The sequence below is a fragment of the Mycena indigotica genome, assembly GCF_014461135.1.
Source record: "Mycena indigotica strain 171206Taipei chromosome Unknown Mind.scaff0008, whole genome shotgun sequence".
Classification (NCBI taxonomy): Eukaryota; Fungi; Basidiomycota; class Agaricomycetes; order Agaricales; family Mycenaceae; genus Mycena; species Mycena indigotica.
Genome location: NW_023503007.1, coordinates 1455369 through 1523233, shown reverse-complemented (window position 1 = coordinate 1523233; position 67865 = coordinate 1455369). Strand labels below are relative to the sequence as shown.

The 67865-nt window shown below is 50.5% G+C and overlaps 13 protein-coding genes across 13 annotated transcripts; 7 read left to right on the top strand and 6 right to left on the bottom strand.

Annotated features, from left to right (window-relative positions):
- Positions 1–27304: 27304 nt before the first annotated feature.
- On the top strand, positions 27305–29392 carry MIND_00924100 (F-box domain-containing protein; the record flags this gene model as incomplete). The annotated part of the gene is made up of 10 exons (XM_037365870.1): positions 27305–27408; positions 27451–27566; positions 27612–27748; positions 27795–27890; positions 27939–28552; positions 28603–28670; positions 28726–28757; positions 28803–29010; positions 29059–29139; positions 29187–29392. The coding sequence occupies 10 exons, from the start codon at positions 27305–27307 to the stop codon at positions 29390–29392; spliced, it is 1662 nt and encodes a 553-aa protein (XP_037217282.1).
- Positions 29393–30210: 818 nt separating this feature from the next.
- Positions 30211–31444, top strand: MIND_00924000 (TauD-domain-containing protein; the record flags this gene model as incomplete). The annotated part of the gene is made up of 4 exons (XM_037365869.1): positions 30211–30652; positions 30714–30915; positions 30961–31295; positions 31350–31444. The coding sequence occupies 4 exons, from the start codon at positions 30211–30213 to the stop codon at positions 31442–31444; spliced, it is 1074 nt and encodes a 357-aa protein (XP_037217281.1).
- Positions 31445–31572: 128 nt separating this feature from the next.
- MIND_00923900 (uncharacterized protein) lies at positions 31573–32889 on the bottom strand (the record flags this gene model as incomplete). Its single annotated transcript, XM_037365868.1, has 8 exons — positions 32783–32889; positions 32673–32729; positions 32475–32616; positions 32358–32421; positions 32079–32308; positions 31987–32025; positions 31678–31935; positions 31573–31626 (listed from the first exon to the last, which is right to left on the bottom strand). Exons 1-8 carry the CDS (start codon positions 32845–32847, stop codon positions 31573–31575), a joined length of 909 nt encoding a protein of 302 aa, XP_037217280.1. The 5' UTR covers positions 32848–32889.
- A 428-nt stretch (positions 32890–33317) lies between these two features.
- On the top strand, positions 33318–34780 carry MIND_00923800 (uncharacterized protein; the record flags this gene model as incomplete). The annotated part of the gene is made up of 3 exons (XM_037365867.1): positions 33318–33507; positions 33561–34001; positions 34053–34780. Exons 1-3 carry the CDS (start codon positions 33363–33365, stop codon positions 34778–34780), a joined length of 1314 nt encoding a protein of 437 aa, XP_037217279.1. The 5' UTR covers positions 33318–33362.
- Positions 34781–34975: 195 nt separating this feature from the next.
- On the bottom strand, positions 34976–35511 carry MIND_00923700 (uncharacterized protein; the record flags this gene model as incomplete). The annotated part of the gene is made up of 2 exons (XM_037365866.1): positions 34976–35245; positions 35296–35511. 2 exons carry the CDS (start codon positions 35509–35511, stop codon positions 34976–34978), a joined length of 486 nt encoding a protein of 161 aa, XP_037217278.1.
- A 254-nt stretch (positions 35512–35765) lies between these two features.
- On the bottom strand, positions 35766–36306 carry MIND_00923600 (uncharacterized protein; the record flags this gene model as incomplete). Its single annotated transcript, XM_037365865.1, has 2 exons — positions 35766–35835; positions 35891–36306. 2 exons carry the CDS (start codon positions 36304–36306, stop codon positions 35766–35768), a joined length of 486 nt encoding a protein of 161 aa, XP_037217277.1.
- A 741-nt stretch (positions 36307–37047) lies between these two features.
- MIND_00923500 (uncharacterized protein) lies at positions 37048–38019 on the top strand (the record flags this gene model as incomplete). The annotated part of the gene is made up of 4 exons (XM_037365864.1): positions 37048–37096; positions 37144–37220; positions 37276–37399; positions 37454–38019. The coding sequence occupies 4 exons, from the start codon at positions 37048–37050 to the stop codon at positions 38017–38019; spliced, it is 816 nt and encodes a 271-aa protein (XP_037217276.1).
- A 163-nt stretch (positions 38020–38182) lies between these two features.
- Positions 38183–40113, top strand: MIND_00923400 (F-box domain-containing protein; the record flags this gene model as incomplete). The annotated part of the gene is made up of 3 exons (XM_037365863.1): positions 38183–38480; positions 38539–39401; positions 39451–40113. The coding sequence occupies exons 1-3, from the start codon at positions 38198–38200 to the stop codon at positions 40111–40113; spliced, it is 1809 nt and encodes a 602-aa protein (XP_037217275.1). The 5' UTR covers positions 38183–38197.
- A 587-nt stretch (positions 40114–40700) lies between these two features.
- On the top strand, positions 40701–41958 carry MIND_00923300 (uncharacterized protein; the record flags this gene model as incomplete). Its single annotated transcript, XM_037365862.1, has 4 exons — positions 40701–40748; positions 40801–40965; positions 41009–41812; positions 41866–41958. The coding sequence occupies 4 exons, from the start codon at positions 40701–40703 to the stop codon at positions 41956–41958; spliced, it is 1110 nt and encodes a 369-aa protein (XP_037217274.1).
- A 2503-nt stretch (positions 41959–44461) lies between these two features.
- MIND_00923200 (Heterotrimeric G-protein alpha subunit) lies at positions 44462–46068 on the bottom strand (the record flags this gene model as incomplete). The annotated part of the gene is made up of 7 exons (XM_037365861.1): positions 44462–44561; positions 44615–44733; positions 44788–44907; positions 44957–45092; positions 45140–45262; positions 45317–45864; positions 45913–46068. 7 exons carry the CDS (start codon positions 46066–46068, stop codon positions 44462–44464), a joined length of 1302 nt encoding a protein of 433 aa, XP_037217273.1.
- Positions 46069–46825: 757 nt separating this feature from the next.
- MIND_00923100 (uncharacterized protein) lies at positions 46826–47915 on the bottom strand (the record flags this gene model as incomplete). Its single annotated transcript, XM_037365860.1, has 4 exons — positions 46826–47032; positions 47090–47521; positions 47571–47657; positions 47712–47915. The coding sequence occupies 4 exons, from the start codon at positions 47913–47915 to the stop codon at positions 46826–46828; spliced, it is 930 nt and encodes a 309-aa protein (XP_037217272.1).
- Positions 47916–49639: 1724 nt separating this feature from the next.
- On the top strand, positions 49640–51555 carry MIND_00923000 (CAP10 domain-containing protein; the record flags this gene model as incomplete). The annotated part of the gene is made up of 6 exons (XM_037365859.1): positions 49640–50203; positions 50250–50363; positions 50414–50654; positions 50702–50805; positions 50853–51242; positions 51292–51555. The coding sequence occupies 6 exons, from the start codon at positions 49640–49642 to the stop codon at positions 51553–51555; spliced, it is 1677 nt and encodes a 558-aa protein (XP_037217271.1).
- Positions 51556–53994: 2439 nt separating this feature from the next.
- MIND_00922900 (uncharacterized protein) lies at positions 53995–54372 on the bottom strand (the record flags this gene model as incomplete). Its single annotated transcript, XM_037365858.1, has 2 exons — positions 54233–54372; positions 53995–54175 (listed from the first exon to the last, which is right to left on the bottom strand). The coding sequence occupies exons 1-2, from the start codon at positions 54352–54354 to the stop codon at positions 53995–53997; spliced, it is 303 nt and encodes a 100-aa protein (XP_037217270.1). The 5' UTR covers positions 54355–54372.
- Between the last annotated feature and the right edge of the window lie 13493 nt (positions 54373–67865).

The following is a 67865-nucleotide window of genomic DNA, read 5'->3' as shown; positions in this document are numbered from 1 at the left end:
GCCGCATCGGCCCGTGCTTCCTTCATTCGTTCGGCAAACACCGTAGCGGCCTCGGTCGGGACCTCTTGCGGGGCCTCGGACCCCTTTCTCGGGTGGAATCCCAGCGTGAGGAAGAAGGGCGAGAATCCCGTTGAAGAGTTAACCTTGTCATTAAACGCGAATTCTGCTAGGGAAAGCCAGTCGGACCAGTCGCTCTGCTGGAAGTTGCAGAATGTTCGAAGGTATTGCTCGACCTCCATATTCGCACGCTCTGTTTGCCCGTCCGTCTGTGGGTGATACGCCGATGAAGATCGAATCTTGATTCCCAGCAATTTGCTCAAGTCGCTCATGAAATGCCCGATGAACTGCTGACCCCGGTCGCTAGTTACTTCCTCTGGGAATCCGTAATCTTTCCAGACGTGATCGCGGTATAGTCGAGCGACTCCTTCCCCGGAGATGTTTCCCGTGCATGGGAGTACGCGTATCCCTTTACCCAGTCGATCGACGACATACGAGAATGGCGTTGTACCCGGAGGATTCGGGTAGTTGAACGATCAGATCGATTGATATGCGCTGCCAGACTCGAGTCGGCACGCTATTCGGGACCAAGGTTCCTACGGGGCGTCTCGGGAATATCTTCGTTCGTTGGCACAACGGGCAGGCCCGTACGTATGCCTGGCAATCGGCTTGAATAGACGGCCACCAGTAGTTGCGGGTTGTCAGCTCGAGGGTTCGATGCCACCCCGGGTGTCCCACGATAGGGATGTCATGGTGTTGCCGTAGCACCTGATGCCTCAGTCCCATAGCCGGGGGTACGTATACCAGTCCGTTCCGAGTCTTGAAGCCGTCATGCTGTTCCCAGCCTTCCGGCTCTCCGTCTTCCCAGAGTTTGAGGACCTTTTCCTCGGTGGCCGATTCGGCCCGCCGGATCGAGTCCATCAGCCCGTCGCCCTCCGTATGCTCTAGTGTCAGCATAGCGCGGATCGCGTGTTCCTTGAATAGCCCCGCCGGGAGTAGGACGATGTCCTGGTTATCTTCCTTTCCGTTGTCCTACCCGTTTCGTTGGGATAACGCTGAAGAAGTGCCAATGGGTCCAAGCGGGGACCCCGAGTTCGTCAGAGTATCGGTCGTAGGTCGTCCAGCTGTGGGGAATATGTGAGATGGAGAGGAAGTGGAGAAGAGGGTAGGCGTGGAGTAGAAAGTAGTCGAAATGTCGAGTAGGAATGGAATGTGAACACTGGCACTTGTCCTCGGTGGGACACTCGAAAGCACTGGCGCGGACACTGAGAGGGCTCGGGGTAAGAAAGTGTGTCTGTCATCATGATCTACAGCTAAGCTAAATACTAGGGTGAATAGGAGTAGTACATGAGTAATAAGAGATATGTAAAATACTACCTGTGGGATATTCCACCCTTCCACAGTGGGGAGAACTTTGAATCTCGCCCTCGAGATCACATGCATTTGGGTGGAAAAACCACAACTTGAAAGGTAAACACAAAGAATCAATCAAAGGGACAACTTGACGACGGTATCGGAGCGTAGAGAAAGCACGGCGGAGGATTTGGACGTGAGAGTAAAAGAGGAAGCCGTGAACGTAGCGCCAACTCATCACTGGAATCCAATTCATCCAATTTTTGTGCAATCTCAATGAATAACGCGCGGAAATGCCGTGAAATGAGTGCGTCGATGAGTGTTTGGAAGAATTTAGTGAAAAGACAGGGTGAACATGGGGAATGTACGCGTTCATGAGTTCGATGGCGCGAGTGCAACGGTGGAGCAGCATGGGGAGAACTTTGGATGTGCTGTGGTGGTGACTCGGGAACTGGAAAGAAATCGATGGAGACGCGTGATGGCAGAGGAGCAACAGGAAGCGATGGCTCGGATGGACGTGATGCGCGATTGTATTGCGAAATTAGATGGCCGGCAACACCTCCAGCATGACGCGTCATCGGAATTGGAGAGCCATCTGGAAGAACAAGGCGTCCGCGGGAGTTAAAACAGACAAGGCCTCGACGTAGAAGTGTGTGTGTGCGTGGACAGTGTTGAAATCCAAGTGCGTGGGCATTGCTACGGGCACAAACGAAGCAGCGGCGTGAACGCGGTTTGCTCGAAGGAAGATCGGCACGAGTGGCGGTTGACATGGGAAAAGCTTGGCGCGAGAAGCTCGGCTTTATCGGGCGATCAGAGCGATTGACGTGACAAAACGGAAAGAAAGGAGTGATACTCGGCTGTGCGGTAGTCGCTATGGAGCTAATAGGAGCTGGAGAGTGTGCTTGGGGGCTCGAGAGCGTCGTGCAGGGCAATAGTGGAGGGAATTCGATGGTGGGAAGGATGTTGGAGTGCTCAGGAATGCTGTGGGAGCCGCGAAGACGATGATCCAAGCTCGTCTGATGAAGTCTCGACACGAGCGGCACAGGAGAAGGCTGAGACGGCACTGAGACCTAGAGAGGATTTGGTAGAAGAACCCTCCCTCGCGGTGGGCTCCACTGAAGAAGTGCCAATGGGTCCAAGCGGGGACCCCGAGTTCGTCAGAGTATTGGTCGTAGGTCGTCCAGCTGTGGGGAATATGTGAGATGGAGAGGAAGTGGAGAAGAGGGTAGGCGTGGAGTAGAAAGTAGTCGAAATGTCGAGTAGGAATGGAATGTGAACACTGGCACTTGTCCTCGGTGGGACACTCGAAAGCACTGGCGCGGACACTGAGAGGGCTCGGGGTAAGAAAGTGTGTCTGTCATCATGATCTACAGCTAAGCTAAATACTAGGGTGAATAGGAGTAGTACATGAGTAATAAGAGATATGTAAAATACTACCTGTGGGATATTCCACCCTTCCACAACGCGGTCGGCCCGCCCGTTCGTTTTCCCCGGTTTATGTAACAAGGAGAAGTGATACTCACTCAGTTCGAGAGACCATCGTGCCTGCCGCCGGTTCAGTTTCTTTGCCGTCATGAAGTACTCCAGATTCTTGTGGTCAGTCCAGATTTCGAACGGCTTATCTCCCCCGTTCTGAAGATAATGTCGCCACTCGGTAAGGGCCCGCATGATAGCGAGCATCTCTTTGTCGTGGATGTCGTAGTTGCGCTCGGTGTCGTTCATGGCCCGGGAGAGAAATGCGATCGGGACCCACTTCCCCTCCTGCTCTTGCGAAAGGACAGCCCCGGTGGCGAAATCGGAAGAGTCCGCTTCGACCCGCCACGCCCCGTGATCCGTAGGGAAGTGTAGTACTGGTTCATCAGTGACCCGGTCTATCAAGGTCTGAAAGGCCTCCTCTTCTTCCGGTCCCCATTTCCATGGGCTGTCTTTTCGGGTCAGCCGGGTCAGTGGCTTGGCGTATGCGCCGAAGTCTTTGATGAATCGTCGGTAGAAGTTGAGGAACCCCAGGAAGCTTTGAACCTCTCACAGGTTACGAGGTCGGGGCCATTCGCGCACGCCAGCGACCTTGATCGGGTCCATGCGAAGTTGCCCATTCCCGACGATCACACCGAGGTATTCAACTTCGTTCCGCTCGAAGTCGCACTTGTCCGGTTTCATGATCAGGTACAATTGGTTGTCCTTCAGGATCTGTAGGACCTCTTTCACCGTTGCGCGATGTTCGGAGAGGTCGCTAGAGTATATGAGGATGTCGTCCAGGTACACGATCACGCGACCCTGGGAAATCAGGTTGGAAAACAATTCGTTCATCATGGATTGGAACGTGGCCGGGGAGTTGGTGAGGCCGAAAAACATCACGAGTGGTTCGAATAGGCCCCGATTGGTAATGAACGCGGCTTTCTCCTCGTCGCCTTCTTTTATGCGGATGTTGTTGTATCCCCAACGTACGTCGAGCTTGGTGAACCACCGGGCGTTACGTAATTTATGGATGATGTCCGATATAAGTGGTATCGGGTATCGGTTTTTGATGGTGATCTCGTTTAACTTCCGGTAGTCCTGTACGGGCCGTAATTTCCCGTCCTTCTTCTTGACGAAGAAGAACGGGGATGCGTACGGGGATTTCGAGGGCCGAATCCGCCCGGTTGCCAAATGTTCCTTGATGAATGCGTCAAGCTCCTTCTGTTCCTCTCCTGATAGGGGAATGCAGCGCCCTTTGACGGGTTCGGCGTCTGGGTGTAGTTCAATGGCATGGTCCCACTTCCTCCGTTCCGGGAGTTTGTCGAAGTTCTGTTTTTCGAAAACCTCTTTGAATTCCTCAAGGTAGTGCGCGGGTACACTCTCCTCGGTGGTTCGGGGCTTCGGGCAGCGAGGCGGCGGCGGCGGCCAGTTTGGTGGCCACGCTCTGCATGGCCCGGATGTGGGCGGGCGCGTTCGAACCTTCGTCGTAGATCCGCGTGACGAAGAGGCGATCCCCTTTGCCCAGGGGTTCGTTGTCCTCTTCGTCCCCATTGTTCCAGCAATCGGGCCCGCTTGCACTCGGGCGGGCATCGGGTGAAGGCGATCGCCCCTTCACGCCAGTCGATCACGGGGTTGTGCTTCTTGAGCCAGTGATGCCCGATGATCACGTCACTGTTCCCGGTGTCCGTGATGGCGAATGTCAGAAGTTCGGAGTGATCCTGAATGGTGACTCGTAAGCGGGTAACATGGGTGATTGCCCCGTCGGCATTGATCGTCCCGTCAGCGTTGTACACTGGGACTGGATGCGGCAGGGCTTCGAGTTCCAGTTGCGAGTCCTCCGCGAACCGTTTGTGCATGAACTCGGAGATGGCACCACTGTCGAGGAGGGCGTCAACCGAGTATCCGCGGAGGTCGTTGACCCCTTGAAGGGTGACGGCTACCCGCGTAGCCGTGGTGCCCTCACTTTTCCGAAAGGGGGGGAGCATCTTGCAGTTGTCGCAAGGCTTCGGCTACGTCGGGGGCGTACCCCGTTCGTATGAACTCTTCTAGTTCGGGCCCGTTCTCGGCTCGGCGGGCCGGATGTATCCACTGTTGTAGTTTCGCACGAGCCTTCTCGGGCTGGTCTCGAATTTGTGCGACAAGCCTCTCGTCGCTGGCCGCGGGCCAACTTTTCCAAGCGGGCCTTGGAGTGTCTCGTATGGTTCTATGCGGGTTCTTCCTGCGGGCGGAAACGGGGGTTTGCGGGGTTTGTTGTTCGGGGTTGGTTTCTACGTCTGGTCCCACGTATCTCTGGATTGGCAACACGGAATATCGATTATGCGGGTTGTAACTAGAGACACTTGTGGTATACGTCGGCGAGGGCGTAGGCTTCACTCGCGACGATCGCCAAAATCCGCTTTATCCGCGTTATCCTTGACAAACTCGGAGAAGATGGCCCGGATCTGGTTTGCCGATGCGGCCCGGTTCGGGCACATCCGACTGATGTGTCCTTCCTGGCCACAGTTGTAGCAGCGAGTGCTGCGGGCCGTAGCGGGGGCCTGGGCCCGGTCGATCTCCATAGGCGCGGGCCCCATCGAGGGTCCGGCGACCGTGGTTGCCCCGTTTCCTCGGGGTGCGGCCACGGTCGCCCCGGCAGCGCTGATTGCTGCGTTTCGGGCCCACCCGTTGAACGGGTTGCGGTTGCTGAGCCCGCTCTTGGCGGGGGCGGGTGCCGTCGGGGGCGTTTTGGCCCGAGGGTGGTTAACCTTGTGGCTTTCGTCGAAAATGCGGTAGCGGCGGAGTGTGCCGTCTTGCTTGATGGCCTCTGCCTTCCAGGCCTCGTAGGTGTCGGGGAGCGTGTCCTTTCGGTAGACCGCGTTCGTAACGCCCCGGAGCATACAGTTCTTGGCGACGCGAATAAGGTTGACGTCGTCGTAGTGCGCGACTTTGTTGAGAGAGTCGAGGACCGTGAAATAACTAGTCGCGTCCATGTCTTTGGTCTGGACGAAGGTTTCCATCTTCTGCTGCGCGATTTCGGCGTGAGCTTCCCCGCAGAAGGCCGCGATGAAGGCTTTCTCGAAGCCTTCGTACGTGGTATAAGCTGCGGCGGTACGGAGCTTCATGGCTTGGGAGACGTTTTCCTTCCACGTGACCGCGTTCCCTCCTTTGATATAGGAGAGTGCGTACGAAATCTTTCGCACCTCGTCGTTATAAACATTCGGGTTGGCTTCGAAGGCCAACCAACAATCGGCCAGGAAGGCGTCTACTTCGCTGGCGTCGCCCGTGAACTCCTTAGGGGGAGAGACGGTTACTCGTGTGTTTCCCCCGTGGGGCCGATGAGCCAAGTCCTCTCTGGCTTGGCGGAGCAGATCGTAGCTCTGCATGACTCCCTGCTGTACAGCTGCGTATTCCCCGTTTACTCGGGACAGCTCGGCCTCGAGGACCACTTGTCGATTCGTCAGGGCGGTGTTTTCCGCCTTGAGTTGCTCCATCTCCTGACTCGTTCGGAACAGATGGGCGAACAGGAACTCCTGTTGTTCGTTATGGCCCAGGGCCATGAATCGGGCATGTTCGTCCCCCTGGCTTGCGGGGGTGCCCATCGTACTGTCGTGCTCGGTAGACATTTGTCGCGCTTCTTGCGTTCGTGGGGGAGGCTAATATTCTGTCAGCGTCGGGCTCGGGCCGTATCGGGGCGTCGGGGGGTCCGACGTCGAAAGGGTCTGAGGAGCACGAGAGATGGGTATTCGCCCGGAGAATAGACGATATTAGCCTAGCGACTACATCTTGTAAGTACGACTTTTATACGCTACGGTATTAGGGATGGATCGGATGGGCGCCAGGTCCCAGGGCGGATCGGATGGGCGCTGCGTAGGGTCGTAGGGGTGAACGGAAGGGGTTGGAAGAATGAGGGGGCGTCCAGGAGGACGACGGTATACGGGCCCGTGCGGCCTTACGGCCCGGACGGCCCGACCCGAACCGTGACATCCAGTGCCTCTAAGACCTCCAATAGCAAATATACAAGGGACTGCTTTGGGTCAGGCCACTGGGGCTAGAACTTGCTTATCTAAGTTATCTTGACTACAGAGAAGCAGGCTGGCCTGGATCTGAGCTCATAAGGTTTCTATCAAATTTGACCTAAAAAAACTTATTATCCTCTGGTTTAAAAATAAATTCAACTACCTAAAGTTTTCTGGTTTAGAAAACTTATTTAAACATTCTCTGGGTCACAAAACACATTCAAATTATCTGAGATAAATCAATTTGCACTCTCAGATGGCTTTTGACAGGTGCAGGATTCACCTTAGAAAACTCATAGTGCAATAGTCTGATAAAAGTCGACACTTAGTGCCAGACCCTCATGACAGTTGTCCCTTTCAGGGTGTTGTGAGAAGCTGTGTACCAAGACTACCTTACTTCCAATCAAGCCGCTGACTCCCAGCATGGGGTATTTAGTCACTTGTCGCCATAGACTCTCTACTGCTCGTGCTGTTGAGTGGAAAATATTTTTCCTACATAAAGCTCTGAGAGCAACTTTGTCGGAGAACTCTATGTATAAGTTCATGGGATGTGATAGGTGTGTTTGCTTAGATTTATTACTAAGCAGGTTAAGGGGAACTTAGTTTATCAGATATAGCAGGCCAGGTGATGAGTCAACTTAATGAGTGATCAGATGGTCTAAACTAGGCACCCAACATAACACAATCTTCCTAAGAGTTATTGACTTATGCACAATAGCAATTTAATATCTCAGACAGTGCAACTTAGCATCAATATCAGGCAGCAATCAGGTATATCAACAGCAGCAATCAACAAGTTGCTCTCCCCAGTCTCTTCATCATTGCAGATGTTCTTCTCACTCCGCACACCAACATTGTGCTCCCCCGGGCTGCTCTCTGTGACCTTCCCGCCCAACACATATTCACCTGCAACGCCAATTACACCAACGACAATTGACCCCAAGGCCTTGAAGGAGCATAATTGTCACAAACAACACCAAATCAGAGGATGCCAGTTGGCCAGTGAAGGCAAGCAAGAAGCACCATGAAAAGATATCATATCATAGAGATGATGCAACTCGAAGAGTGGGGTACAAGACAAAGTCTACTCCACTTATATACACTACTACCATGTGTTTACCCATGCCTAATATGAGAGGCAATGACATTATACTTTAGTCATGCCTTTACATGCCATCTGCCTTATGTCCGACTCCACGCTATCAATCAACATCAGCATCAATATCTGATGATCCAGTCACCATCTTATTGTCCATCTTATCTCCTCCTTGTCTTATCTTATCAACCAGGGCCAGAATAAAAGGTTTAAAAGGCGAAGAAAAAGTTTCTTCAACCCAGGGTTTGATAATAATCTTGTCAAGGTATCTTGCACAAAGGGAGCAAAGGGAAGGAGAGCAAATGGTCTAGTACCGTTAGTATCCCAGAGTTCTCTACTGGCCCCATGCTCAGTCAAACCCAAACTCTCTCACTGTCAGGGGATGAGGGTCCAGGTGCCTAGTTGATACCAAAGCCGGGAGAACAGCCCCACAGCCAACTACTTAAGTACAGGGCTATCTGCGTACGGACCAGTCACGTGATCAGTCACAGCTGTCACATCACATGCTCCCCTTACACTCACGCAAACTGCACCATAGCTCCCATTGTGGTAGTGTCTTGTGGTCACCACGTCACCATCACAGTCACATGTATCTCACATGTTGTGCCAATTGGGTGTTAACAGCCACCTTTTTATCTCCTCTACCACTCTGCCCTCATTTTTCCCATTTTCCTCTTTTCTTACTCCTCTCCACTATCTCATCTTCTCCGAACTCGACTTTATGTGAAAGCGGCAGGACAGACCAGACCAAGAACGCAGCAAACTTGGCCTAGTCAGCCATAGTTCATGCTAACAGGGGCAGCAGTGCCTTGTTAAGTCAAGTCTGGAGCATTTGATTGGCTCAGCGGGAAGTTGGACAAGAATTGCTTACCCACATGGCTATTTTAAATAAATTTCATATCTGTCTGTACCCCTTCTGATCTCAGAGTGACTATCTCAGACTCGGATCAGAGAATCTTATCATCCTTGCTTCCTACTCTTATCTCAAAAACCTGAGCCTGCATGAGTGAAAGCACAAGAATGAGCACGAGTTGGGTTTAATTTACCCCAGAGCTAAGTACATTCCTGCTACACAACCTCCACTGAGCCGTCACCCTATACTCCATAATACAATGCATGGGCGTAGCCAACGAGAGTTAACATGCTGGCTATGGTCGTAGCCATTGAACAGACAGCTGTCCATCAAACTTCCATCAACTGATATGCCTTGTGATCGCCCACTTGGTGATGATTTTCACGTGAGGTCATGCTGTATTTGGCAACGAGGGGGGCTCCTTGTACACGATCAGTTCACCTCACCCGAACAAATCGTCATGCTGTGAATTGGCCTAATTTGGCCAGTGCCTTTTTGGGACACATCGGCACCCGACGTGGCATTCCCACGTCGGCTGACACTGGCAGCCGCCTTCATTCTGATGCTCTGCACACCGGTCGCTAGATGGGGGGGATTTCAATGAAGAATTAGAACTTGCTAGGCTTAAATGTCGCCACATTCATGGGCCACTGCTCCAACATCAGGCGGGCGGCAATTCAAGGCATCTAGCGGCATTCCAGGCCTGGATCCCATCATTCCTTGATGCCATGCGGACAGATGCTGCTGGACCTGGTGTCGTGCGTCCATTTCGGCATCCTGGATTTCTGATGCGCGGTGCCGCTACTTTCATGCTCTGGGTGGCTACTGGGGCATATGGAACTCCAGCTGTATCAGTAATTGCTTGCTCCCACCTGTGTGTCCCAGTCCCCACCATGAGTTGTCAGGTCCATTGCGCCGCATGGGACCCAATAAGTTCATGGTGTTTTTATTATTTCCCATAATAATGAATAATTTCTGGATATAAGGATGAATAATGTTGAGTTCTAATACTTGTTTTTCGTCTAAGTCCATTCTAGTATGAATAATGATGAATAATTTGAGGGGTATAAGACTTGGACTTGACAACTAACACTGGTATGTGACATCACAAACGGTTTTCTTAGAAATTGTAATGTGGGTATGAATAATGATGAATAATTGAACCACTAGTAACCTGTATTCAGTTCAGCACCTGAGTCACGCAGTTACACAGGGTCACATAGCGCGAGAAATTTCCAAAAAAGGAAATTTCGCCATTTGACAAGAGAATCATCAGAAAATGTCACAGTGGAAACCGGCCCACAATCGTGGCCGGAAACACTGGGCAGTGTCGATAAGGGATACCGAGAGACGATAGAACCCGTCTATGGGGTGATTCGAGGTATGTATCGATACAAGCAGTGGAAGTGGGAACAAAGAAAAAAGACCGATGCCATCAACTGTGAGCCCAGGCTTACACCCTCCCCCTCTTAGAAAAAGCCCCAACTCTACTCCTGGACCAACTGCGGGCACTTCACATACAACCAAAGTTGGTTATGCGGCAGACGTGGTCACCCTTCCTTCCATCGTCCGCTTTCGTAGTGGCAAATCCCTCGGAGGCATTACCAGCTTCTTGCGTACCCGTTTGGTGAGTGGTGAAAATTTCGGCGGGGTATCTTGAATCGGAGCCGGCCCAATGTCGAGGAGCGCGGACGGAGAGTTAGCCTGTTGTTGAAGAAAATCTGAGGTAATGTCATCTTGAGGGAGCCCAGCCTCAAAGGCAGCTACATGGTCAGAATCATCCAGTTCCGTTGCATCAACCCAGGAGTCATGCTCCCGCCCATACCCATGCCATCTTACCTTATATTGTAATTTTCTGTAACGTGTTCGTTTTTCCAAGATGCGGCCCACATAGTACTCCTCCACACCATCGGAGTAAGTTATTGGAGCTGGTTCCAGAGGCTCTCTACCCGGGAATAGGCACCTGTTTAGCCCACAACACACTGTACATTATCAGTGGCAACCACGCAGGTTGCCACTGATAAGCCCCAGTGTTATCAGCAATTCCCTAAGTGGCGAATAATTGTTGGTGAAGGGGGTGAATAATTGTGAAGTCCAAGGCAAATTTTCGCTAAGTCCAGCATGTAGGGGTGAATAAAGGTGAATAATACAATCCAGGCCATTTTCACCAAGTCTCCCGGAGTCACACTATGTGACATGTGACAAAAAAGGAACTTTTGTCATCAGATAGTAGAGCTGGTAGTTCTAGCGACTATGTGATATGGTTGTATACTGCAACATAGAGTGATACATGACACATTTCCAAAAAAGGAATTTTTTGCTATTGGACAGTGCAGTCATCAGAGAATGTCACAGATCGTCACAAAACCAAAGTTGTATATTTTGTCTATATGGACAACTTTCATTAAGTAACTTATAGTGACAGCTTAATAGTGGTGTCTGGACTAGTCAATCACCAGCTAAGATATAACTGATAACCCTCTATCTCAGGCCACAGAGCTGATTGAAGTACTACTAGGGATATCTGAATGGTAGGGTCAATGTTCCCATCAATAAAATATTATCAGGATATCCATAGTCGCTAATGATTATCTATCAGACATTTTGATCTAGCCATATCTCCACCAGTTCTCCATGGATTCTGATGATTTTTTCATTGGTAGGCAGGTGGTCATATTGCCTTTATATAGTCTGATATGACCCTAGTGTCATACCTTTGAAATAGACTGTTATACCACTTTTTGGTAGTTTTTCTATCTCAAATTTGATCAAGCACAATGATAGCTTGATATCTGAATAAGGAATGCATGGATAATCATAATCTAAGTTGTTTTATAGTTTGATGGATCCCTATAATAGCTTAGAAAGGTATATATATTTTTAGACATTCTGTATGCCTATGTATATAGCATATTGTGTGTTATGCCAATCTCCCAATATCTCACTTGAAGGTAAGGAGTCTCCCATGAGATAAAGGTAGGAAGCATACAGAGGCTTGCCCCCAAGAGATATTATGCCTCTCATAATGTTTTATCTATGTAATCTCATGTAATTCTCATTTATACACATGACTGCTATTACACATCATATTGACAATACAGCCATGATCTGTTTGTTGATTATGGATCAAAATATGTCAAGTGTAGTCAATGAGGTATATCCAGGTACCCACATACTCTGATTGATGACTGTATGTTCTTGAATGATGAATTGGGGCAGACATTCGACTACAGGTTTGGTGCAAAACTGGTTTACATGAATAGTGAGGTCTATAGACTGAGTATTGGACATTGAGGTGTGCATATGAGTATATTTGGATATCTACTAGGACTATGTACTGTAATTAGTTGTGGTTCTGGCATGTGTTACAGAAAGTAGCTGAAGAGAGAGTAGGTACCCATAGAGTAAAAGAGAGTGCCTTCGCTCTTACAACTGGTCAGAAACTAATTTCAAGTATGATCTAAGACTTGAATGTAGGGTTGTATAAACTGTCAAATGAACCTGTCCAGCACTTGAATCAACCTCATACCTAATCTGGATCTCTCACAGTACCATTATCAGTGTTATCTATGCCAAACATGATGGGTTTACCATGGCATAGCCTTTGTGAATCTGGATAACCTGAGTATATGGACTAATAGGGATATAATCCACCTTCTAGAAAGTGGTGCCCCCTTATCACCAGCATATCACCATCCTAGGTTATATAGCACTAAAGGTCTTCAGTAATTGACCAACTCTAATACTTGCTGTATGGTTGGGAATGGGTAGGTGTGTGGTGGACCATCTTATGGTACTATATAAACTTGGATCATGAAGTCCCATGCATGGGGTCCTAAGATATCAGTAAAATACTCTGTAACTCAGTATTCAATCATGCTTGGTAGTCAATAGGTTGATGTGATGGTACCAGATGAGATGGCCGACTGGGCATACTAATAGTAGGATGATATACCTTTCAAATAAGCTCCCTTCCACCTTTATCCACCCAGGCTAGCTAGAGATCTATGGTTATCTTTCAGGGTTGATTGAAATCAGATACCACTGATGAGTAAATACACTGCATAATTAGTATTATATTGACTTGGGATTAGGGATGGACACACTAGAGCCTCAACTTGAAGTCTCTGGCTATATAAGTCATCTTCCTTATAATGTTAGAGTACCAGATATTCTCTTTTATATGATGGAATAGCAACTACAGTGATTATATCATATGATGGTGACGAGATACCATGTCTTATTGATAATACTCTTTGAAACCTTCCTGACAGTACTTAAATCATGTATTTCCATCAAGTACTTACGGAGATAGAGGCTCATCAGTTTTAAATCAGCGAATGATTGGCCGGTACTGCCACAATGATTCAGCTGCCACTATAGGTTACTGAATGAAAGTTGTTCATATAATCAAAATATACAACTTTGGTTTTGTGACAATCTGTGACATCGTCTGATGTTGTACCATCAAATGGTGAAATTTTCCTTTTTTGGAAAGCTGTCATGCTTATCACTCCATATTACGGTATATAACAGCATAGCACATGTACCGAATAGTGATTATTGACCAAAAGTTCCTTTTTAGGACACTCTGTCACATGTCACATAGCGGACTTGGTTCCGATAGCCTATGTCGTATTATTAACCTTTATTCACCCCTACATATTGGACTTAGCGAAAATTTGCCTTGGACTTCACAATTATTCACCCCCTTCACCAACAATTATTCGCCACTTGGGGAATTGCTGATAACACTGGGGCTTATCAGTGGCAACCTGCATCGTTGCCACTGATAATGTACAGTGTGTTGTGGGCTAAACAGGTGGGAATAGGGAAGCATCATTCTCCACAAATAACTTCACTTGTGACGAGTGAAGCACCGGGTGAAGCTTTGAGTCTGCCGGAAGTTCTACAGTTACTGTGGAAGCCTCCTTGTGTACATCCTGCACCTTGAAAGGACCGTCTGACCTAACCATAAATTTTGCAACTCGCCCTGAACCTGTTCCTAAGAAATGTTTTCTTCTCTTTGCTGTGTCAATCAAAACCATATCTCCAATTTTGTAATCTGGATCGTCTGTGCGATACTTGTTTGCTTGTTGCACCTGTTGGGCCTTTGCAAGGATAAGGTTGTCCTTGGCCTGAGCCTCGTCATTTGCCAAACGTTCCATAAAAGCCTGAGCATCAAAAGCCTCCTTCGAGTTGTCTCCTCTTTCGTGTGTCAACATTGGAGGGATGATCCGTGCAGGCCGTCCAAAGCGTAATTCAAAAGGAGTGAAACCCGTGGAAGCATTCAATGAGCTCATAATGTGGAATCGAACTTTCGGCAAGGCTCTGACCCATCCAAGCTGGTTAGCATCCACATGGAAGCGTAGACATTGTATAACTGTCTTATTTGTGCGCTCACTGGAACCATCCGTTTCCGGATGGTAAGCCGTCGACATCTTCAGCTGTATGCCCGTAAGTTTGCACAGCGTTTTCCAGAACTTTGAAACAAAGAGCCTGTCACGGTCACACACAATGTTCAAAGGCAAGCCATTCTCGCAGTACCAGTTGTTGAAAAACAGTTCTGCAAAATCGTCTGCATCTATGTCTGTCCTTGTGGGACAAACACGGATATCTGACCCCAACCGGTCCGTCATTGTGACAATTGCGTTGAAGCCACTGTCCTCTGGTAATGGACCTATGAAATCGATTGCCACTGAATCCCCACGTGTATCCGGGACAGGCAGTGGGTGTAGTGGACCCGCTTTCTGTTTCGTAGAAGACTTGTTCCTCTGGCAATCCACGCAGCCTGGAATATATTTTGACTCCAAGTCTTCTCGCATCTTAGGCCAATAGAAAGAATCCCTTAGCGAGGCATACGATTTGTCAAAACCAAAATGACCCATTGAGTCATGCGTAACCCTGTACAAGGTTTCCTGCAAATTGTTTGCCCGTGGTATAATCAGCCTGTTGTCCAAGTACAGCAGTCCATTCTCTAATCTAAGTCCTGGCAAGGAACCGATTTGAGACTGTAATTTCGTTGTCCATTCGTCCATAGCATAGCCCGCTCTTATGGACTGTAACAGCTCATCGTCCGTAGTGATATTGAGAATGGCATTCACTCTTGGGGTGTGTTCCAGCCCTCTGAGGCATGTGCCCGAGATCGATTGGCAAGCTTGAAACATAGGAAAAGCAGCAGCCACTACGTGATCACGTTCCTTACGACCTAGATTCTCAAAGTCTTCCGGCAATCTATCCCCAAATTCAGTCCGTGACAGTGCATCAGCTCCGGTATTCATCTCTCCTGGGACATATATAATCTTTAAGTCAAACTGGGAAAGGAATTCCATCCATCTAGCCTGTCTGCGGCTAAGATCGCACTGTGTGCCAAAATTCTCCAGTGTCCGGTGATCTGTGTAAACCTGCACTGGAACCCCTACAAGATCTGTTTTCCAGCGCCTGAAGGCTCTTATGATTGCCAAGAGCTCCTTCTCATGCACTGGGTAATTAAGCTCCGCACCCTTTAGGGTCATTGATTCAAATGCCACTGGGCGGGCTGTTTCCCAAGAAGGTCCGTAAGATAGGATACCACCGGTCCGCGTATCACTAGCATCTGTTGTGACAAAAATCTTGTTGTCCCCCATGTTCTGGTGGTCAATTGTGGTCAGACAGTCCACACTAACCACCAGCTGCTTTATAGCGTCAAATGCTGATTGGTGGTGAGGCTCCCATCCAGGCCAGCTCAAATCAGCCTCTTTATGGGTCAATTTAGTGAGTATTTCTGTGTGTTTCGCCAAATCAGGCAGGAATTGTGCCACAAAGCGGACAACACCCAGGAAAGCACGGACATGTGTTGAACATTTGGGAGTAGGCCAATTCATGATTCGAGCAACCTTTGATTTATCGGGCTCAAGACCCCGTTGTGAAATGTGATGACCTAAGAAATCAATCTCAAAGCAGAATAACTGTGTCTTCTTCTCATTGCAGTATAACGAAGCTTTCTGCAAGGCAGCAAAAATCAAGCGGATGTGTTCCGCATGCTCTTCCTCAGTCTGTGACCAAATGATCACATCATCAATGTAAACGTGGCAGAATTTTCCAATATAATCTCTCAAAGCAGCTGTGACTCTCCTCTGCTGGATTAAGGGAGCGTTGCGAAGTCCCTGAGGCATGACGAGCCATTCATATAGACCCAAAGGGGTCGCTACAGCCGTATATTTTATCGAATCTGGATGCATACGAGTTTGAAAAAACAAGTCCGTGAAATCTATTTTTGACCAAATCTTCCCCTTGGCACAATCATTCAGGATGTCATCCACCCTAGGGAGTGGGAAGGAGTCTGTTGTTGTGTTGGCATTAACCGCTCTGAAATCATTCACCCAACGGGGAAGCACCGATATATCTGCCTTTGGGATTAACATGGCCGGTGAAACGAAAGGTGAATTCGATGGGCGAATGCGGCCTGACTCTAAATGGTTTTTAATCAATGTACTCCATGCTTCCTTATATTTTCGAGGGCTTTGGTAGCTGCGCTTCGACAATGTCTGCGTAGCATCCTTGATACTTATCTCACACAGAACATCCGTTGGCAAATTATTCACGTGCGGGAATTGGCTCGAAGATGGAGCGAAAGTCATTTTTAATTGATTCACCCTTAAGTTTCAAACGTTCCCATTCAGCCAGAACTTGGATGCGCTGCTGAACTGCTGCAACAATGTTGACTGGTTTCACATATTCAAACAAGCCATCCCTCTCAAGACATTGTTTCCGTTCTTCGCAGACTCCTCGCAGTTCGGCAGCCACACTTTTCCTATTTGCCTGGACTTCGTTGAAGAGTTCTCTTAACTTCTTCTTCGACTTAGGCTTGAAGGGTTCAACAACAGGGTTAAGGAGATCGTAGCCACAAGATTTATCAATGGCAGTATGTAATTCGTGGTCTACAACAATTTTGTTACGGCGTAAAAAAGGGAGGCCCAGTATAAAATCTTTACACAAGTTCGGTACCACAAGGAAACGAGAAGAGCGTGAGGAGTACGAGTTATCGCGGGAGTGTAACTGGAGTTTAACATAATGTGTCGCGGTGTATTCGTCATCTTTATCGAGTGCGAGGCCAAAGGGAACTGGCTTTGGGAGTATGTGTGTAGGTAGCGAGAGTCGGGAAACGACAGAAGCGTCAATCATATCGAGTCCTGAGCCGTTATCAATGAGCGCGTCTATGATAACAGGAAAGTCATACATCGGCACATCGATCACGCATGGCCAGACGAGGGAATTCCCGCCCAAGTCGGGGGGGTTCCGATCTGGGACAGGCGGCGCGGGGGTGCGCGCGGGACTGGACGCTGATAAGGCAGCATCAGTCTCGCTGATCATGGCCGCTACGAGAAGCGTGGGGCATGAAGGGAGACTCACAGAGCGTCTGTCCGCATCCTCATCCTCCGAATCCTCTGAGTCGAAAAGATTCTCGACCGCGCGGGTGGGGATGTGAGCAGCGCGAGCCTTCCCTTTTTCCGAGGCATGGGTAGTACCGTTGTAGCGGTTCGCGTTGTTTGCAGTGGCCAGCGGCTTTGGCTCGTGAATGCGCATGAAGGACTCGACTCGCGCGAGGTCGGCAGCCGAAAGCTTCTTGCGTTCTTGGTCCACGAGACCCTTCGTGATGATACGGTAGGTGTTGGCGTCAGGGAAACCGTTCGTGCACTCCCCCGCGGTATGGCAGACGAAAACGCGGCGGCATTTCATGCAGCCGGCGTTGGCATGAAGAAGGTCGCCTTGGGTCTGATCAAGGGGACCCACACGCCGGCGACCGTAGTAGGGGAATTCATTCGTGTTGGCTCGCTTTCGGGGGCTGTCGCGAGGGTCGTCATAGCGGGGGCGTTTGCCGTTCGCGTTAGGCGGGCCGTTGGGGACTGTGTTCCCCACCATGTTCGAGGCGTTCGCGGAGAGGTTGATACGTGGGGGAATCGTGAGCTGAGCGCGTAGGATGGCCGCGAAACGTTCGTTTTCGTGGATGCGCTCGTGGTCATACTTCTAGACCAGCTTGAGCCAGTCAACCAGCTCTACGGCGTTGGACAGTTCGTCGCTGTGTTTGTCGAGAAGCGTCTGCAGTTCATGGACGGTGTTGGCGAATATGTGAGCGCGTAAGCCTTCGTCATCCATGTGAAGCGTGTGTCCGCGCAGAAGGTCGTTTTCGTCGCAGAGGCGAACGACGAAGCGTTCACACGTTTCGTGGTCGCTCATCTTGGTGTTGCGGACGTGTCGCATCTGCTCCGAAGCCCAATTGTTGCCCATAGCGCGTTGCTTGACCAACTCAACGAACTCGTCGAATTCGAGTTGTCGAAGCGTGTCGCCTTGTGTGCGGACCCAAGCCGAGAGAAAAGTGTCCTTGAGGCCGTTCATGACCTTGCCAACTAAGTCCTTGTCTTTGATCTTGTTGTGGTCGCCATATTCGCGACATTCGGCCGCCCAGTCGCGAAGAACGGGCAGCGTGTGACGACCACCTGTCAGATGAGGCACGAGCTTGGGAGCGCGATTGTCTTCAAGGCAGGCAAAGTGGACTTGGTCGTATGATGTGAGTGGGAGGGTGGTGGTGTTCATTTGTGGGCGTGTATGAAGGGGGAAGGGGGCACGTTCGCGTATCGCAAGGTGGTGGGAGTCGTGGGCAAGAAGTGGAGTGAGGCCGGCTGTAACGGCCAATTTTGTGAAGGTGTGTGATTTTGTTTCGGTGACGGCACTATGACCGACAATATGACGTATGTGTGGAGCGTGTGGAGCAGCCAGAGTGAAGGTATTCTGTGCTGCAGCGGCGAGCTTTGGGCGTGCTTTGGGCGTGCTTTGGGCGTGCTTTGGTGTGTGTGTATCGCGCGTGGCTCTCTCGACCAGTGCCGGCGAGACTATGCGAGCGGCACACGGACTTTGATAAGAAGCGTGGCGAGAGCGTGAGAGGCCGGCGAGGTCACCGGTCCGAGATTCTGGCGTGTGAGGCCGAGTGGGTGTTTTGTATTGTCAAAAAAGTGGAAACCGGCCCACAATCGTGGCCGGAAACACTGGGCAGTGTCAATAAGGGATACCGAGAGACGATAGAACCCGTCTATGGGGTGATTCGAGATATGTATCGATACAAGCAGTGGAAGTGGGAACAAAGAAAAAAGACCGATGCCATCAACTGTGAGCCCCAGGCTTACACACAGATCGACACAAACCAAATATGTATGTTTTGTCTATGCAAACAACTTTCATTAAGTAACCTCAGTGACATTGTCTGGTCTGACACAGCTGGGATGGCGCAGTGGCGGGACCGGGGAGTGTGACCCTCCTTTTTTTTTTTTTTTTGCTTTTTCTTCTTCTTCTTCTGCGAACCAAAAGAAAAAAACAAGGCATTTTCTTTGTCAAATATTACCAAAGCAAAGACAGTATGATAAGTTACAGCTTCTATAAATACAATCGGATCCAAGCCCAACTAGGGAGACGTCGCCAGCTCTGCATTGACTTATTTGGCTAGCTCCCGCTGTTTGCGTCGTTCTAGATAGCACTGATGGGCTGACAACCCATAGCACTCAATGTAGATAGCCGCTCACCACTTGCTCTCACGAGCTGCCGACTTGATCCAATTCCTAACACCATCTGTGAGGTCCAGAATGCATCTAGACTGTTGCTAGACTGTCATGTACTTCTCTCGATACCGTGTTTGGGCTTCTCGGCATCTCTTGGCGACGGCTGCCTGCTCCGTCAGAGAGCGACTCTTGAGCTCCTCGCGCCGTCTGCACACTCATAGTCAGGAAATTCAAGAAATGTCGAGGCAGATCTCATACTTGGCCATCCGGAGGCGCAACTTCTCATTCTGAGCCAAATGGCACTCGAGTCTATTGATGGAAAAACACTGAGCCCCAAAACGGGTGGCGATCAAGCGACAAACAACAGGTTGAGATCAATTTCCTTTGGACGCCCGGGGCGTCGAGCAGGGGGAACACAAGGTGAAGACCGCGTGTCATTGTGGGCTATTGGAATAGGAAGGGGAGAGGACAAGAGGAAGGGGATGTGGCAAGGACGTGGTGGTGGTGGTGCTTGGTAGAACGGTCGGCGACAAAAACGCTGGGCACAATTGGAAACGTAAGATGTGAATGATATATGATTGATTGATTGATGTACATCAAGCAATCCAGTTAAACGCTACACTTGTCAAAGCATCCTACCCGACAGGCACATTTCACTCCATGGCAACGTTGCTAGAGGCCCACGAATAATTGAGCTGCTCCCCGTCGAAGTCCCAGACAGAGGCACAGGACAGGTGTCCTACATCTTCGCAACTCCAGAGATCGTGCCCATTGACGCAAGGCCCTGTGGTGTATAGATGTGTGGCGCACAGCTTGTGTGGAAAAGAAGCAGCATCACACGCATGGTGAGTAACCTGCCGACAGCAAAGATGCTCTTGAAGACAGCAATGCCCATGCTCTTCGTGGATGCGCAGGGGGGCCTCGGGGTGTGTGACGAACCACAAAGACCATACGGTTGTTTATAGAGTGCTTGAGCGGGTCCCAGACAGTGAGAGAGCCAGGAATACGAAGGGTACAGAGCCAGGGGAGTTTGATAGCGTCTATGAGCAGCTGTAGGTAGAGGCGAACTTGCGGTAGGGGAGATATCCCGACGCGGGGAGCCTGCTGTAGCGGAGACAGGTCCAGTTCCTCCAGGTTTTCGGCAGCATGAAGCCAGTGGTGACAAAACTCGCAGATGTCCCATGAGCCCAACATCAGCGACAAGATCTGCGCAAGGATCTGTGGATTGGCATCGAAAAAGCGGAGAGCACCCATGTGGCCAATAAAGAGAGCGAGCTTCTTCAACTTGGGCATCTCCAGAAGGGCGACGAAGCTACCACAGTGATGACTAGTAGAACTGATGTTCGCTGCTGCACAGGTGACGGTAAGTGTTTCGAGGTACGGAAGATTCAGCATCACCTCTAGAGTGTCGCCAAATGCTTCAGCATTCTTGATTGACAGCTGGCGCAGTTGCTGCGTGTGAGCCAGCAGTGTCATCACAGACGTTCCCACTCAGGTGCCAGCTATGATATTTGCCATGCCATTGATCGTGAGCGAATCCAAATTTGCGTAGGCACTAGGTGCCAAGGAAGACGTGGCGGCTTTGGCGAGGATCAGATGCTGAGGAAAGGCAGCAAGAGGGAGGATGTCTGGGGCTGCGAATGCGGTGTAGAGAAGATGGAAGGAAGAAATTTCGACTTCAAGGGTGTTGAGGGAGGGAAATGTAAGATTGCCTAATAGAATGACAAGGTCATTCCAATCTTGGTAAATAGTGGCGCGCACGATGAGATGACCAAGGCCAGACGCAGCCAAAGCAAGTGCTGTTAGCGAAACGCATAGTCAGAGATAATTGATAATTGATAGACGTAGCGTAGAGTACGATTTGGCGTTATCAATTGATAATGTGTTTAGGGTTCAGTTCAGTTCGTGCGACGACACCCAAATATCAAACAATACTCCAAGTCAGTTGATTGAGTCTTCTCTTAGAATAAGAGAAGATGAGATAACAAAAACAGTAAAGCTACTGTGAAAAGAAAATAGAAATGGTAATCTTGGTATAACCTCAGATTCAAGGCTTTCTCTGTATAACCTCAGAGTAAGGCCTCTGTTTAACCCTAGAGCCCAGGCTTCTCTGGATAACCTCAGAGCAAGGCTTCTGTTAACCTACAGAGTAAAGGATTCTCTGTATAACCTCGGATAAAGGCTTCTGTATACCCACAGAGTAAGGGGATCTCCATATAACCTCGGATTAAGGCTTCTGTAATAACCACAGAGTAAGGTGTAGTGAATGACAGTGTCAATTCAGGTAGTATCTGATACAAAAAGAGGATGTGTAACTACTAGGGAAGTGAGCTGTATTTATACCTTTGGGCAGAGTCATGCTGAGTCATCATGAGTCAGTATGACTCTCCAAAGTTTAAATTGTTTGTTCAATTGTTCTGAATTGCACAGTCAATCCACAGTCAAGAACAATTGAAATGAGTCATTCCAAGTCAAGAGTTTATTACTAAACTCTATTGTTCCTGCATGCACAGTCAAATGCACAGTTTGCCCAGTCAATGCACAGTCAATGCACAGTTTGCACAGTAAAGCACAGTTGATGCACAGTATGCACAGTTGATGCACAGTATGCACAGTCATGCACAGTCAATGCTGTCAGGAACGGGGCCGGCCCGGGCCCACGTGACGGTCTCCTGCCAGTCTGACAAGTGTGGGAAAGATGGTTCAACCCCCATAGCTGGGTGGTCGGCAACCAGGCAGCGTAGATGGTGCCACTGCTGCAATAGAGAGCAGGGTAGGGACAACTCGGGGCGACTCGAGACGCCCCGCTGTCACGTTGTGTGACAGCGGTGTCACAGGATACGAGTAGTCGTCTAGAGTTTCCTACCCCTGCTGAAGGGAACGAGTCCATAGCCAAAGAGTGCTGCCTAGTAGAGTTGGTGCCCAAGACATAGGGCAAGGCATAGGCTGGGCCAGTTGAACAAGCCGTTCGGGCGGGGCGTGACGTAACGCGGTCACGCCCGACGGTTCGGGGGGTCGAGGGGAGTCGCCCCGCAACAGGGGCTGCGGGCCCGAGACCCCTGGAGCGCTTGAGAAGGGTTGCCAGTCCAAGGGGCGACATATCTCCTTTCCTGGAGCAACGAGTCGCTGTGGCTCCTAGACACCGCGTGACGGCGCGGTGTGACGCGTGACATGCGGGCCCGATCGGGCCCGCACCCTCCCATCGCCCCGTACCAGGGGAACCCAGAGCTTGAGGCCAGAGAGCAGGAAGAAGTGGCTAGGACAAGGGTGAACATAAGAGACAAGAGCCTGAGCTGTCCAGCCCAACCAAGGGCTCAGGTCAATGAGGCAAGCTAGCCTGGAGTGTTGGAAGTCGTCTAGACGCCCCTTTCCTGGGGTATGGTCGCAGCAACCCCGCTCTAGGGACCCAGGCCGGAGTAGGGTTCAAAGGAAGAGACTTCAATGCTAAACCTAAGGTACAGGAGTAATACTCTAGTCTTTATATACTGTGGGCGCTAGGGGCCGATCGGGCCCGCTGAGGGTCGATCAGAAGGGAGCAGGGGATGTCTCTGGTCGTCCCTGGTCGCTCCGCTAGGAGCCCAGGGACCATTCCTCTGGAAAGGAGCCATGCCAAAGTCGACACTAAGGAGTGTTTGGCAATGCAACAGTAAGGAGCTCCCTCCTGGACCCTGTGGTTGTCTAGGGCCGATTGGGCCCGCTGTCAAGGGCGTCCGGCGGCGCATCATGATCCCTGATGGCGGGTCATGATGGCTTGATGGCTGACTAAAGCGCGATCCGTGATTATGTCCCTTCTCTGGGATATTAGTGTTGTTGCTCATTGCTTTGAGCTTGTGAATTATGAGGGCTTGTCAAGCCCTAGGGCTCTAAGGGTGGTGAGGGCCCGATGGGCCGTATAGGGCCCGTTGGCCCGACCCGAACCCCTGACAAATGCATAGTCAATGCACAGTCATGCACAGTTAATGCACAGTATGCACAGTCATGCACAGTTGATGCACAGTCAGAAACAATTATGGTGAATTATTCTAAGTCAGATGTTAGAATGAATCACAAAAAGACTTATTGTTCTGGATTGCAGAGTCAATAACACTTTGATCACAGCATGTTCAATGCATTTCGGAAAATTGATATGATCAATGATGTGATCAAAGTGATATAAACAATAAATAAGCACTTTTTCCCAAAAAGGAAATATTTAAGTACATTGAGGCTCCAATATAAATAGATTCCATCACAAGCGCCTGGACAACATCTTTTGTGAAGGACAGGTTTCCAGATGGGTGTAGAAGTTGGGGGTTGGGGCAAGTATGTATGGGAGGCTGGCTGCCAAAATCGAGGGTGAGGGTGACGGTAGAGCCTTTGGTATTGCAAAACGCGCGGTGGATATAGTGGCGACGCATGGAGCTCGAGAGCCGTACTTATGTTCGACCAGAGAAAGGGCATTGGACAAAAGGTATGAGTCCACTGGCAACAGACGTGAGAGATGGCCGCTCTGTGAATCGTGTCGATGGCCCAGTCCTCCACAGTGGCGAGGTAAAGGAAAAAAAATCTGCCCAAGTATCTCAGGGAGCAGAAGACAAGGGTGGATAGCTTGTACTGGAGCAAAACGTGAGCACGTTTGCATACACGTATGATGAAGGGACACACCGACGGACATGGTTGTATGACGAGGCAGTGGGAAGAGGCGAAGCAGCGGGAAGAGGCGAAGAAGGCGCCACGAAAATGTCGGTGAGGTTTATAAATTAGCCATATGGTTACACAGCGGATCAGTAAAAAACAGAAATCCTAAAAAGGCATATGCTGGCCCCCCTTGACGGAAGCATTAATAGGTTCCAGAGGTAAATGACGGGAAAATTGATGTGAGGAGACAACGTAGGAAATCCATTGATGGATGAGGCCTAAAGGGGAATAAATTGAGTAGATCAGCGATGGAGGTAGCCAACCGATGGCTAAAGCCAACGGTGTAGCATGCACCTTCGTTGGCTAGCTCCAACACTGGAGGATAGGGCCTGTCGCCATGGGTGCTCCACTAGACCACCTCTCTACTGTAACCACAGCGCCGCCCTCAACACAACCTCGGCATTTCTAGTCCTCGCTTGGATGAAGTAGTCCTTCTTCACTGTCCCTCAAACACACTGTCTCCTTGTCCTCCCCCACACCCTCTGCTTCCTCTGACAAGCCATTTTTCTACGATACTAGTATGCTCATTGCCGCTGCCACCGACCTCGACATCCCACCTGTCCCAGTCCTCTTTGAGCCAAGTCCAACCCAGTCTTCGGGGTCCATGACTACAGGGAAGCATTGAGGATGGCAGGGGCGGTCTAGGCGGGAAACGCAGTTGATATGGAAGTAGCGAGTATACAGATGATGTGCTGACTAAGCTACGCGGTCATGCTATGGACGCTGCCCCAGCAGCTTCAGGTTCCCCCCTCTGAGTAAACGGACGTCCTCGTCCGGAAAAAGCCTATCTAGAAAAAGAAAGAACTAAAAGACTGTAATGTATGAGAGCAAATGAAGATGAGCAGGAGAAAAAAAAATAGTCATTTCTTGCCAGCGATCCGCTAGCGCGCTCATCTTGTCAATATGAGCTGCGGGAGTTGCGCAGGATCGAGCTTCTCTTGCTGAAGAAGTACTTGGCAGTTTGTCTGGTGGGCCACGGGTCCGTCTCAGTCCGATATCACGCTGGGGGACCTTGCCAGTATTGCTGCGGTCGTTGTCGCTGCCCATCTGGGCACTCGGCGCTTGCACTGATAAAGTGGTGATAGCTGCTCCGAGCTTAGGGGTGGTTGTGTTGGTGGAGGGGAGAGAGGGTGTGGCCAAGCTGCAGTTGCTATTGTCCGCAACGATAGCAACTGTGGCTTTGGGTGCAGCATCTCTCATCCCACCAACACCTTTGGGAGTGACCAACAGGTGCGGGGGATGCTCTCTGGGCCGTGCCACATTTTTCTGGCCCTTCAGCACTGGTTGAGGCAATGGGTTCCAACGGTGTTGTGGCGCTGGTGGAGGTCTATGTGGTTGGTTGGGCCGCTGAACTGAAGGTGCATACATATCCCGACCCGGAGTATAACTGCTCGAGAGGATACTAGGGGCTGGTTTCCTTGGTGTATCCACGAGGCGAAGTTGCGCAATCTGGTCATCAATGGCGGGACCCTCCGAGTCTGTTGCCTGGGCTGTTGCAGGGTGAATGTATTCGCCAGTATTGTTGTCCCACACATAGCCATCTTGAATGAACTGGTATTCTTCGATCTCACACATGTAAAGCAGGCCTCCCAGTCCTCCTCCGCAACTTCATGGCGGTCGTAAATGCCTTGGAGCTTCTCAAGCGACAGTTCTTCGTACTGGGTGTCGTCAGACCCGGTGAAGTCGAAGGCAGGATGTGTGTCGTTGGAATACAGCTCCTCAAAAGAGCGCCCCACTGCAAAGCTCCCCTGGTCATACTCGCACCCGTCTTCTCGGCCACCGTAGTCCGCCTCTGAGATATCTTGGGCCTCGTCGTACTCCTCCCAATGTCCTCTCTGACTGAGTTCTTCGTCATCACTGCCCCACGCCTCTGAAACTTCTACCTTGTCTGTCTCCTCCACATACTGCTCCCAGATGTCCACTTCGCCCGGAAATAAACCCTCCTGGGCCGCCTCAGTGTCATAGTAGTCCTCAAAGTTGTCATCTAGCCCCCGAGTTCGCTGAAGAACTGTAGTCAATGTCCTCCTGGTAGTCGTCATAGTTGTAGGTGTGGTTGTATCCATCGTCATAAGGGGTAGCATAGCCGTAGTAGATTGCCATAGTATGGTCTCGCAGGTTGAGTTGTGGTGAAAATTTGTCTCGTGCTGCTAGCACGGTGTCCCGTCGAGCACTCGACAGTCGATCCTTCAGGTTGGATGCGGGGTTATGCAAAACGCACTCTCGTCACCACATGGGGATGGCAGGGCGGTCAAGGCGGGAAACGCAGTCGATATGGAAGTAGCGAGTATACAGATGATGTGCTGACTAAGCTACGTGGTTATGCTATGGACGCTGCCCCAGCAGCTCCAGCATGATTGAAGCATGTACTGCAACAAGGCATGCTGGAGCGGGGAGTGGTCTGGCTCTGTCAATGGGTAAGTACATTCACACGATGGAGGATTATTTGATGCCAGATCATGTAATGTATTCCTTTAAGAGGAAGCCTATGAATGCAACAATTATCCAATATTCATGTGGAATGTATGTCCTATACTAGTATGCATTTGGTAGCCAGACATATTCCTAGCAGTGACATAGCTATGAGCTTGTCTGCTATTGTTATTAGGGAATGATTGAAGGTAAGCCGACAAGTGGCATAGCACAAACTGATTGTAGACTGAAGTCAAACTGACTCCTGAGAGGTTTTGGAGAAGAAGCTTAAGGCTGCAAGCCCACTTGTTTACTAATATTCCAAAAAAATCAGGCTTGGAGACTCTGGATCAGATGTAGATAGTACAGACTATAACCCTGACTTCAAGACAGACTGTGTATCTTTTATCTACCTAGCATACTCTCTGTTTATTGCCAGAAAAGAGGCCGGCCCGACACATCCGGTTGGACATGAGAGCCATCAGTGTTACATAGGTCGTGACAATAGGTCGTGACACTCATTCTCGAACTTAAATCAGTTTGTGAACAAACCTAAATCAGTTTGTGAATAACTATTTAAACCATTTGTTTTCATTTATTTGCCATTTACATACCATAGCAAACTAAATAAAAAAAGAATAACTGTGTACAAACATTTGTACACAGAAGAAATGTATCATCCATGGCCTGCGTGAGGCTGTGTACCTGAAAAATATTGCTGGACTTTTCCTATTGTCAGTATAGTTATAGCACACCTTGTAATACCTAATCGCCCCCGAGTTGGGGTGGATTCAAAATTGTAGCCTTCGTTAACATCTTGCATTTCAATCTCGTGACAGTGTGACACCTTCATCTTGCGATAATTTGCCACGACAATGAATCAGCCTATTCAGTTGAATGAAGGCTCCCAGACTCCCGCCTTCTTTAGCTTCCCACCGCAATGAGCGCTCTGCATAGTCTGCTCCTTGCGACTATCATTGCGTGGTCCACGAAAGTGGTGATCTCCAGAATACTGGCTGTCCGAGCTGCGATTCGGAGTCTGAAGTTCGTCTCCACACATCTGTGATCACCCACTTATCTCGCCAGTGCTCCGTATGGCGGACTCCTCGTCTTCAATCCATTTTACAGCCTAGCAATGCTCGCTGGACGCATGCGTTACCCAAGGGAACAAAATATTGGGTCGTGGCAGTCCAAGTTTACGCGTGAGTGCACAAAGATTTTGAATCTCCTTTGCTCACGCAAGTCAGCATATGCCCGCCAGCGCTCGACGTGTGTTGGTGCAGTTATCCTTAACGATGCCATTCCCATCGTCTGGTTTTCGGATGCTGAGGCGATCAAGTACATTACTTCTGAGTCGGTTATGTTCCAAAAGGACTCTGCAGCGGTATGCCATTGATTCTGGTCTATTCGTCTTCCTCAGAGTCATATAGTACGAACCCCTCAATTTCTATGGAATGAATCTCGTTGGAACAGAAGGCGCTGACTGGCGACGCCATCGCCGTATTTCCAACCCAGCATTCAACGAGGTGCGCGTTTGTCCACATCATTTTTTTTTTGCGCCGACAATGTCCTAGACTGGTAATGCCTTCGTTTGGAAAGAGGCTATTCGCGTTGCAAATGAGTGGTTTGCGCAGATCGATAACCGCATGCAAGGAAACCAGCCACTTGTGATCAATGCAAGGGAAGAACTTCTCCAGGCCGCTCTCCTTGTCATCTCATCTGCCGGGTTCGGTCGCCGAGCCTCTTGGGCAGAAGATGGTCCCGTTCCCCCTGGCCATACCCTCGCATTCCGTCAAGCAGTATCCTCTGCTGTCGACCATCTTCACGCCAAGGTGCTGACTCCCGATTGGTTCTACGCACTCTCCGGCCGCGTATACGTTCCTCTCGTTGGGAACGTCGCGCGGGATACCCGAATTGCTTTTGAAGCCGTGCGAGTACATATGCAGGAACTTGTTGGACTGGCGCGCGCATGGGTCATCGAAGGAAAGGTTGGAAACAACAACGAGGCGGCCTTGTTGCGCAATCTAGTCGAAGCTAATATGAATGCGCCGGAAACGGACGACGGGGAAATGGGAACGAAGACGTTGGCTGAGGATGAGCTGCTCTCGAATACCTGGGCGAGTAACAATCAGTTTGATCTGAGAGCTAATGCTCATTTCTACGCAGACGTTTTTACTAGCTGGCCACGGTGTGTTTCGGCGGCATATGAACTATCCTTTTACTCACACATTTATCTAGAGACAACAGGTCACACTATGACATTCGCGGTCGGGTTGCTCGCGTTGTACCCCGATGTCCAACAAAAAGTATACGAAGAAGCGGTCAAACTATGGCCAAACGGTGCGCCGACCAACGTTACAGAATCGCCATACAAAGAAACCGTCCCTAAACTAGTAAGTTGATAATTGTTGCCAAATGGCTAGTGTTTAATTGTCTAGTCGTACACAATCGCGGTCATCCATGAGACCTTGCGACTCTTTCCCGCTGTAATCCGCCTCCTCAAGCTCGTTCGTGAAGATGCAATCATCCCGTCCTATCGTTTCCATTTGTCAGCGTCGGGCACACCCGAAAATTTGCAACATATAACTGTTCCCGTGCAAGCCGGGAGTCAAGTCATGGTTGATATTCGCGGACTACACCACAACCGTAAGTTTTGATGATATAATCTGACCAATCTCATTCCCTCCGCCATAGCGATGTATTGGCCCGAACCCGAAGAATTCAGACCTGAGCGCTTTATTGACACAGAGTCGTATCGCTGGCCTCGAGATGCTTGTATGTCTTTCTGCTTCGCTACCCCCTCGTTGGTTGAATTCCGACAGTCTTGGCGTTCTCTGCCGGCCCGAGAAACTGCATTGGCCAAAGGTTTGCGCTCACGGAAGGCGCATGCATACTTGCGTCGCTTTGTTCGGAACTTCCAGCTTGCCGTTCCAGAACGTTTGCGGGGGTTATCGGTGGCGGAACAGAGGGAGTCATTGATGGCATGGGGACCTGGAATTACGATGCAGCCTTTGAACTGCTCTGTTGAACTGAGTCGACGGAAGATTTAGAGACCAAGATGGTCGTAGTTTCATTATTGAGTATGTAGGAAATCGGTCTGTGTATTGACACATGATCCACTACCATCACGTGCAATTTTATCCTTGTCAACAAACATGCGCGACGCGTCTGCTGGTTCCTCAACTCGCGTAAAGTCCCGCGCTGGGCGTGCTGCTCCTTTCCCCCCAACCACTTTAACAAGCCCATAACGACCAGAGCGGACATCCTCATCGCCATAAAGCCAGTCTACATGGAACGCATCGCCAAACAGGCGAAGAACCACGAGTTCAGAAAATACATCATCCCAACAGTTGTCCAGAGGCTCTGGTGCGTGCAGTCGCTTCAAGTTTTGCCGTTTTATACCTGCGGCAGATTAAACCGTATCTGGGCAAAATCAGCTATGACTCATGGCTATAGGCGACAAAAATCGATATCAGTATTCCTTGCACTCAACTTGCACTAGAACCTCCACGATCCGATCACAGTCTCCTTGCAAATGGCAGTCAAGCGCCATCGTGATCGCCGGGCGCGGGCGTTGCTCTATTGAACGGCGGTGCTCCCCTCCCGAGCCGCTTCTGCAATCAATGCGCTGAGGTGACGAACAGGTCCAAATTGTCCAAAAGTGAGTGTTGCAGAGATGTAGTCATCATCTAAGCGACCCGTAGAACCCACGAGCCGCCCAAATCTTGGAATCTAGGTCAATGTCCAAGATATTTAAGCTCTTGGAGCAAAGGCGGAACTCATCTCAGTCGCCCTCTTCCCGATTTCGCTACTGCCACTGCTAGCAACACGAGGATGACTAGTACCATGACCCCAGACTCGGAGCCCATCGTGACATACGATATTAACATACCCTATCAGGACAACAATGTGGACGCCACCAGCAAGATGAAGTATCCACAGTACAAGCCTACATGGGACCCAGTTTGGTTCGAGCCACTTCCCGAGTTTGTCTTCGTAGACCCCGCAACCCGTGCAGCCTCACACAAGCCCCACTTGTTGTCATCTCTCGGCGTAGTGTCCGAGAACTTGACGCCAAAGATGGGGACTGTATTGCGAGGAGTAGATCTGACGGAATTGACGACGAACGCCATGGCCAAGGACGAGTTGGCTCTGCTCATCGCAGAGCGTAAGATCGTCGTGTTCCCAGACCAGGAAGCGTTCATCAATGCGGGTCCTGATGTACAGCAGGGTTTCATGGACTACTTTGGGAAGAGAAACTACCAGCCGGTTTCGGGGAGTATTCCCGGTGCGTATATCTGTCTCATCTTAGTCTCTTGTGCGCCTCTCTGACATCAAATGAATTGCAGGTCACCCAGGATTTCACATCATCCACCGAGACGGTAACAGACCTGAGCTTGAAGCTTTCTTCGCGAGGAAAACTACATCATGTCTCTGGCACCAGGACGTAAGCTATGAGCGACAACCTCCAGGCTATGTGATGCTTGCTCTCCTCGACGGACCAAAATGCGGAGGGGATACCGTTTTCGCTGCTACAGATGATGCATTCAGGTGGGTATCCGTGCTCTCTGTTCTGACATTGAATGCCTCTTTCAGCCGTCTTTCCCCGACTTTGCAGAATTTCTTGTCGACTCTTCGCGTAACACACTCCTCTGCAAATATGCTCAACCACACCAAACTCGCGGGAGGCATCGTGAGGAAAGATCCAGTTACGTCCATCCACCCACTGGTTCGCGTCCACCCAATCACCGGCGCGAGGTGTTTGTTCATCAATGGTGAATTCATCACGGGCGCTGTCGGTTTGAAGGATGTCGAATGGGCCGCCCTTTCGGATTTTCTCTTAAAACACATAATCGAGTCGCATGACGTTCAAGTGCGTGTTCATTGGCAACCCAAAACAGTTGTTATGTTCGACAATCGCTCTACTTTGCGTGAGTGTAATTCAATACAAGTCTCCGCTCAGCCCTGATTCCGCTCTCGGTTAGATACGGCTGTGGTGGATTATGTTGACGATGACGGTGCTCAACCTAGACACATATTCAGACTAGCTGCGATGGCAGAGATACCGATGGCGGTGTAGGATTGCGCGAATTCTTGAAATCTGGGCCAGAGGTTCAACAGGATTCATTGACAATGACCGACGTCAACTATTAGGAATGCGACTCACTACAAGAAGATTTTGATACCTTCATCACAAACTTTAATGGATTAAACATTTTGAATCAAGCCAGCCATGCATTGAGGAAGTTGCTCTGCTCCATGCTAACACTTTCCGTCAGTAGGAGAGTCAAAAATAATACTCTGAATACTCACAGCCAATGCCCTTAGACCACAATTAAGACAGTATATCGTGGTCTTATAGTAGACCCAGTCAGGTGTCGTGTCGGCGTTACAGAATGAACATTTTCTTGGTACTCCGTCGGGAACTTCGGGAGGATTTGCTGGAATTAGAGGCGTAATTTGTATTTTAGAGGCTGTAGGTGGTGGTGGGGCGGGGTGCTGATTAATTGGCGTTTCTTCTTTGGATTGCTGCGCTACCATTGACCGACGTGTGCGTTTGCTGGTGGAGGGCTGAACATCCTGACTTGTCAGTATACGATTGATCATGGGCCAGTGGCGGACCTGATTAGAAAACGAACTAAGGACTACCGGAACATAGTCCTAGATAATTGTGAGCAATGTATTAGTCCCCGGAAAAATAATTTTCGTGGCACCTCGTCTAATCCGGAGCCGGAATCATCTTCCGACTCTTCACGGTTGAGCTCAGCTTCGTCCCATTCAGTCAGGGGTGCCACAGATCTTCGTTTGGGCCGGTGTTGTTTGCGTTCTGGGGCGGGGATATCACTGGCACGTGGGATGACAAGATTCGGAGAAGTGTCTGCCTGAGGATGTTTATTCGGATATGTCCCGCTTTTGGAAGGCTGCGCCATGAATAGAGTATGTGCTGAGTCAAACTGGTGAGTGTGTACGTGCTACAAGAATTTGAGACCAACTCCAAGTTACGAGGAGTCTACGGATGCCTTTGTACTCGCGGGATTTCTTTTTAGCACCGAGCGCCTAAACAAACGCTTAAGATGGAAGCCACTGCATAAAGAAAGTATTGAATAGACCTGTAATTCATCTTCGACGCGTTCTAAAGAGGTTGCATGCTCTGATTTGAAAAGCTCGTCCAACCCATCCTGGTCGAGAACGACTATGCGGCCAGTGGTGTCCCGTCGGATAATAGCTTTGTTGGCACGGTCTTCGGCGAGACTAATGAATGCAATAAGCTTCGTAAATTCAGCTCTTATATGAAATGAGGGACACACGCAATAATTTGCGCGAGCCAGTCTTTCTTCTTAACTGACGATGAAACCCGTGGATGACTGCGATGTGGCGCGTCAGCGATTCGTTCGCAAGTGGCCAACGACGAACACACCTAGGCCTATTATCTAACGGCTTATCGGGGGTCCCCATAACGATGTCACGTTCTTGGTCGGGCATCTTCCACACGGTTGTGCACGTCGACGAGAAAGCAAAAGGTGGTGGGAAGAACGAAACGGCAAATGGGCATTGATGGGCTGTGACAAATGCTTGATGGGGTCTGGAACGTTCTAATTATTGACCTGTGCTAAACTGAGGCTTTGTGAAAGTGAGCAAGTAGCTTGAAGTGAAAGTAGACTGAGATTAATCAATGGCAGTGTTCTTCACTTGAACCTAGAAACCAGCGTTGTGAACTCTGAAGGAACTCGCAATCATATAAGCATTCTGTGAGCCATCGCGATCACATGATCTACTCCAAATCTTCAACCGCGCGTACGAGGGGAGGAAACTAGAAAATTATATATTAGAGTTGTCTCTCTCTCGCTTCTCATATCAAATCACGCTCCACCCCTCATCCTTTCTACTCATTGTAACTCAAACCCGCTGTGAATTTTGTGTCACGGTGTGCGTCACGCGATCACGTTACCTCATATCAACCTCCTCCTCCAACCTCCTTCCAGTTCTTCCACATTACGATGCTTGCGTCTCGGCCCGTGCAGCACCTTCAACATCACGACTATCTCAACGCGAAGACGCCTGGACGCGAAAATTCTGGCGTCCATCGAGGAGTTGGTGGCGCTAAGACTGTGCAAGGCAAAGGGAGGTTAGGTGTTGCTGGGGGTGTGTCGCTTATCATTGTTTCCTTGCCCCAGTTTTCGCTGATGCTCTAGGAGCTGTCTCACAAAAGGACCTTGCCAAGACTGCTCCCCGACTCGTAACTCAAACTCAAAGCCGACCGCTTCCCTTGGGCGACAAGACACCGTTCCCCAACCAAGCTAGTCGATTCGTAACGCCTCTGCCTGGCGAGGAGAAAATAGCCAAGCTTAATCTCGGACTTGCTCTCAACACCATCGACTCCAAGCCATCAGCGCCAACGTTTGCTGGGACCACCCCAGACAGTGTATTGCGGCCAAGTTCTTCTCGCCGTCATGGTCGTACCCCCCGTATCAGCGGGGGTGCGTTGGTGGGCAAGACGAGTTTTGTTACGCCGATGAATAGCGGGAGGCACTGGGATGTTGACGAGGGAGATATTCCAGTAGAACTTGCAGCACCTGCTCCCGAGCCAGCAGAGGAGGACGATTACGACGACATTGAGTACATGCCCCCTAAACTTGGTGCATCACTTTACTTTCTAGTTTGCCCACCTTGCTCACTGCCATATTTAGACCTTCAGTATACTCCTCCGCTCGACTTCGAAATTCCCGATTATAGCCAAGCCGGCAAGGCCCTCCTCGAACGAATGCATTCCTTCCCACTGGCGTCCGAAGACTACCTGTCTTTACCAGAGCCGACCTTCACTTCTGAAAACCTTCATTGTGTCATCGACTTGCCACTGTCTGATACAAATCTGAGTGATGATTTGGACCTCAGCTTGGAGGACCCGTTCGCCCCGAAGTTATCGAATGCTAGGGCAACAGTTGCATCCAGAGCACCCTCCCGTCCCGCTTCGACCTTACGACAAGCCTCAACTCTATCCAGCGCTCGCAGCCATGCTCCGGTACCTGTGACCCGGGCACGGAATGCGCGGCCCATCCCAACCAGTCGACCTATCGTAAACTCGACCACAACAACAACAATGGCAACGAAGAGTATTCGCTCTACAGCTACATTGACCACGAGGACAACGACTAGTACAAAATCAGGACCAACGCAACGAGCCGTTAGTGTGGCTGCGAATATTCGACCAAAGCCAGTCGCTCGTCCGACCCATTCACGAACCCTTTCGGCATCAGCTTTGCCACCAACAGCAATGCGTTCGACAGCTGGACAGTCTGGTCCTCGAGCTGGTCAAAACATCGGCGCGAAAAGTCTCCAGGTGGCCGACAATTTCACCAGCATTTTGGGAAGCAGTGGAGAAGATACGACGGCAGAAGATTTCTTGTTTTCCTGTTGACCAAAGCCATCTTTTCGATTTGTATTCACTTCTTTATCAACTTGGATTGAACGATGTTGACTCAAACCTGTTACTGAGGACGGAACCCAAATTCCTTTGCTTTCCGGACTTTTACCAGCTGCTTGAAAACTTCATGACATCGTCGGAGACAGCACATTTACAAACAAAGAAGCGATATATATTCCAAAGCGCCGCTCATTCGTCCTTGTTATCCTTCTTATGCATATCCTTCAAGTATAACACCACCATCTCGTTCGTCAGCTGCTTCCCATCCAAAATCTTCTCAACCTTGGGGATCTTTGTGATTTGCTCCAGCATCTCCTGCTCCAGATCAACTGTCTTGGGGTCGATGTCGTACAGGAAGTCCCGGCGTTCATCCTTTGACCATGACTCGTAGTTGTCGAGGAAGTTCCGGAATTTGTCGCGAGTATCGTCGGTGTCATCGCGTCCAACAAGTTGAAGCCGCTAGAATGGGGTATGAGACCTGGGAGAATGAGGGACTTCGAGGGACATACGACTTCGGAGTTTGTGCAGTCTGAATAGCCGCCTCCTGGGACGACGACGGCAGCAGCCGCGCGGAGAGTCATGACGACAGCGACGACGGTGAAGAATCGCATGATGATAGGCGTTAATAGGTAATCGAGTTTGACTGGAGAGAGAGTTGAGCTGAAGAGGCGTGCGGCGACAGATAGGTTCGTCGCTTTTGATGAGAATATCAGTGCATCCGCCATGGACTTTTATACTGCACAACTGACTGAGACACGCGGATGTGTCGCCGCTACCCGCATGAGTCTTCCGCGCGGGTCTGAGGTCATCGCTTTTGCTCGATTGATCGTGGGGCTTAAGGTCAGGCCATGTTTTCTCGAGGATAAAATATACTGATTATTATTACACCTTCTACGGCAGTCGCCGTCAAGGAAACGACCGTGGTTACAAAAGCGAGTCGGGCAATGGAAAGAGCGGATATATAAACAGGCGCAAAACCTTATAGCGCGGCGAGGAGCTGCTCCGGGGACACAGGGACGATTGGTTTCTCCGAGACATGTTCGGGCCACCTGCGATGTCAAAGTAAGTTCCACGAAACAGCTAAAACTTGAGTGTAACACGTACACAGTCGCAACAGATGTCTTCTCCGCGACATCAGCATCCCAGACTGCATCCTCCAACCAGGCCAGCCTCTCTGATTCTTCGGAACAATTCTCCCACCAACCCATTCGGATGCCAAGGAGTACGACCAGCTCCCGTAGGGCCAGCACCAAAACGCTCGACGCCAGGGTGATTTTGAATACGAGGGTCAGGTGCGAGTGAAGGCTGGCAACGTTCGCAAGACGCTCTGCCACCGTCAGCACTGCTGCTGCCGTTGAGTCTCCATCAGCCTGCACTTGCAGCAATTGGGAGAGGAAGCGGTTGTGTAGGATGTGGAGGAGAGCGTGTATGATGCCGAGAACGGTGAGCGACGCGAGAGATACGCAGAGTAAGAGGTCTCGGAAGATTAGGCGCAATGGGCTAGGCATCGAGGAGGGCATTTTTGTTGGTGAAGCGGAATCAGTGGATTGGGGAGTTAGTTGGTGCTGGTCGATGGGTAGGAACCCAGAGCTTTAATACGACCGGGAGCGCTGCCCCTCTGGTATTCCATGCTAGGGACACCCAGGGGATCTTGGCTGTGTGGAATTTTAGTACCTTTTGACCCCTCACGAAAAGGGAAATTTTGGGAGTCCTGCGATCACATGCTCGATAATGACTCATCCTCGACGTTCACCCGTCAACAAATCAAGAACTTTCCTTCAAACTTGCCCGCCCATCATCGACGACAACAGACAACAGACAGCTGAAGGTCTCTTCAGAATCAAGCTCAAGTGCCTATCCAAGAATGCCAACAGAGACGATGGACATACGACGCGCGCGCAAGACACGTCGACGATCCAGTTTTCAATAGTGATTCGAGACATTCTCTGCTCTTGTTCGAAGTTAAAACTGTCTTCGCTGAATGGTCTGCGACATCATATCTCGACGTGGCATTTTGAACATCGAAAGGCGTCGACGCTGGCAGGAGTCGCAGGACAACGTCAACCCTGGTCATAGCTTTAGGTTTATAAGACGAAGGACGTATGTGGTTGCAAGCTTTCCCCTTCGATTTTGACGTTCTTTTACCAGCTCGTTGTCTTTCAGGCTTTTCGCACCAAGGGCTAGTTACCTTCCTTCATTCCAAACTTTCGAATCGTTCGACATTCAATTTGCCACCATCCACGAATCACTACGTATATACCATGCGGGTTCAGAGCAACATTATTTTCACTGCGTCTTTCCTTCCCTATGGTGAGCCGCTCACATCGTCGCACCTTGTCGGACAAACATTCCGTTAGTTTTCTCTCGCCCAACCTTCGCCTTCTCTCGACGTGACTGTACCGCCCAATGCGCACCCATGCAACAATCGATCGCTGTAGGTTTCTACCTATGTCTTTCATACCCGCAAATTAATACAAAATCAATGCTAGTCTGCAGGTAATAATCTTGCAGCCCTGTGTACACAAACTGTTGTGGGTCAATACGAATCATGCATCAATTGTCAAGTCGCTGGTGGGACCACGCTCCAACCTGAAGGACAATCTATCATGGATTGTAAGCTTGTTCTTTCATTTACGGCACAGAGCTGCTGACATCTCCTCAACCAAGCTCTAGTTCAAAGTTGCAAGGCGATCAACAAACCCATTAACGGTGCCACGATAAGCGGTAGCGATAGCGCAGGAACAGGCGCGCAAACGAACCAGAATACCGCACCAGTTCAGCAACCGCCTCCTGCAGCACCAACTCAACAGCAAACACAACCTCCTCAGGCGCCTCCACCTGCGACAACCGAGCCAGTGGCAGCACCTCCGCCTGCTACGACCCCGGCACTTGATTCGCCTGCCCCATCAGATGCACCTGTGGATACTCCCGTTGCGGACACACCTGGAGCGGACAGCCTGAGCGACTACAACCTGCCGAGTACAACGCCAATTGGTGGGGCACCTGCCGCCGAGCCCAGCCCCTCTATTATCCCTGCCGTAGGCAGCGGCGGCACCGGTGTTTCAAGTCCAAATGCCAATGCGGATGGGAACACCAACTCTACTGGATCCAGCAGTGGTAGCATTATTGGGGGAGCTTCAGCCAGCACTAACGGGGCTGTTGAACAGTTTGTTCTCAGTAATGCAAAGGCGATGGCTTTTGTTTTCTTCGTTTCTCTGGGCATTATGGTGTAGTAGATAAGTACCGCTCTTCAGTGTTCATAAGTCATCGGACACCTATATCGATGTACATACCAAGTAAATATAGTTCGAAAACAACCAGTCTTCTTGACTCTCTCACCAACATGACTTGTATTATTGATTCGGCCCCATTCGGCCCGTCACGGCGATGTGACAAGTCACGCAGGACCTTATGCCTTCCCCCGTCATCCAGAGTGTGCCAAACGAGATCTGGTTGCGGATCTTCGCTCTAGTGGGCGAAGTAAAGGAACTATATCACGTCGTTCTCGTTTCGCGCCGGTTCAATGCTCTTGGGACAGAGCTACTTGTCCGACACATTACTTGGAACTCAACCACACTCGCAGAGCAAAATCTCCCCTTTTGGGCCCGCAACCGGGGGAAGACACACCTGGTCCGCTCATTAAACATCGTGCTGCCCGCTGTAGGCACCAACTCGGACCAGTTTTCGTCCATTGGTGTGTTATTGTTCTCCTCCGCTCCTCCGGTGCTTACGAGAATTCATTATCTCCATAGCTGCCTTTGACCGCATATTCACGCAGATCGGTCGTTTCCAACGGCTTCACCACCTGAAGCTATGCGGTGGACAGGTCCCAGAGGCCCTGTACTCCACTTTGGAGGATCTGCCTAACGTCGCGGTTTTGACTTTGGAAGGCTGCTCGGTTCCAACTCCACCCGTGCGCATATCGCATTACTTTTCCTTCTCCCCCAGTGGTGCACCACGGCCTTCAAGTGTCATTCGAGTCAAACGTCTCGTCGTATCAAAATTGAAATCGCGGGAGCTGCAGCATGCCTTTTTTCCCCATGTCATCGACAGCGTTTTGCCATTCACACAACGTCTCCCCTACCTGCGCTCCTTCGTCACTGATAACCTGGGCTCACAACTCCCCCCCAACATCGCCCAGAAACTCAACTCTTTAACCATTATCGTGCCGGGCACAGTCAGTGACATTCAAAGCCGTATTGACTTGCTAGTGCAACGGATGCCGAACCTTAAAGAGCTTGTGATCACTTTCAGCTCCGCATCCATAAGCGGGACGTCCTCCTCGACCCAGGGGAGCACCATACCGTCTCTTGCTACCCAACCCGTCGTCTCCCTCCCCCACTTAACAATCGTTTCGGCTCCATGGCCGAGTGCGATCTACGCTATGCGTGGGGCCCCATCTACTGTGCAGCATCTCAACATTAACTCGACCATCTTGAAAAATGTCGATGTTTTGGCCGCCTTGGAGCTCATCCGAGACCATGGCGTCGACCTGAAATCGCTTGCGTTTCGGATTGCCCATTGGGACGAAGAGGCGTTGTTGGCAGCAACCAGGTGTCTTCCACATTCGTTGCGCGCCTTGGAAGTCGCATACTATGACGGCAAGCCCGATGAGGTGTGTTTATTCAATCTCAGTGTTTTTGCTGTCCTGAGTTGTGCTGCAGGGCTTCATCTTTAACCTAGGCATCCATCATCTTCCGCTTCTTCCCCAGCTAGAGATTTTGCGGCTCATTCATCTCGAAGCTATCAATATAGCAAACTCGCCTCGCCTGCTGCCGGTACTTCCCAATCCCAATACTACCCATCACCACCTCCTTCCTGGTCACCACCACCACCACCACTTTCAAACCAATTTCTTGTTCTCCATGCAGATGCAAGCCTTAGCGCAGCCCCCCGGTAACTTTATGCAACCTGCGGTACCCCCGCCACTTTCTGACAACGAAAGCGAGGATAACGTGTCGGAGGACGGGAGCGATGAGGGCAAAAAGGAGGGTGGCCGGGGCTATGCGACGGCGGCGGAAATATCGAAGGCAGAGCCGCTTCGCGAGGCTGTTTGCGTCTGGTCGCGATATAATCCTAACCTCGCGCGCGTGAGAATCGGGCGGGGTCCCGCTAACGCTTGGGTACGCGACCTGAGCGCGAATGCGGCTTCTGGCGCCGAAGGCAAGGGGAAGCGAGCTGCACCGCCGTGGACCGCTGATATGGACGACAAGGAGGCGCAGGCACAGAGGTGGACGGAGATGACGCGGTTGGACTTGATTGAAGGGGAGGAAGAGGATGTCCCTGCACCTACTATTCCAGACAATATCCTTGATCTAACCTTTTGAAGCCAAGACAAATCTTACCAATGTATCTGTATGTAGCATTAGCACTCTATCTACTGTACCACATTTTGTACCTTCTGTGTATCTACTTACAGGTGATAGGTAGAAAAACTATGTATATGCTAGGACAAAAATTACGTCAGCTTCGTGACTAATATCCTTCCACCTCAGAACTACAGGAGCAGAATCCTCACTGCTGCCCACTCGGAAACTGGGGCTCTGCTATGCACTTGCATGTCCTCGTTCATGATCATTGATCCTTCCACCTCAGAACTACAGGAGCAGAATCCTCACTGCTGCCCACTCGGAAACTGGGGCTCTGCTATGCACTTGCATGTCGACGACTGTCATTGCAGCTCATCTTGATGGTAGGAAGCGCTCAAGCCCGGGTTGCCTCCCCGAATCTATGATTAGTCTGCACGACTGCAGAGATGCGGCCACGGCCACTCCCCGGGGGCATCTCAATCAAGAAGTAGATACAACAAGATCGAAGTCGATGGCAAGCAAAAGCCACAGCCGCCGTTTGACAGATTCAGACGACAAGCTTGAAGGCCACACGCACGAGTTGTCCCCTCCTGCCACGACCGACGATGTACCATCCGTACAGCAGCAGCGCAAGCTACATATATGCCAACGAGGTGCGGGCTGGCATGGCTGATTCGCAAATGGCCTTGAGCTGATGAGTTGTAGGACCGCTATCGAGAACCGACATCCATTGTACCCACTGGGAGCGCAGCGCTAGCCGACTCCGAGGATGCAAGGGAGCCGGCGCGGAAATACTCCGTGCGATCGAGGAATGCTGCTAGAACGAGCAACGGGAGCCATCCGTACAGTCAGACATCCACATTTGTCTCTGTGAGTCGCAGATCTACTCAATGGTATATTCTGACATAATCAGAGTCCTAAATCCCCAGCAACAGTTTCCTCTTCCGAAACCTACGTCCAACATGGACGACGATCGCTTGACTCCTCATCGGGATGGTCTTCTGGTCGAGCGAAACACACGAAATACGCCTACGCCTATGCCTACGACACCGGAAAATACACATATTCACCGCCTTCGTCTCCCGACTCCCCTTCCGAGACGAAGCCCAATGCTAGTGGGAGAGCTGCAAACCAGAACGGCGCCCAGCCGCTGTTCATGCCCCTCCGCGGGCCGATTTCGCACCCGTACCAACAGCACCTGGCCGCGCAGTCCTGGGCAGGATCGCGAGATACCCGCGACTACGACGACATCGCGCACCATGAAATCGACGCTAGCCCGGCGGCACCAACTGTGAAGTCTCCCGGGTCGGTTTCGCGACGGACCAACTCGGACAGAGATTTTATGAACATCAGCAATCTGAGCCTCAGTGTCTCCGGGACTGCAACTCCTGATCGAAGCAGGAGCAGGAGCCGGAGTCGCAGCCGGAGTCCACGTGCAGAGCTCCTGCGGGTGGGTGACCGGAGCCACAGCTCGGGAGACCTTCAACCAGCGGGGGAAGTCAACGGCAAGGTGTCCACGAACGGACATTCGCACTCGAAAGTCAGTTTTCAGCCCACAGCAGCTGAACCAACATCGGTGCCGATAGTCCAGCCCGTTCGACGCACGGTATTCAAGATGACGCCATATGGAAACGACGACCCGCTCAGCCTGCGCCAGTCGGCATTTGTGCCATTTGCCTTCGAGGACCCGCCCGCGTCAAAAAAAGATCAGGTACAGGTAAGAGAGTCCAAGTGGTTTTTATCGCCCACGCTCATTCGGCGCTTCCTCAGCGCAAGCTCCGCGGCATGATGAATAGGCTGAGCACTTGTATGGCGGCATGTGGAGAAGATCCAGAAGAAGTTCACAAGGAGAGGTACAGGTGAAGAAACTTCAAGGTAGCTATTGAGTAAATGATGGTTGTCTGGACCACATGGCCGTTGAAGTACTTGAACAGTTTTCCAAGTAAAAGTTGATGTAAAAACATAACAATTCTTTTATGAAAAACTTTTTTGCTGGGTAGAAGGATGTCATTTTGTAGATACAAAAGTATGGGTCTTGAGATTCAGTGCAGGATTAAATGCATTACATAGCCCTTCCTTGATAGCTCCGAAGATCAGCTTGTTGAAATCTACAAACCAATCATATTCTTGTTTCTGAAATGCTCGTGTCCATGGCAATGGCTCGCGTCAAAGATGTCGATATGATTGTTATGGTAACCCAACTACAGCTACCATCAATCATAAGGCTGTTGGATTGAATGGATTCTGGATAGCTTAAAAGCAGTTATCATGCTTGTTGGATGAACCTAAGAGAACCTTTCTCCTTCATGACTACTACTGCTGCCTTTGACTCCTGCTGGAAATGGGTTCCATTTCTTATTGCCAAGAAACTGGTGAGTTCAAAAGGTCAATGAAAGAAATATCTGATTATGATTATTATACCAGGGTGAAGTGGCTTTTTATGGTACTTAATAAGTACTCTGAAAAAAGAAACCTAATGATGCATATGTACTATAGTGCTATCAACAGCTCTTTTAGCATTTGCAATATTCACCTTACACTACCGCAAGGCTCTAGGCAACAGATTCTTTATTATCTGCTCATACTTCATGATGATATTGGGCACAATACAACTATGTCTAGACTTTGTTGATTTGAAACTGTCCTTCCAATCAATACAACAAAGTCTAGCCACAATACCTGTCTACTGTGCTAATTCACCCTGGGATATCTACCCTGCAGCAGAATATAGTCATGTGGCCATCACTGTGTGGCTTGTTTTCACAATTAATGTGTATGTGAGAAGTTTAAACACAGATGTTCCTTGTTGATCAGATAACTATTCTAGCACCACTGCAGATGGAATTTTTGTAAGAGTGCACATATATGTTATGACATTTACCTATAGCAACATATAGATTTATCGATGCTATCATCTATTTGGGAAAGATAAAAAGTTTATCATTCTTCCAACACTATTCCTTTTGGCAACTGCAGGTAGATCTCAGTTCTATGCATTATCCAAATTTGATAAGAGTGTGGTTAGTGACAGGAATTATAGTATCCCTGAATGCTTCAATAATAGGCAATGTGTTAGATAAACGGGTACCATTTGTACTTGGTTTATGCACAAACATTATGCTTACTGCACTTTGTGGTATACTTACAGAGCAGTTTACTATATAATTCTAATATTTTATCTTATTAGGTTATCACATTTCAATCATGAGGTACAAGGCTCATGCTCTAGGCATCTATGCTCTACAGAGCTATTATCAGAGTGTGCTTATAGTCATGTAAGTAGTATTACAACTATAATGTTATTATCACTTATATATTTAAGTCTTGAGTCCGGTGCATTATACATCATTCTGTCAATTTCTGTTATTGCTGCTGGCTCTATTAATGGTGGTGCAAACATAGTTTTCTTTACCTTTCAAGGAATTGCATCACATGTTGTGGTCTGTCATTTGATAATATCATTTACAAACTGACTAATGATATATAGTCAATTGTCCCAACTATTGCTATTATCCGTATTGGACTAGGTTATACCAGTAGCAAAGCCAGTTTAGAACAAGCATATCTTTCCACAAGTAAACTTCTTGTAGTCTGATGATATGCTCTGGGGTTATATGATATTGTTTTGGAATTGTTATAATTTGTACTTAACTTCTTGGAGTTTTTACTATCTCTAGACAATTGCACAAATCATTTACACTCTTGATGCACAGCTTAAATATGATACACAGAATATATTTTTGATATATTGGCCAAAATACCAATTCATATCATAGTATGTTGTATCTTCCCTCATAATATGCTAAGATACTAATAGCAAGCAGTGAGATCTGTCATGACAGCAATCCAAGTCAATATTAGGCTACTCTTCATCTTTTTATTTGGATACAGACTTATCACTTATAATTTAGATGTGTTAGGATTACACTAATCTAACCCTTGGCTGTACTTGGCTGGTCTCGTCCTTTTCAAGCAACTGGTGCGTTGGAGCCAGAATGGCTATAGCTCTTCGACCCAAAGATGATACGATAGATTAGTAATGGACGTAGTAATACAACAAATCTAACAGAATATACAACTAGAGGCTTAAAGTGAGCCAAAACAGAAAGGATAGGTAAGGATAAATCGTCCGCGTTCTTGACAGACGCCTATGTGGATCGCCTGTTCGGATAGCCCCCCCATCCGGCCAATGTCCTGCCGGGAAGGGACAGCGCCATGAAAGTGGCGTGCTAATGACTTTACCAGTCACAGCTTCGGCTTCAAGTGTCCATGACCTTGAAGTTGCCACTCCAACAAACGGCGTCATGTGGGACAATCTTGAACCACCATTGAATCGCAACATCGCAAGACTGAGTCGGCTAGTGGGCTACAATATCCCAGAATCCTTCAACGCATTCTGCAGTATCGTCTCTTTGACAGCAGCGAAGACGAGGCGGATGTTCTTCGTGTTCGTCGCCTGGGTGACGCTGGATGCGGCCTATCAGTGTTGTTGATGGAGACAGACACAGTAAAGACGCACTGGGGGTACACCGTCAACTTGGCGCGGTTCTCCTGCATGAACTTCCACAGGATGTACTTCGCCGCCTTCTTCAGGTCGTTCCCGCCTGCGTATTCAGGGAAGTAGCGCCCAAGCGGAATCTGATGCTTGTGTTAAAAGGGGACAGTCAGAGCTAGATTGACGAGTATGCAAACCTTGGGCAGCTTGCGCTTGAAGACATCGATCTTGTTGAGGAACAAGATGACGCTGGTGCGCAGAAACCAGCGCGAGTTGATTATAGACTCGAACAGGTAGAGGGACTCGCGCATGCGGTTCTGGTAACAGCATCAGCGATAGACCCGGAAAGACAGACAGGACACCTACCACTCGCCTCTCTTCCTCCAAAACCTGGCCATACTCACTGAGAGCGGTACAGAAGATGATACTGGTGACACTCTCGAAGCAATGAATCCACTTCTTGCGCTCAGATCGTTGGCCACCGACGTCGAACATATGAATCCTTGAAGAAAGTGTGAGCGCAGGCAAACAGCAGAATTCGCAACTGACGATAAATCACCCATAAAAAATCGCGTCTCCGTGATTGCTGTGGTCTTCGCTCGGGCACGAAGAATGTCTTCTTCATTTGGCACATATGTGGGAGCGGCTATTCGATGAATAGAATTGAAGAAGCTTCGCAGTCGCGTCAGCCCTGGCCAAAGGTTTTGAAGAAAGAAAAACACTCACTATCCGGCGCTGTCCATAAGATAAAAGTCGCCCGGGTTATCGTCCACCATCTTTTCGACGACAGGCAATCGCGAAATGTGCCAAATCGCATCAGCAAGTGCCGGCGTCAACACTGCATGCGTTTGGGCAAGGACTTCGGCGGCAAAGGGGGATTCCGTGGTGGGTATCCGGCCAAGCGGCATTCCAGCAAGATATCTCCCGTCTCGCGTAAATGGCACAGGGTCGAGCCCGATCTCGACACCGCTGTCGTCGAGAGTGCCTAATGTTTCCGTCAAACTCCCACTTGTGGTGGAGATGTCGATGTCTGTCTCGCCATCACCTCCCATTGGCAAGCCAGAGCCATCAAGCGGGGTCACTGTCGGGAACGCGCTGAGCAGCTCCCCCACGAGACGTCTGACTTCATCACCCTCCATCGCTATTCGCTCTACACCCACTCGTCTGACAACCCTTGCCAGCGTGGCCGCACTGTCCAACACGTTCTTGTATATTGTTGGCCGATAGACGTCCCGTTCCTGAGCATCGTAGCCCTTCTGGTGAATTATCTTCATCTTTGACCTTGTCAGCCAAAGGAGCCGTGAAAAGAGAGAGAAAGCAACCTGTTTGACGATGGTGGACTTGCCAGACTCTCCGGATCCCAGGAGGAGAATCTTGCATTCCTTCTTGAAGCGCTTCGAGTCCTCGTGAATAGTGCGGTCAATAGCCTCTGACCGTGCCCGCTCGGTGCGGGCTTCTTTCGACGCTGGCTGGCCCATAGAAATGTCGGAAGTGTCAGAGGGAGGGAGGAAAAGCGGGGGGGTTGTTCTTGAATAGATAGCGAGGGAGTAGCCTGTCGCCGCCCTTCCCAGCCATGAGATTCCCAGCCAATCGTGGAAAGTGAATGACGCACCTTCCTTAGACCTTCCTTCTGCAGCGGGCCAACCTCCACACTAAGCCCCCTCAATTCGCTGGTCGTTCTGGGGAGTGTCGTTGCCTGCGATATCCTGGTAGAACGGAGACCAGAGCCGAAAGTCATTCGAGTGCATGGTCACCGTCTGAATTAATCAAGGAACCCGGCCGTTTTCGGACGGCAGCTGCCAGCTGTCAACCGAAGATCGGGTACAGTCAAGTAGCCAGGTTTTTTCCTTCGTGACATACCACATTGCTTATCACTTGTTTGGACTATTCTGCAACTCGCTGCTCGAGCATGGAACATTTCAAGGATCAGGATGTTTTTTGTGAACTGATCAAAATGGCGGCATTGGATTACATTTGACTCCCCCATTTGTCCGATGTCCCCGCTGCAGGATCGAGAAGTTGAGAGGTCAAATGATAACGGCGGCAATCCAACATCGACAAAGCTAATAAGCAGCCAGAATTTCAGCCGCTGAAGCAGTGGTAGTACTACTAGTATGTACAAACAACTTGAGATACAGTGATATACTTTTAGACGATAAGTTGACGCTACAGATGTTAGTGGAAATGGAAAAGTTATTGTGGTAAGTAAGCAATTGGTGTTGTTGAAGTTAGGGTTTAGAAGAAGGAAGGCATCGATTTGGACCTGAGATTTCCTGTAGCTGGCAGTCCCTTCACCCTCCTGCCCTTGGATTGGCGTTTTGGCGAGGACTCCTTTGCCCTCGTTTCCGAAGCAAACTGGTCGGCTCCATTTGGGCCGTTGTCATGGGCAAGATTGGGAGCTCTCCGCCGCGAGGCTTTACTCAGAATCGTGTCCAAAGTAGTCTACAGAGCCGATCATTGAATAAATGTGGGGGGCGGCAATAAAAAGGAAACACCAACCCAGGCCGACAGCCGTCTGTTCCTCTTGTATGATTCCGCAACACCGGTGGCCGTAGTTGGGTTCCTGCGGTCGTTGGCCGCCCGCGGTTCAGGCTCGTCGCCGAGTATAAGATGACGTGTTGGACCATCTTCAAGCTGGGATCCCGGGCCGTCTACCAAGCTATCTTGGAAGCCGCGTGTGACAGCCTGAACAATGGCCGAGGTGGGTTTGACCCACTTTGGCGCCCGCAGGTCGTCGTTGAGCATGAGTTGTCGTTTGAGAGCGAGCGGATTGTGGAATTTGAGATCGTCGTCGTCGCCGTCATCATCCACCGTGACGATGCTGTCTTGGAAGGTATGCGCAAAATCAGTTGAGTTAACATGGTCGAGTAGAGGGTTGTGAGATCTAGAGGTGATGTCGTTGACTTGGTCTTCGAAGGTCTGTGCTCGATGCTAGAGGATTATAAGATTACTTGAAATGGCAGAAAACTGTAAGACGAACCAAATGGATGGCGGATACGTTCTCTTGAATCGCGATGGGTGCATTAGTGTCTGTGTCGTCGAGCAAAGGCTCTGATGGAGAATCGCACTGATGACATATTAATCTAGGCGATAAACCGGGCAAATATGAGCTCGTGCTCACATTAGATCCATACAGCGTCACCCACGACACTGGGGAGTGGATCTCCTCTTTAGTTTGTCGATAGTAGTCGGTGTCGCCAAACGAGTTGCGTGCCGCTGGACCGGCCAAGGAAGCACTAGATGCGGAAGCAGCCTTCAAGTTGGCGGAAGCCTGAGGAATACGCAAGCGGAGCGACGAGGCTTTCGCTTTGAGTTTGTCGAACATTGTGGGGCACGGAGATAAAAGCAACCTGTAGGCGACCTGGTTGATATAGGACGGCTCCCGCCGGCGTAGAGAGTCATTTTTGACCGGAGCCACAGAATAAGGTTTCGATCATCCCCACGGCCGTGGGACCTTTCGCCTCCGAGAATAGCAGCAAAGAGTCGAAGACAAGACGGTCAGTGAGTGGGTCCACTGGTCTGTTCCCATGTTGTCTTGATCGTTTTATCGATTATCGATGGGGATTGCGATGTGGACAATGTGGACTCTCGACGGCCATTGGGTGTGCAACGGCAGAACCCGGGAGTCAGGGTCGGCGGCGAAGTAGACTTTAAGGTACGCTAAAAAGTATTTGCCACATATCCGCCTGCCGGACCGAACGACGACATCCGAGTCGGACCCTTTTGGCGCAATATTAATATCTTTGAGTAGCCGCGTCGCACCAAATTATGGTCCAGGACAGTCCCACCTACAGTCCAGTCTGGAGTAACTATGTGAGCATTTAGTGCAGAGGCGATAAGTAGTCACAAGGATCGATACCTATATAACCAGATACCTCGATAGGGAATCCGAGACGGTACCATGGCAAAAGCATAAAAGAAAGAAAACCAGAGTGGTGTATATTAATAGCAAGCACGATTACGACCATTCATTGCCAACCGTGGGGAGAGAAGGAGAAGCCGGCGAGTGTCCGCCCAGGCAAACGTCGGTGGCGATGCCAGACTGCAACGGACTGCAACTTCTGACAAGATAAATCTAAGAGAGGAAGTCAGCCACTCTAGCGTCGTTTTTGCTGGATGCATATGATAACGAGCGGCATTGCTCTTCCCCGTGAATGGAGGGTTGGATGATACTGGATAATTGGCCGACAGTCAACCCAAGCCGAATAACCCCTCCAATTCTAATTGAGGCTGTTTAGACCGCTAGTCATGGCCCCCAGTTTATGTGTGATGTTGATGCCGCGGCACAGCCTGAGGTCTCGAGGTTCAAACTCACACTCGGAGGAGGAGGAGCTCGAGCGACGAGGAGAAGGTTGACAAATTGATGGCGCACGTGCCACACTTGATCTTTATTCAACCACCTCAACATGAATGCGGTTGCACTAGTCCGAGTCACAGTGCCACATGCCATTTCGCCCTGGACCATTGCTTTCAATTCCTCCTCAGCTCATTGAGGAAAGCCTCCCATGGACCAGCCATCATAATGCATGTCTAACCGGTTTCTCCACCATTGGCTCCGCAGCAGCTGAACTGCGCACCTTGCTTGCCGACGACTCCAACGCAACGGTGCTACCAATAATCCCGGGGGCCAGCCTCAAGTCGGAACAGACCATCATCCGCAGCAGTCAAGAAGTTGGGTCGGAACGGGTTTCTTATTTCGTTGCATCCAATGCCCCCGAACAACTCACGAACAACTCTGCTTTTTGGACCCTAATAGTTCCTGTATTGGTCCCCGAACGTGACTTGGGGCTCGGGAATGCAGCTGGCGTCCCAGGACGAGCGGCTGATCGCAGCCATGGACTCCGGCCAACCAAGTACTTAACGTACTTGGCCCCGCCCGGTGTAAAGACAAATCATCTTGACGAGCTGAACTCAAATCCGGCGGGCATGATCAAGGCATGATTGGCACTATGGTGTGAGCGTCCCGGCGGCTGGTTTAATGCGGTCTGAGATCACCATGTCCTCTCTTATTTTCCACCCATCTTCACTGCCCATCGACTTCATTCCACTATGTCCTTCTTTCGACAACTCTATCCAAGGCAACCTGTCACACATGTACAACTCCCCAATATGCACGAGGACTCTGGGGCCGAGTGGGAGTCAGAGGCGCTTTTACTTCGACCGGGTGACCGCCAACCAAATAAACGACGAGCGCTGGAATTTTCACAGTCGAGGTTATTCATAAGGCTAGCGCTGGCGCTCATCCTTGTTGCATTGGGTCTCCTCCTTGCTCTCCTCGTTCCGTCGAAGCATATTCCAAGAAAGCAGACCACGAAACCCTCCAATGTGGCCGAGCTCGAAACTCCCGACTTCTTCCTCCCCGCCGCACGCGACTCCGTCGCTGTCTTGCGTGCTCGCCAATCGGCAACGTTGGCACAGGCAGCTGCCCGTTATACTCTTAAAACGGGACGTACCCCGCCGCGAAACTACGACCTCTGGTTCCAATTCGCCAAGGAGCATGATTGCCTCATTGACGAATACGATCAGATACACCGGGACTTCAAGCCATTCTATCAGCTTGCGAAGGAGGATCCAGTTTTCTTTCAGAGGATGATTGATGCGGCCTCGAAGGCGGTGTGTTCTGCCCATGGATTACGCCCTGGTGCTCATGGTTGACCAGATCAGAGATCACGACAAGGAGATGGCCCGATACGAGATTAAGGATGGGACGGTGACACGAACGCCAGGCGCGCAGACTGCCTATGCGGGGGATTTGCCAATCACCTTGGGCAAAGTTTGTCGCTTCTTCACTTGCGTTGCATCTATGGACTGACCGATCCCGAGTTCGCGCACATCCTCCCTGACCTCACTGTCATTATAAATGGCCGAGACCAGCCGCGGGTGGTCTTCGACGTGCGCCAAACTGGGCGGGCCATCCGTGAACGCGCTTTGAAACTCACCGAGAAGGCCGCATTCGACATTGTGCCAAAACCTGAATCATGGCAATACTTCGCGAAGCAGCCTGGTTGTACGATTATGCGAAGCCCTGCGGGGTTTCCCGAGGTCGCCAGTGGCGACAGCGCATGTGAGGTCCTGTTTCTTCGTGGTCTATTTGACTGACCTCCAAATTAGTCCTGATATCGAGTGCGAAAAGCGACTTCACCGAGGATCTTTACCCTGTTCTGTCTATGGCCAAGATTAGCCCTTGTTTCGCGGATATTCTCTTTCCTATCCAGGTTGATACACGTTACAATCCTCATACTCGATACTAATGCCTCGGTAGTACTACTACATGCGCTCCTGGTGGTATCGCAAGTTTGCCTATCCCAACAACATCGCCTGGGAGGACAAGAAGTCTCAACTTTACTGGCGCGGAATCGCGAGTGGCGGCCAGATTGTGCATTCCAACTACCACAACTTCACCCGCTTCAAGGTCGCCGACCTGTCGCGCGCCCATCCTGACGAGATCGACGCGAAGATAACGTCGTTTGCGAACGAGCTGTGCGCCCCTGAAGTATGCGATAGGTCGGCGATCGTTGCAGAGTATGGCATCGACGAGATGAGGACGTCCAAGGAAGCCGTCTATGGGTACAAGTACCTGCTGGACGTTGATGGGACGACGTTTTCGGGGCGATTCTTGGGCCTATTGAAATCAGGGAGCTTGGTCTTCAAGGTCGGTCTCTCAGCTCAGTGTCCGAAAACGGCGCTAACGCTCGCTCAAGATGACACTTTTTGAGGAGTACTTCAACGGGTGGCTCCGCCCATATGAGCACTACATCCCTGTCGCCTCTGATCTCTCGGACCTGCTGGAGAAACTCGCGTGGGCGAAGGAAAACGAGGCTGAAGCTCGGCTGATCCAAGAGCGTGGACGAGAGATGACCGAGCAAGTCATGACAGACGAGCAAAACGATTGTTACTTTTCCCTGGTTTTACTCGAATGGGCCCGGTTACAGGAGATTTCACGGAATGCTACTGGATTTCATTGAAAGGAAAGAACAGCGTCGGATTAAGAGACCGATCAACAAGCTTTCATGATCAGTCTCGACTTCAATTATCGGTCATGGGAGGGATGATGGTCTATTGGAAACTTTCAAGATGATCTAGGCCTCTCTCGGATAGCCTCCTGCTTTAAGTTTCACGTATGTCGGGTCGATACGAGTTCGTTCCACCACCTAGATCATTCGTGAAAAGTACAAGAGCGGCCCACGATAGACATACTATGCTACACGTGGCCTCTCCGCGCGCGTCATAATGTCGACTCCCGCAGGAGCCAATCCAGGGAGGTGGTATAAGTCGACCGGTGAAAGTTTGGAGTAGAGAATGGCTGGGCTGGGACTGGTTGACTACTAGTATGTCGGGACTGATCTGTCTCAAGCTTGTATGTGTCTCATGGCTCTGACAAGAGGCCGAGGAGAGATGTCGAGACTCATTTGAGGGTAGCGCTCACCCTCGTCTGTTGTCAGAGTCGCCCGGTACCCACACATGGGTCCGTATGGTCTTATTATCATCATTATTCTCGAGAACTGGCCACCGAGAATATCAGAACGGTGATATTACGCGAAGATGCACACCATTCTCTATCTAGTTTGACATTGTGCGACTAATCCTCGCAGACAACAACGATATGCCAAACGACTCGGACATCTTGCTCTACAGCGGGCTTGAGTGGCTCGAGCCGGAGCACCCTGTTGGGAAGGTGCAAGGGTCTCAGGCTGTAGTTGATGTCGACATCCATTCACAGCCAACCTCTCCGCGATGTAAAAAATCAGAAACTTGAATGAGGCAGTGAAGCATGCTAACTTAATTGCAAACTTCTGGGCAAACTGGAATGACCTGGGGCCAGGCATTCCAGGTCGTCCAGCCGGCCAGAATGCATTTTGGGCCCAGAAGGTATTCTGGAAGCATAGTCGCCTTCTAATCCCAGAATATGTTGTGGGCTCAAAAGATGGTTTTGTTAAGTAAAATACAGCTCATGTGCAGTCCAATATGCCATCAAGTTGTGATATTCACGGTGAATAAGGTACATGCCCCGCTCTGAGAATGCCCGCATGCCCTCCGGCCTTCACCTCGACACATTTGCTCCAGGGATCCACGGTTGTTGATAGCAGCGCGCGTTGTGGATGGCCGCGAGGGGGAGAGTAGCACCCACGCCAGCAATGGCACTGGCGGCAAGCAGTGTTGGGGTCGACAGGGGGGGGAGCACCAGACGCGACCGTTACCGTCGCATCGCAGCAGCGGCAGGGTCAGTCGGCGCAGCAGTCTTGACGGCTGCAACACGTGTTAGCTTTCATGATTTCCAATGTAAGCTGCAACTCACCAGACTTGAACGCGCACACAGACTTCACGCATCCCCGCCTGCCACCAAGCCCACACTCGGAGTCACTTTTGCACGACCACACACGGAGACGCCGCGGCCGGGCGGCTCCATTGTCAGATGATTGCTGGGTCCGTCTTGAGTCAACCTTGCATATAACGTAGCCCGCAGTCATTGAGTTGACGAGTTTGGAAGAGTGCAGCCTTGTGTTTGCGCAATTTGCAGTGGATGCGGGAATTTGATGAGGTTTGAAGCTTTGATAGGTGTTCGTAGAGGATTGAGTGCCCGAAGGCGTGGATTTGAGGGTCGGGGGAGGTGCAGTGTGAGTCTTGCTGTGGGGGAGGTGGGGGGAAAAGGAAGGAAGACGGCGAGCGTTTGCACCGCATTTGGCAAATGATGTGACATCTGACATCAATCAGACTCGGACCCTTGAAGGGTCCGAGTCTGAGTCCCATTCAGAGTCTTCGCTTTCCGCCGTAGAGAAAAGATTAGGGTCCACTAGACAAAGGCAGTCATCTGTAAGGGCCGTTGAATCGCGTGACATGACATTTCAATCCACCAACAACACACCGGCAATTAAACCCGCCCGCTTGTTGGCTAGAAACTCATCAACTTCTGCCCAATATGTGTCTCCGATGTACCCAAGGCACTCGTACCACCGATGCAAGATTCCGATGACTATTCGAGGATCCCGGACGGGAATTTCATCAACCCATGCAAGCTTCGGTCCTGGCTTTATTCTGGAGCGGAACAAGAGGAAGACGAGCACATCGAGATGCTTACAGCCGCCGAGGAGCGTTTTAATGACATCTACGGGGAGTTCTTTAATCATCGACAAATGGGTCAATGCAGGAAGGGCCAGGAGGAAAGGCGTGATCAGCGGCTGGAGGTTGAAGTCCAACTCGAAAACCTCCAAATGTGTAAGGTTTCGAAATCGAGGGTCAGACGCGTTGTTAGCGTCTAGCTGGGGATAGATTTCACGCAGAAAGAGGCCTGCACGAAATAGGGTTGCGGTAGAAGGAATGGCTGCAAATATTTCCTCTGCCACTTGTGCTGATGTCTCATGTCGATTCATTGTGAAGCCTGTGATGCCAGTGCAGAGCTTTAGTGCTTAGATCAAACGTTTGATCATATGTGGATCGGCTGCGTCTAGGCTGAGGACGATGCGGCGGACACCATTGGCAAGGAATGGTGGTGGCTTTGACACGGCTGCATGCAGGAAGGCTTCTTGAGCAGCGTTGCCAGTTGAGTCACCGGAGAGGTGTACTTTTCGGAAGATATATGGTTCAAGCCTAAGGAGACAGACTCGGTTACAGAATTCCTGAGTTTTATGAACAAGTACTACGCACCATACAAACGTTCGTTTCGCTACCAACAGCAGGCTGATTATCGATGTGGAATGCATTTCAGCAGCAAGTTCCAGTATCTCTCTCTCCAATTCCCGAGGAACGCGTGTGACGATGTTATCCATGGGTATGAAGACTGTGAAAGAAACAGCAATGTGACTGTACTTAGAGCCTCTCCGGCAACATGAAATAGAATAGAAATAGAATAGAAATGATGCCGTCTGTCAGCGTTACTCAGTGTTACTTGGCGTGACTTCCGCGATCAGCCCCATTCCTCAACGGATTTGCAAGCGTGTAAATGCCGCAGGCCCCTCACACAAGAGCAGACAGGGTTCGATGGGTTGTCTTGATGACCTCAGCCCTTATCCAGTACATCGTTCTTGGTGTGGCCCTATATATTCATCCTCAATATTGCAAAACGGAGTTGCACACATCTGCCCTGTCTGGCCGTGCATGGCTAGATGAACTCTTAGCTGGGCATCCTGATCGCATCTATATTGCACTAGGAATGCGCCGCCATGTATTTCTTGCACTTGTTGTCAAAATCCGGTCAATGGGACATCTAGAATCTGAGCATTCAAAGATTATGCTTGATGAATCAGTGGCTATCTTTTTGTATACCTGTGTGACTGGGTTGGGGATAGACCATGAAGCAGAGAGGTTCCAACACTCTCACACCACTATATCTGAGTATGTATACAATCATATCTGCAATTCTTGTTTGAAATGATTTATAGACATTTTCGCAAAATACTTGAAATTGTTTCGGGCCACGAGTTCTATACAAACTATGTCCGACTGCCCTCTGTCAATGAGCCACCACCTGAAGCCATTCGTAATAATCCAAAGTGGTGGCCATTCTTCCAGGATGTTCTTGGTGCAATCGATGGTACACACATTGCATGCACTCCTTCTGCCGAAGAAATCCATTCCACCCGGAACCGAAAGGAGGAGTATCTCAGAACTGTCTGGCTGCTGTCTCCTTTGATATGCGTTTTCTATTCTTTACAGGAGGTTGGGATGGATGTGCAGCTGATGCTACTATGTATAGTGTCAGCGTCGGGCTCGGGCCGTATCGGGGCGTCGGGGGGTCCGACTTCGGAGAGGTCTGAGGAGCACGAGAGATGGGTATTCGCCCGGAGAATAGACGATATTAGCCTAGCGACTACATCTTGTAAGTACGACTTTTATACGCTACGGTATTAGGGATGGATCGGATGGGCGCTAGGCCCCAGGGCGGATCGGATGGGCGCTGCGCAGGGTCGTAGGGGTGAACGGAAGGGGTTGGAAGAATGAGGGGGCGTCCAGGGGGACGGCGGTATACGGGCCCGTGCGGGCCCGTTCGGGCCCGTGCGGCCCGTTCGGGCCCGTGCGGCGCCTTACGGCCCGGACGGCCCGACCCGAACCGTGACATCACCCCCTCCGTTGTGGGCGGCGCCTCGACGCCCTATGGGTCCGCGTCCCCTGGTCTTGCTTTCGGATTTTCCATCGGCCGTTTACGAGTTCTTCGCGGGGCGCGAACGGGTTGAGAGTATAGAAGTCCTCGAGTGCCTCTTCTGCGCCCTCCAGTTTGTCCCGCAATTCCCACGTCCACTCTTCCCGAGGGTAGCCTTTCCACTGAATTAGGTATCTTAGGCGGTGTCGTCCTTGCTTGCGTCTGGCGAGATGGCCTCGACTTCGTAGTGAGGCTCGCCGTCCCGCATTTCTGCCGGGGGTGGTGGGGCGGCCCGTTGATGATCCGCTACGGGGGGTTCCAGGGTCGTAATAGCGCCGTGTGGAATACGGGGCTTACGCGCCAAGTTGGGGGTAGCACCAGTTCATAGGATGTTTTACCCACTTTGCGCTTAACTTGAATGGCCCGAACCTCTTGTCATCCAGTTTTTTTGAGGGTCGATCGCTGGTCAAATTCGTCCCCTGGAGGTAAACTTTATCCCCTTCGGCGTAATTCGGGTCCGGAGAGTGCTTTCGGTCGTAGTATCTCTTCATCGTTTCCTGGGCCTCTTTCATAGCTTCGGCCGCATCGGCCCGGGCTTCCTTCATTCGTTCGGCAAACACCGTAGCGGCCTCGGTCGGGACCTCTTGCGGGGCCTCGGACCCCTTTCTCGGGTGGAATCCCAACGTGAGGAAGAAGGGCGAGAATCCCGTTGAAGAGTTAACCTTGTCATTAAACGCAACTCTGCTAGGGAAAGCCAGTCTGACCAATCGCTCTGCTGGAAGTTGCAGAATGTTCGAAGGTATTGCTCGACCTCCATATTCGCACGCTCTGTTTGCCCGTCCGTCTGTGGGTGATATGCCGATGAAGATCGAATCTTGATTCCCAGCAATTTGCTCAAGTCGCTCATGAAATGCCCGATGAACTGCTGGCCCCGGTCGCTAGTTACCTCCTCTGGGAATCCGTAATCTTTCCAGACGTGATCGCGGTATAGTCGAGCGACTCCTTCCCCGGAGATGTTTCCCGTGCATGGGAGTACGCGTATCCCTTTACCCAGTCGATCTACGATTACGAGAATGGCGTTGTACCCGGAGGATTCGGGTAGTTGAACGATCAGATCGATTGATATGCGCTGCCAAACTCGAGTCGGCACGCTATTCGGGACCAAGGTTCCTACGGGGCGTCTCGGGAATATCTTCGTTCGTTGGCACAACGGGCAGGCTCGTACGTATGCCTGGCAATCGGCTTGAATGGACGGCCACCAGTAGTTGCGGGTCGTCAGCTCGAGGGTTCGATGCCACCCCGGGTGTCCCACGATAGGGATGTCATGGTGTTGCCGTAGCACTCGATGCCGCAGTCCCATAGCCGGGGGTACGTATACCAGCCCGTTCCGAGTCTTGAAGCTGTCGTGCTGTTCCCAGCCTTCCGGTTCTCCGTCTTCCCAGAGCTTGAGGACCTTTTCCTCAGTGGCCGATTCGGCCCGCCGGATCGAGTCCATCAGCCCGTCGCCCTCCGTATGCTCTAGTGTCAGCATAGCGCGGATCGCGTGTTCCTTGAATAGCCCCGCAGGAAGTAGGACGATGTCCTGATTATCTTCCTTTCCGTTGTCGTACCCGTTTCGTCGGGATAACGCGTCGGCCCGCCCGTTCGTTTTCCCCGGTTTATGTAACAAAGAGAAGTGATACTCACTCAGTTCGAGAGACCATCGTGCCTGCCGCCGGTTCAGTTTCTTAGCCGTCATGAAGTATTCCAGATTTTTGTGGTCGGTCCAGATTTCGAACGGCTTATCTCCCCCGTTCTGAAGATAATGTCGCCACTCGGTAAGGGCCCGCATGATAGCGAGCATTTCTTTGTCATGGATGTCGTAGTTGCGCTCGGTGTCGTTCATAGCTCGGGAGAGAAATGCGATCGGGACCCACTTCCCCTCCTGCTCTTGCGAAAGGACGGCCCCGGTGGCGAAATCGGAAGAGTCCGCTTCGACCCGCCATGCCCCGTGATCCGTAGGGAAGTGTAGTACGGGTTCATCCGTGACCCGGTCTATCAAGGTCTGAAAGGCCTCCTCTTCTTCCGGTCCCCATTTCCATGGGCTGTCTTTTCGGGTCAGCCGGGTCAGTGGCTTGGCGTACGCACCGAAGTCTTTGATGAATCGTCGGTAGAAGTTGAGGAACCCCAGGAAGCTTTGAACCTCTCGCAGGTTACGAGGCCGGGGCCATTCGCGCACGCCAGCGACCTTGATCGGGTCCATGCGAAGTTGCCCATTCCCGGCGATCACACCAAGGTATTCAACCCGTTCCGCTCGAAGTCGCACTTGTCCGGTTTCAGGTACAATTGATTGTCCTTCAGGATCTGTAGGACCTCTTTCACCGTTGCGCGATGTTCGGAGAGGTCGCTAGAGTATATGAGGATGTCGTCCAGGTACACGATCACGCGACCCTGGGAAATCAGGTTGGAAAACAATTCGTTCATCATGGATTGGAACGTGGCCGGGGAGTTGGTGAGGCCGAAAAACATCACAAGTGGTTCGAATAGGCCCCGATTGGTAATGAACGCGGCTTTCTCCTCGTCGCCTTCTTTTATGCGGATGTTGTTGTATCCCCAACGTCGTCGAGCTTGGTGAACCACCGGGCGTTACGTAACTTATGCATGATGTCCGATATGAGCGGTATCGGGTATCGGTTTTTGATGGTGATCTCGTTCAACTTCCGGTAGTCCTGTACGGGCCGTAATTTCCCGTCCTTCTTCTTGACGAAGAAGAACGGGGAGCGTCTAGGGATTTCGAGGGCCGAATCCGCCCGGTTGCCAAATGTTCCTTGATGAATGCGTCAAGCTCTTTCTGTTCCTCTCCTGATAGGGGAATGCAGCGCCCTTTGACGGGTTCGGCGTCTGGGTGTAGTTCAATGGCATGGTCCCACTTCCTCCGTTCCGGGAGTTTGTCGAAGTCCTGTTTTTCGAAAACCTCTTTGAATTCCTCGAGGTAGTGCGCGGGTGCGCTCTCCTCGGTGGTTCGGGGCTTCTCGGCAGCGTGGGCGGCGGCGGCCAGTTTGGTGGCCACGCTCTGCATGGCCCGGATGTGGGCGGGCGCGTTCGGACCTTCGTCGTAAATCCGCGTGACGAAGAGGCGATCCCCTTTGCCCAGGGGTTCGTTGTCCTCTTCGTCCCATTGTTCCAGCAATCGGGCCCGCTTGCACTCGGGCGGGCATCGGGTGAAGGCGATCGCCCCTTCGCGCCAATCGATCACGGGGTTGTGCTTCTTGAGCCAGTGATGCCCGATGATCACGTCGCTGTTCCCGGTATCCGTGATGGCGAATGTCAGAAGTTCGGAGTGATCCTGAATGGTGACTCGTGGCGGGTAACGTGGGTGATCGCCCGTCGGCGTTGATCGTCCCGTCAGCGTTGTACACTGGGACTGGGTGCGGCAGGGCTTCGAGTTCCAGTTGCGAGTCCTCCGCGAACCGTTTGTGCATGAACTCGGAGGTGGCGCCACTGTCGAGGAGGGCGTCAACCGAGTACCCGCGGAGGTCGTTGACCCCTTGAAGGGTGACGGCTACCCGTGTAGCCGTGGTGCCCTCACTTTTCCGAAAGGGGGAGCATCTTGCAGTTGTCGCAAGGCTTCGGCTACGTCGGGGCGTACCCGTTCGTATGAACTCTTCTAGTTCGGGCCCGTTTCGGCTCGGCGGGCCGGATGTATCCATTGTTGTAGTTTCGCACGAGCCTTCTCGGGCTGGTCTCGACTTTGGGCGACAAGCCTCTCGGCGCTGGCCGCGGGCCAACTTTTCCAAGCGGGCCTTGGAGTGTCTCGTGTGGGTTTGTGCGGGTTCTTCTTGCGGGCGGAAACGGTGGTTTGCGGGGTTTGGTCGGGGGTTGGTTTCTACGTCTGGTCCCACGTATCTCTGGATTGGCAACACGGAATATCGATTATGCGGGTTGTAACTAGAGACACTTGTGGTATACGTCGGCGAGGGCGTAGGTTTCACTCGCGACGATCGCCAAAATCCGCTTTATCCGCGTTATCCTTGACAAACTCGGAGAAGATAGCCCGGATCTGGTTTGCCGATGCGGCCCGGTTCGGGCACATCCGACTGATGTGCCCTTCCTGGCCGCAGTTGTAGCAGCGAGTGCTGCGGGCCGTAGCGGGGGCCTGGGCCCGGTCGATCTCCATAGGTGCGGGCCCCGTCGAAGGTCCGGCGACCGTGGTTGCCCCGTTTCCTCGGGGGTGCGGCCACGGCCGGTCCGGGCGGCGCTGATTGCTGCGTTGGGCCCACCCGTTGAACGGGTTGCGGTTGCTGAGCCCGCTCTTGGCGGGGCGGGGGCCGTCGGGGCGTTTTGGCCCGAGGGTGGTTAACCTTGTGGCTTTCGTCGAAAATGCGGTAACGGCGGAGTGCGCCGTCCTGCTTGATGGCCTCTGCCTTCCAGGCCTCGTAGGTGTCGGGAGGCGTGTCCTTTCGGTAGACCGCGTTCGTAACGCCCCGGAGCATACAGTTCTTGGCAACGCAATAAGGTTGACGTCGTCGTAGTGCGCGACTTTGTTGAGAGAGTCGAGGACCGTGAAATAACTAGTTGCGTCCATGTCTTTGGTCTGGACGAAGGTTTCCATCTTCTGCTGCGCGATTTTGGTGTGAGCTTCCCCTGGAAGGCCGCGATGAAGGCTTTCTCGAAGCCTTCGTGCGTAGTATAAGCTGCGGCGGTACGGAGCTTCATGGCTTGGGAGACGTTTTCCTTCCACGTGACCGTTCCCTCCTTTGATGTAGGAGAGTGCGTGACAAATCTTTCGTACCTCGTCGTTATAAACATTCGGGTTGGCTTCAAGGCCAACCAACAATCGGCCAGGAAGGCGTCTACTTCGCTGGCGTCGCCCGTGAACTCCTTAGGGGAGAGACGGTCACTCGTGTGTTTCCCCGTGGGGCCGATGAGCCAAGTCCTCTCTGGCTTGGCGGAGCAGATCGTAACTCTGCATGACTCCCTGCTGTACAGCTGCGTATTCCCCGTTTACTCGGGACAGCTCGGCCTCGAGGACCACTTGTCGATTCGTCAGGGCGGTGTTTTCCGCCTTGAGTTGCTCCATCTCCTGACTCGTTCGGAACAGATGGGCGAACAGGAACTCCTGTTGTTCGCTATGGCCCAGGGCCATGAATCGGGCACGTTCGTCCCCCTGGCTTGCGGGGGTGCCCATCGTACTGTCGTGCTCGGTAGACATTTGTCGCGCTTCTTGCGTTCGTGGGGGGGCTAATATTCTGTCAGCGTCGGGCTCGGGCCGTATCGGGCGTCGGGGGGTCCGACCTGGGAGAGGTCTGAGGAGCACGAGAGATGGGTATTCGCCCGGAGAATAGACGATATTAGCCTAGCGACTACATCTTGTAAGTACGACTTTTATACGCTACGGTATTAGGGATGGATCGGATGGGCGCTAGGCCCCAGGGCGGATCGGATGGGCGCTGCGCAGGGTCGTAGGGGTGAACGGAAGGGGTTGGAAGAATGAGGGGGCGTCCAGGGGGACGGCGGTATACGGGCCCGTGCGGGCCCGTTCGGGCCCGTGCGGCCCGTTCGGGCCCGTGCGGCCTTACGGCCCGGACGGCCCGACCCGAACCGTGACATATAGCACAGCACATCTACGTGACTTCTCTGTACCTCCTGGAAAGCGCTATCTTGCTGATGCTGGCTTTGGCATCTGTGATGCATTACTTGTTCCTTATCGACAAGTCCGGTATCACCTGGCAGAATGGAGCCGTGCTTCTCTACGGTAAGTCTAAAAAATTTAGATGCACGTTTACTAAGCCTGATTTATTAGCCCTCATAATCATAAAGAGCTGTACAATCTGTGTCACGCTTCTGCTCGAAATGTTGTTGAGCGGATCTTTGGTGTGGTTAAAAACCGTTGGACTATTCTTCAACGTCCTCCTCACTACAGAATGGGTATCCAAGCAAGAATTCCTCCTGCCCTGGTTGCCCTGCACAACTTTATAATGGAGCATGATGTGACAGACCTCGATCGGTGGGTTTTAGATGAGGATGCACAAGATTTCTTGCACGGGGCTGTACGTCATCAGGACATTGACTTTGGAATGGTCTCCTCAAGCAATGTGGCATGACTATCAACATATTATTTGGGAACGGGCACAGAATGCAATGGAGGTAGATCTACCGGAAGATATGCATGTAGAGACAGTAGACTGAGTAGCAAAAGGGTTATTAAAGAGAGTGATTAAAAGGAATATAGTAAAAGGAGTGACTTTTGAAATAGCAAGGAGAATATGTACGTAGAAATAGGTAAAAAGCTCTAAGCACCAAGAAGCAAATCAGCTGTTGCAGCACGTTGCTCACCAGTCTCCTCTGCTGTATATGCATCTGCTGCAGCATGGTTCTGGGCGAAAAGAATGTTGAGTCGCAGACGTACATTCTCTGTAATATGCCCCTCTTTGACGTCCATTGTTGCCCGGTCACGAGCAGCCTTCTTGATCTTGCTAGGGGATGACGCAGAAGAGGTTGGAGCAAAACAGTGCAAAAGTGCATCACTCATGCTATTGACCGACTGGCTGAGGCCCCGAATCGCCTCGGGACCGGTGGTACGTTGGCGCTTTGCTGAATCCCAGAGAATGCTCGCTTCCACAGAGTTAGAACATTTCAGGGAAGTGCGGATGGGAGTCTGGGTGATGGGAGCTCTGGCAATGGCATTTTGGGAGGCAGGGGTTGGGAGGCCATTGTTCGGAGAAGTTGTGTTGATTGGGAGCAAAGGACTGGCTGGATGCGATGGCACATCATCGTTTGACTGCGAGAAGTTGTAGTTTGTCTGAGACCAATCGGAATATGGTTGCGAGTCAATATCGAGGGAGTAGTCGTTGAGATAGTCATCCGTAAATTGTGTCTGGGAAGATTGTGGCTGGGAAGACTGTGATTGCTGCGAGAGAAGTAGTAGCGAGCTAACAGCCGAAATATCTTGGTTACGATGAAGTGAAGGAGCTACAGATGGCTCAGTCATGGTGAGAGATGAGACTGGTACAGGAGGGTTGGCGGCATTGAACACATGCTGTCTGCGAGCACGACCGGGAAGGCACTCGTCCATGAGCTGCCAGTGGGCCCAGCCATCATTTGCAAATGGTTTGAAGATGGGGTTGGCCTTCACAAACTCCAGCCAAGCTGGGCGACTAGCATTGGTGACACTGAAGCCATTGCTGTCCGACCATGTCCAGCCCGATGCACCGACATAGATGCCCTGCTTGAGCTGCTTGATAGCAAGATGAAGCTTGCGAAGCTAAACTTATTCAGCCATTTACATAACAATAATGAATAGTAGTAGCTACCTGTCCCCAGCGGTATGAGATGGCTACATTCCCCTTAGCCGCGCCTGCTTTTGGCGGTCCGAACGATGCCAAATGGCTGACAGCATCGCTGAGAAGCGCCTTGTCAGGATTGCTGCCTTGCCCAAGCTGGTGACGCTGGCCATGCATGAATTCGACCAAGCGGGTGGTGTCAAGGGGTTCTGCGACCCAATTGCAAGTATTCTTGCCTGTTGGCATGCTGAAAACGTGTCGAGAAAGCGCAAGGAATAAGAAAAATGAATTGTGATGGCTTGTCACGCCGAGTAACGCTGACAGACGGCATTATTTCTATTCTATTTCTATTCTATTTTGTGTTGCCGGAGAGGCTCTTATCATGATGATAGTGACACCGGTTTCAAGTTGTGATTGTCTGCTCACTGATGGCGCGCTTCTTACAGCCATTTTCAAAATAGTTGGCCACGGCACTGCCACGGCCCGATTTTTCGTCACACATGAAAATTTGCACAAAATTTGTGTCTGAGATTGTGGAGGCTTGTTCTCACTCAAAACTATGTATTTCTCCATAAAATCTAGTATATTCGGAATCTACTCGACGATCCGAACCCAATGGTGTGGCCTATATGAGGATATGGTGAGACACGACTGATCTCTTGCCTTGCCTGATTTTCAGCATGCTTTTTTTCATTGCTCTATAACACGATAGCTTTTGACCTAGAAAAGGCCGATATATCATTTATGAGTGAGCTTGGAGTTTCTCCCACCAATTGTGAACAGTAGGCTGGCCTTATCCAGTCTCCAAGAACAGCGCTGCTGTCCCTCCTCTTGACCTTGATCCATTTCGACACCTTTCTTACCTGTCCATGGCAGCCAACATCTTTGAAGCTCTCAATTCACACAACAGGACTGGATTGAGTATATACCTGACAAGACGATATCTACATAGAGTCATAAGCATATGTAAGATAGAGGAAAGCATGTAAGTAACTCACCAGAACTGTGTGAATAACAACAGGACTGGAGAGACGACGAGCTAGACTACTCAGTATATATACTCAGGCTAGCTATGCTGACTACACTACGTTGACTACGATTTATAAGTACGATGAGTAAGTAAAGGTAGAGGATAACTGAGCGAGTATTCAGTCCTTACCAAGCGCATTGGTTATTACCAAGCGGTCATGTGCAAGTATGGTAAGCGGATATGACTTCAACTTCAACACACCCCCAGAAGACATATACGTCTTCAACCAGTATACTCAACGATCCCGAGCAAAGGAACAAACTTTGAGAACTTGTCATAACTCAAAGACTTTGTCAGGATGTCAGCAACTTGATCCTCTGACGGAATATGATAGAGCTCGATAACACCGTCTTCGACTTTTTCACAAATGAAATGATAGTGCATGTCGATGTGTTTGGTACGGCGATCATGAGTGGGATTCGAAGCCAAGAATATAGCACCCTGATTATCCATGCACAGCGGGATGGGTGGAGGCTCGAACCCAAGCTCTGTCAAAAACATCTGCTGCCAACAGAGATGACGAGAAGTGTCACTCTCAGACATGTATTCCGCTTCAGTAGAGGAGAGGGGCCACAGTGGCCTGGCGGCGGGAGACCCAAGTAACTGCACCATTGGCAAGGAGTGTAATATAACCGGTTATAGAGCGTCTATCGTCTTTATTTTCCGCCCAGTCTACATCGGAGAAACCAATTAAACCACTTTTGGATTTCCCATCATACTTGATATTGTAATCAAGTGTGCCTCGGAGATACCGCATTATATCCCGGGCTAACTTTAAATGATGTTCAGACGGATTTGAGCTATATCTAGCTAGACGTATGACGTAATAGGCGATGTCTGGTCGCGAGCCAAGCATGCCATATAGAAGAGAACCGATCATCTGTTGAAACAGAGTGCGTGTTTCCGGATCACAAGTTTCCTTGTTCTCCGTAAGAACAACTCCTGGTGCAAAGGGTGTATCTATGGGGATACTATCCATCATATCAAAGAAGCGCTCTTCGACACTGACAAAGTAGCGACGCTGATTGATGAGAATTGAGCCAGACTCTTTATCTTGGACAATATCCAAACCAAGGAAGTCAAGTTCCTGGCCTAAGTCAGTCATTTTAAAACAACTCTTGAGCTCTGACTTCAATGTAGCGATAGATTTCGAGTTATTCCCCATAATAAGCATGTCGTCGACATATAGCAACAAAACAGTGATGCTTATATCTCCCTCCTGTCGACGATATACGTAGACACCCCCATCAGAGTATGTCCTGAGGAAACCAAGTTCAAGCAACCCTCATGAATCTTTTTGTTCCACACACATGCGGCTTGATGAAGACCATATAATGACTTTTTGAGACGAGCGACTTGATTGCGGGTAAACTGAGGAAAGGACGGTGGTAGTTCAGGCAATTCCATGTAGATCTCCTCGTCTAAGTCTCCATGGAGGAAAGCGGACTTGACGTCCATGCCATGAATTTCCCAACCTTCAAGTGCAGCAATAGCTAAGAGTACGCAAACAGCCTCAAAGCTAACAACAGGAGCGAAGACTTCGTTAAAATCAACGCTGTGAATTTGTGTGTACCCCTTGACAACTAACCGAGCCTTATAGTGACCATCCCGTTTCTTGGTAAATACCCAACGACATTTGACAGTGGAGCGACCCTTTGGAATATCTTTGCGATTAACAACTACCCAAGTGTTATTGTCCTCGAGTGCATAGAACTCTTCGCCGACCGCAATGATCCACTCAGGGGCCTCATCACTATCCAATGTGTCTTTAAGATGTTCGGGTATTCCATCTGCCCTCATTTTATTAAGATAATCAGACAGATTAAAATCGGGAGGAATGACTTTTCGCATAAGCTCGTCAATTGAATCAACTTTCCCTTCAGCACGACGACGACGTGTCTATGTGTCCGGGTACTCAGGCCATTCCTTTTCAACAACTGTCCTCTCCCTATTGCTACGACGCAAAGGCGGAGCAGGAGGAGGAGGTTGAGGAGGTGGCGGAGCATCATTATGAAGGGGAGGAGCACCCCCATCAGGCTGTGCCGGGGGTTGCTCATGCTGCGGAACTGTCCAATCCATGTAAACAGGCTCAGGGACATACCCTCCTTGAGATTGTATCTGCTCTTTGGCTGGGAATACTCCTTCATCAAAGACAACATTTGAAGAAGTAACAACCCGTTGTTTAAACGGATCCCAAAAATGATATACACTTCCTTCGGAATTATCGTAACCAATAAAGATGACGAAATTATTGTGAGCGTCACCCTTAGTAGCATATTGGTTCTGATTAGCGATGGAAGCTTTACAGCCAAATACGCGGAAATATTTGATTGATGGTTTATTACCGACCCAAATCTCATAGGGGGTATACCAACCAATCCTCGCCATTGGTTGACAATTGTATATGTGGGTTGCACATTCTAATGCCAACTGCCAAAAGCGCTTCGAGAGGCCTGCGTCGAGACACATTGACTCAGCCTTCTCTTGTAAAGTCCGGTTGATCCGTTCTGCCTGACCATTCTGCTGGGGTTCGTATGCAGCAGAAAGATTGTGCGTAATGCCATGCTCAGCCAAAAAGGCTTCAAATTCCTTGGAGATAAACTCCTGAGCACGGTCAGAACGGAGAGCTTTGATCTTTCTCCCAGTTTCAAGTTCAACTCGCGCCTTAAAACGTTTGAAGGCCTGCAGAGCTTCACTCTTATGGGCTAGGTAGTCTTGGTTGGCGACTGAAAAATGATCATCCAAGAAGGTAATAGCGTAAGCCTTCCCTCCTTTTCCACTACCATATTTGAGAGATTCAACCGGAAATGGTCCCATGATGTCCATATGTATGAGGTCTAATACATCCTCACTACGAGACGTGGACTCAGGGTAGTGGCGCTTATGCTGCTTCCCAAGCAGGCAACCGTCACAAATGGGATGACCTTTGTCTTTAAACAGAGGAGGGACACCATCAACCTGTGTAGGCAGGCGACGAACAGCCCTCTCAGACGCGTGGCCAAGACGCTTATGCCAAAGATAAGTAGACTCTGGCTTGGATGCAACATGGAGAGAAGGTGGTTTGATGATCTCATCTGGTATAAACCAGTAGAGTCCGTGGATATTACGACCCTCCATAAAAACTTTGCCCGAACGGCCACCAGAAGTAAAATACTTTGCATCCGTAATCTGGCATAAACCATTCCTAATAACCCAAGTATAGCCGGCGTGGTCCATGGGCGATGCGGATAAATAGCGACCTTTGACACGAGGATTGTATATAACATCCTTAAATTCAAGGACTTCACCATGGTTTTGGACTTTTATGGTACCTACGCCAAGACTGGCATGTCTCGAACCATCGGCTACGGTGATATGTCCACGCATTGGGTGATCATAGTCGATCTCGTAAAAATCCTCAGGATAACTAGACACATTGTTTGTACATCCAGAATCCTGAAGGAAACCTCTCTCTGATATAGCCACAAGATCATCAATATGATCGTGGTTTGCTACTGCTTCATTTGCGCTCACTCTGATATAAGCGGAGAAAACAGGTGTATTGGTACCGGAACCAGAAGCAACAGCATTGTTTACATTTGAACTACCCCCATTGGCCTTTCCTTTGCCCTTGCCTTTACCCTTGCCTTTGCCCTTATGATGCTTAGGGCGCTTCTCAGGGTACTTGACCCAGCATTGGTTCGAAGGATGATTACCCCCACACTTCTTCTTGCCAGGAAGACGAGTGACTGTGGAAATATTATGGGCCGATCCTTCGCCCTGGGAAGTGTTGAATTTGACTGTGGTCAAGATCGTCTGCTTGACCACACCAGGCTTGAGCTTGTCGGCCGCAGTGTTAGCAAGGTAGGAAGTTACCCAGCCTTCAGAAGCAGGGAGTGCCGACAAAAGCATGAGAGAATACTGGGTATC